At 38.4% G+C, this 69,735-nt stretch overlaps 1 protein-coding gene across 1 annotated transcript; it reads left to right on the top strand.

Moving 5' to 3' along the window:
• Window positions 1-12,470: 12,470 nt before the first annotated feature.
• LOC104389127 (cryptic protein-like) lies at window positions 12,471-22,622 on the top strand. Its single transcript, XM_009998078.1, has 7 exons — window positions 12,471-12,759; window positions 18,056-18,177; window positions 18,983-19,073; window positions 19,210-19,386; window positions 20,330-20,444; window positions 20,547-20,656; window positions 22,507-22,622. The coding sequence occupies exons 1-7, from the start codon at window positions 12,471-12,473 to the stop codon at window positions 22,620-22,622; spliced, it is 1,020 nt and encodes a 339-aa protein (XP_009996380.1).
• The last annotated feature ends 47,113 nt before the right edge of the window (window positions 22,623-69,735 follow it).

The raw sequence follows: 69,735 nt of genomic DNA, 5'->3' as shown, positions 1-69,735 counted from the left end.
GTAGTGTACTTCATCCAACCAATTAGCTTTTCAGAAATTTGAGCTATCACGCCACGATAATAAACCCAGACAGACACCATTGATTTCAGCACTCAGGCTGAAGGCCCACAAAAAGAAAGCAGAATTTGGGTCTTCAAATATAAAAAATTTACACAAATTACAGTCTTAAGTCTTTGACCTTTTGGAATTCTGAACTCCTGCACCCACAGAATTAAAAAGTGTTTTTCTTATATTTCACAAATAGCCCAAGAGTTTACTTCAATTAAAATGTTCATACTTATCTTCAAAAAACAAGTACAAAGTCAGATCCTCAATAAGCTCAATTCCACCACAATTAATAAATGAGAAATTCAGAACTTCAGTTTTCTGAAACAGGATAAGGACAATATAATTTAGCTACAATAGGATTTTATCTAACTGAGAATACATGTGTAAAATAGTACAGCAAATACATTCTATGCTGCTAGCAGAACATTTCTAAAGTATATTTCCTAATTAAACATTTTTTTAAAAAACAACCAACCAAACAAAAGAACTTAAACAATTGATTTTGACCTAAAGCAGAAGAGAAAGATCTCTGCAAAGGCTCTCTGCTGATTTTTCGCAAGAAAGAGGAAAACTGCTGTTTCAGCACATGTATTCAGTTGCATTCAGCTACACTTCAGCAAGTGCTTTGGTAAAAGGACAGTCATTCCACATCTTTCCCACTACTTGAGACCAGATAACTGCTACAAAGTCATGAAACAATGAAACATGTTAGTTGACAAGTGTTAATCTGTCTAATCAAAGATAGGCTCCTCTCTAGGAAGATTGATCTACAATGAAATAATGGATACATCCATGGTAGGCATTAAACAGCGAATGTGGAAAACTACACTTTCCTTGTCATTGTTCACAGACAAGCATGTTCTCGATCTCTATCTACCACATCTGTGTGCATAGCTAAAACAAGTACACAATAGTATTTAAGGAATCAAGTCATCATACCTCTTCAGCTTACTGCATTAAAATAATTTCCTGATTCTAAACTGACACTTGTCGTTATACAAACAGCTGCTCATTTAGAAGCAGAAAATCTGTTTTTCAGCTTGAGCAACTCCCATTCATCTCTCTCACTCCCAATCTGAGAGTTATAAGCACCATGTTAAAGCTTAGGTATCAGCAAGGGCATCCTTTACTGCTGCTAGTGAAGCTGTGCCAAGACAAAAATGCATCAAACTAGAGAGAAACTAAAGAGTTGTACTTTTTATTTACTATGGTGTAAAGTGCACTTATTTTCAAAGCAGAGATCTGGACTACAGTCTCTCTTTACAGGTTTATTTCTGATTTACATGGAGATAGTTGAGATAAAAAAGCATTCATTTGTCACTGCACAAGAAGCACAGATGTATGCCTCCTGTTCTCAATAGCCCATGGGGCTTTTTTATACATAGGACACATAGCTTCAAAAGAGCAGTGTACAAGTTTAGACCCAATTCTGCTTTGAACTTAGCCTGTAGTTGGGCAGTAAGGTCATTCTCACCAGATCTAGGACACATAAGTTTAAATTGCCTTGGGCTAGAGTATATGTCTCCAGCCACCTACTGTCTAAGACACTAGTATAGTAACTCTTGTCAATAAAACATTCAGAAAGAAGGTATACTAAAGTCCTGCAGATTCAATGTGTTGAGTCTGACAGCTCATGAGACACAAGCAGAGGTAAGCTGGGAAAGCACTCTGACTATACAAGCTCTCTGTATGTCACTTACAGGAGCAAATTACACAGAAGAGTATTAGAAGTCCCTCAGTACCTCCTGTCATTTAAAAGAGCGAGATACTTGTCCTTTTGCTTCATAGTCATACAGTGTCTCATCTTACACCTATAGTCACAAAAAGGATCAGATCAGTGACTTAAGACTGGCAAGAAGGAAGAGTTGAAAATAAACATTTTGATTTTCTGTGGCTTTTAATAACCTTGCTACAGCTTCTTCACCTTGATGCAGCCCCGGCATATCCCATATCCAGTGATCCTTTCGCATTATTAGCACATATTTTGTTATTTCTACAGGCATTGAACAGAAAGCTATTCAATTCTCTTTCTACATCAAGGGAATCTTAAACTTTCCACTAAGCAAGGCAGCAGCTCAGGATTTAGCAGGAGCTACCTTGGTATACCCAACAGATGAGCTGCTGAAGTAGTGTTCAGTTAGAAGAGACATTCAAGTCTGTGAGGGACCCAAGCGGTGTGACAGGCTTTGGGCATTTTGTTGAATATTTAAAAACTACCCCAGCTGGAATAGTAGCACTGACATGATTCGATGAGGTGTGGAAATCCTTGATATGTACACACTTAAATCCGTTACCCTATACTTTCATGTGGTATAGGGAGCTTCTGTGCTATTGGACTTCTACCCACCAAACAGGAGGGAAGAAATGGATTTGGCTAATCCATTAGAAGAGCTCTATGTCTTTGTCAAACCAGTGTCTGTCAGTACTGCATACACAGGCACAGAAAAATCATGATCACTACTTTTTTTACAACTATAAGCTATGTAGATAAAAATAGAGCTAAGTTATAATTTTTCTTCATTTTCACTATGCAGGAGAAACAGTCTGCCAAGGTGCTTGATAAAGACAATCTACCACTAGCCCATTTAATAATGCACAAAACATGTTAAAAAAGACTGAATCTGAGTAGTGTGCTATGTATGTCCTGAATGCCATATACGCTCTGATATCAGAAATGAAGCTGAGAAATAGGCTAGTCATGGCCAAGAACTCACGTCAGATGTAAGCCCACAGTTTAAGAGACTGCATCCTACTTTCTTTCCACACCCACTTTCTGTAGACATTCAGCAAAGGAGTTAATTTGAATGTGATATTTGAAAAACAAACAAAAATACATTATGGAAATAATTGCAGTCAGTGCCACGTCTGTTGTTAGTTTTTCCCACATTCGGATTACAAAATGGACATAAAATGGTTTTTTTGGCTCTATGCTCCCCCTGGTTCTCACTTTTTAGGCCACAGCAGGCTTTTTTAGCCAATCAGTATGCATCTGAGAGTAGAGTTAGAAAATGTTTACAACCAAATGAAAGGCAAAGGTTATGTTGCTGCCTGTGAAGAGAGTAGGAAGTGTTTAGATTTTTGCTGAAGAAATATAAAAAACTTTTCTTCTTCTCTGTTTAGAAAAGAAAATAATATATTTATGCTACCTGATAAGTGTTACTTTCTACCAGCCTCTTTGCCATGCTTATACAATAACAAGCAGACGCAGCTCAATAAGTGGATCAATAACACTTAAGGCTAAGGATATTAAAATTGCCGTAATTGTGTTCCAGACAGAGCTGGGCAGATAATTGATTCTTTGTCCTGCAAATCTTGAGATGTAATACATATTCTGACTTTGTGTAAGGACTGAATCAAGGCTTTTCTTTCTTTTATTTTTTTTTTTCCTTTAAAAACAAATAGAAAATCTGAAAGACACTAAATACAAAGGCAGAAACAGATTAACAGAAATAGGCTTAAAAATAGCCAATAGAATTTTGGCTAGGATACAAAATTAGGTTTTTGTGAAAACCCAATTCTGCTCCTCATGTTAAACTAGAAAAAACAGGAATCCAAAACTAGGTTTCACAAATTCCAACCAAGACCTACAAGTATCAAGTTATTTCTCTTTTTTGAAGGTGAGTTCCTATTTCTGAACAATACTCTGTCAAAACAATACATGTCCACAGTATGTCATTTGGACATAAGGCCTTTTCCAATTTGCATTTCCAGTGGGCCACAGTTAAAGGACTGCATCCTGACTGTCAGACTTGCAGAATGGTTGCCTGAGGCTATATCTATGCAAGCCCAGCAATTCAATATGGCATAAAGACAGAGCTTTTTTCTTTTTTTTTTTCTTTTTTTTTTTTTGCATCCAAAGATGACTCTTCTTTTTGCTAAATAGACACTTTGGAATGAACATTTTCTCACAGAGTAAAACGTTAACAAACGGTAAACTATACTAACAGTAGAACTCCGCTTTTAAAACAATATAACTGACATTTTATTTTAATTTTTCAATGCGGTTGTGATTTTTCTGTCCCTTACTCCTTACTAGAGGTTCAATTACCCTTTCAGGAGCAATAATAATTAATTATATTTCTATTTCTTCTTCTTCCTTTCTCCTGTTTGCACAGTAGTATATACCTTCCTCTCAGATGTGTGACTTACATGTCTGGGATGCTATGATGTAAACTAGACGGGAGAAAGTGACCAGACTGAAAAATGAAAGAACTGCTGCAAAATCTTTTATACATCTACCTTCTTTTCTTTGTTACAAATTCACAGACAAATCTCTACAAGACAAAAAGGTAAGCTAAAGTAAACACCAGGAAGTTATAGCACACAGTTTCACTGACACCTAGGATGGAGTTGTTTCATGCTCAAGCTGACATCTCCTTTGCAGGCAATGTAAATCTCACATTCAATTCCAGTTGTCCTACAACAGCATCACACCAGCTTCTCAGGACTGCACTGAAACACTCTGTAAACCTTTGATAAAAACAAGCCTGCAGCATTAATGCCACCCATGCTACCATTGTGTGTCATCTGAGCACTCCCTACCTAAAACAGATAAATTTAAAATCTGCATCACAGAGTAACTGTACACTGAGAACTGCCACTGGTCCCTATTTGGCCATGCTCCTCTGTACAGCCTACATAACACCAAGTGGAGGCATGCGCCAACATCTGTCTTCTCATGCACAAGCTTATGAAAGTTGGAAACAAGGAACATCCAGGAGAGGTTACCTGAGGTGAGAGTGCACATGCTACATCAAAGTGTTGGCACTAAGGCAAGTTTGAGAGATAGAAAAGAGAGATTCAATTCTAGAGAAAGAAAAACAACCAGACAAAATCAGGTTTATCAAGTACTAGAAGTAGCTGGTAGATCAGTGTTACGGTTTGGGAGACCCTGGCATGGTGTTGGGCACCTATATACAGAGAGGGTCCTTAGGCACCTGACAGACTGGAAGGGTCCATATTCCCACCACTTCCCATCACAATCTATAAAAGCCAGGAGAGCCGGAAGCTAGGCCCTTCTGCCTTCCTGCTCCTTTCTCTCTGCTGGGGCTGCTGCTGGTTCCTTCGGCTTTCCATGTGCTCACTCCAGAATCCAACTGCATTGGGTGCTGGGGGGAGCCATGCACCTCTCCCCTGGAGCAGCTCTGCCTTTCCCATATCCCTGCCATCACCGAGATAGTTTTCGTATATTGATATTTATCTGTTCTTCCCCACATTTTGCTCTTTTATCTTATGGTACAGTTGTTTTGCTTTCATTTGTCCTTGAGCAGCAGGCCTATTTTAGTCCATTAGCTGGGAATAATAAGCAGAAGGCCTTTGCTGACTTAAAAGGCATTTTGTTTAAACTTACATGGGGAAGCAGAACCATTTCCCACAACAGTAAATTTGTTCCTAGTTTCAGTTTCCAAAGTTTAAGTCTCTCTTCCTTATTTTCTTTCTATCTTCCCTCAGGAGGATGCAGGGGGGTTAATAGACAGCAATTCTATTCTCTGTTTTTTGGGATTCACCTTTCGTATTTAAACCAGGACAATCAATGCTTTGAAAAATAGCTATTCATGTCCTCTTTTCTCTTTTGTTAACTTAAAACCATGAAGCAAGGAATTACTCTAAGTACCTAATGATCTGTAAGCTTTATGGAGCAGAGACTTTCTTACTTGTCAACGTTTGGTTGCCTGTACCCCAACAGAGTCCTAAATAATTAGGAGGCCCTGGCTGACAGCCACCAAATTGCACAGTGGTGATGCCTAGCAGAAACGCAAAATGCAAACTGTATCAATTGGTGAGAAGTTAGTATCGGGATATCCTGATGAATCTTTCACCACTGTGGACAAATTTCTACTAATATGACAGCTCAGTCAGTGCCAGAAGAGATAAAAGAGCAAAATTAACCCAAACGTCATTCTTTTCCTCCTTTGCACAAGCAGAGGAAAGCAAAATCATTTTCATACTTAGTGTGTGTTGGATGAAAAATATTAGCTTCCAGTTCCTGCACAGGGCTAAATAAGGGGTGCAGCCCATCTTTTTGGGTGAACACAGCTCTGCAGAGCTCCAGCCAGTGTCTAGACAGTTAACATAGCTGTGTGGCTTAATCTCAACAGATATTTATGTACTTACCTGTGGCATTTTTAGGGAAAATGAAAGCTAGCTGGAGACAATCACAGTGAAGACAAGACACAAAAATTATCATGATGTAATCACCCAAGGTCAACATGCATAGACAGGCAATGAATCAGATCACTCTCTGGGTGCTAAGATAAGCCCCAGAAAGTAGTGCTAGCTAAATATTTATTCACGTAGCTCTGCATCTAATTTGAAAATTAGCTTGCCAGATATTTTGCAGTAGTTTATAGATGGCAGCCATAATTCTGGTAAAGGTACATAAGACACGTGCAACCAAGTACAGATTTATCACTGTGGAATTGGTGGACACAGGTTCTTCCATGGCAGTAGCTCCAACTGCACACGCACTATCCCCAGCTAGTGTAACACTTCCATACCTTAGAGAGTTTATCTTGATGACATTGTTCCTTCACCTAAATCAGGGTTGTGTTTGTCTCCTACAAATGTTTCTGGTTTTGTTCTTGTGAACACAATCTGTTCAGCTGAACAGATTTAATCCATTATAAACAAACATGTAGCCATGGAAAGGACTGTGGAAGAAATTTAACACAACTAGAAAAATATCAACACAATTTTCTAAAAGAAGAAAACTTTTTTTTTTCTTGTCAATTTTTATGTGTGGGAATGAAAGGCAGTTTTCCAACTGATAAACTGTCATAGACCCTTGGAAATCTGTGTCTCTGTAAAAGCAAGAAGATCTAGCAAAGAAAATGGGAGATTTTCACTTAAAGAGGAAGCTTGTAAGTGTTCTCAGAGCATCCATTAAGCACCATTTGAAATTAATTAAGCTAGGACAAATTTCGCCATAAATGGTAAACACAAACTCATCTCAAGTTGTGAAGTCATTCCAAATTCACAGGTATTTGCTCTGCTGTCATTGCCTAGGATGAAGTTTACTGCTCACTAGAATTGACCAACTATTTTTCATTTTTAGCAAAACAAAAATGCATTAAGAAAATGCACGCAAACTGTGTTCTCATTTCATCCTTAGAGACTCAGAACACAGTGGTCATATATTAAAATGATTCAACCTTTTTTTTTACCCCTAAAAGTAGTTATAAGCAAACACTGCTGAAAACTCACCATATTTACAGAAGTTTAGTTTTCTCAGTTTTTCTGGTGTACCATACTCACAGAAGCTGAGCACAAGGACAAAGGTTTCATTTATATATAGTTACATAAATTCAACTTTTTGCAAGGCTGTCCTGTATGTTTGACGTGTAAAAGGCACAAATTTAAATTAAATAATTGGAAACTTGAATCTTTTCTCTGCTGTGAATGATGATCTGAATGATTTGATCAGGACAACTGAGGAGACAGAAGTCTGTGGGAGGAGAACTAAGGCAAGAAGCTCATAAAATCAACTTCCCTGAGGAAAACAAAAAAAACCAAAAATAAATTAAAAAAAACCAAACAGACAAACAAAAAAGAACCACACACACACACAAAAAAAAAGCATTTGCACAAATATACATATGTATATCATAATTTGAAACTGCAGCTGGCATCCTGTCTTGTGGCCCACATCATCCTTATTCTCAAGTGAAATATTGTGTACCACAAAAATCTTCTATCAATTTACCTGAGGAGGAATCTCAGAACTTTTGGTGTCACAACATTGTCGTAGCAGTAATATTATTGTTATAACTGCTCACAATATGTCCATGTTATGTTACTCAGACTATTTCTACCCTCTTGTCTTTGAGGAATTACACAAACATCATTCATACCCCTAACCACTCTTTTTGGTGACTGACTGTACTACCATGCCAGTGTTACATCATTTCTAACCTGCAGAGTAACCAGAAAATTGCATTTTCACAATGCATCTCTCCAGTCTTAACAAACAAATGCCATCAAGCACAATTTGTCAAAATTAAATACGTCATTACTGTTTCTTCTCCTCGAAGTACAGCCATGCTTAAAAAAAGCATGTTTTACTACTGCACAGAATAGTAACAGACTGTGGACTTAACACCAGTCACTTTTCCTTAAATCTGTAATCACTATTTCCAAATGAAAAAAAGACGACATCAGAAAGCTAATCCCCAAGTCAAGCATATGTTGAGACTTGCCCTGGCCCTAAGAACATGACTCTATCCATACAGATGCCACTGTTGCTTTTGCTTTCGCCCATGTTAATCCCACTGTCAGCACAGAGCCCTCTATCACACTGGAATCAACCATTGCTGAAAGAGAGGTAGCTCCTTCCCTTCTGTAGACCCATGTGCAATCTAGCTGCTTAAAATAACCCTGATATTCCTGGCTTCAGTCATAAGACTTCTAGTTTATTCTTTATCCTGGGATTTTTGTATTCTCAGCAGTGATTCACAGACTGTCCCTAATACCCACAGGCTAGAAACTTTCAAAACTCCTTCTTGATATGACAATCCATTGTCAGTGCCTGGGTGAAGATATTAAAGTTTGGCCTATATTGACAAGTTCAGCTTTCCCAAGCATCATTATGTATGTGCTGGCTCTGGTATAGAGATGTGTTTTAAAGACACCACTCTATGCAGCTCTGGTTCAATTCATGCAGCTCCCTACTTGGTGAGGAGCAGAAATTTAGTCATTGTAATGGAAGTTCAACTTTAACACACTGCTCACAGAAAAGCAATCTGGAGCTCAAGTCACCTGCAAACAGTGGCACATCTTGGATTGTCAGGCCAAGTCCAATTTGGAACCTAGGGCTGGCAAGAGGATAGGATCCCTCAAGGGAAGCAATAAACTGGAGATAAAATGAAGGCCTGGACTGCTGGCAGCAGTATAAATAGGATATAGTGTTTTGTTTTTATTTTAATTGATACTAACATTAAACTGCTATTATTACAATTATATATATTAATTACAAATTAAAACAGCCACTGGATCTTTCATTTTTGCCTTCTATCCCTAGTGTCTATAAGGATAACACTCAAGGAAGTGTTCCTTACACATATCTCAACACCAGTACCATTACCCAGTTTTGCAGTGACTTCACATATATATATATATATGTCTATGTCTATGTCTATGTCTATGTCTATGTCTATGTCTATGTCTATGTCTATGTCTATGTCTATGTCTGTGTCTGTGTCTGTGTCTATGTCTATGTCTATGTCTACGTCTACATCTACGTCTATGTCTATACACACGCAAACTGCTTTCTACTTTGTATTTGAAACAGTGAATTCAATGAGGGGAACAAAAAAATACAAAAAAAAACACAAAACAAAATAAAAAAAACCAAACCCAAACCAAACAAAAAAAAAAACACCACAGGTCTCATTGGACCTGTTGCTGAGGTTCTTCCATTCATAAGCAAAAACTAGCCCAGAAAAAAAGGTAAATGGGTTTATTTCCAGTTAAAAAATTAATTCAACTAATTCAGCTGCACAAGAAATCCAATGCCGCTAGAGCCAGTGCAAACCTCAGCATATGCTTGACTTGAAAATTAGCCTTCTGACATTTAGCTCAGCTTTAAGTATAGTTTTGTATTAAAGAAATGCCAGCGTTCTCAGCTAGCTTCAATGTCAAAGGCAAGATCTATGCAGAGCTTTCCATTCACAGCCACTTAGGGTATGCATCCCCATTCCTGAATTTGGCTGTGGAATCACTATTTCCTCTGGTACCCCTTCAAGGATGGTATGAAATTCCAAGTTAATATCATGCCACATAAACCCAGGAGGCTTTCTGGGATCATACCCTACTACACTACTGTTAACAGTAAGCTAAGTCACACTGTAATACTTTGGGATGAAAACAATGGGAGAAACACCTGGGAACCTTTCAAACTTTTGTTTCTGTCTTTAATGGTAGGGTGGATCAACTGGCTGAGTGAAAATTTCACGCTGGTTTCAGCTAACAGCACTAAAAAGGACTGCTGAGCCAAGTCAAAATATGCAATTAAACTCAAGCAATTGTGCTTTGTATATGAAAAAGTGGATTTTCAAATAGTTGGCTATGGTAATTTCGCAAAAGAGATATAGCCTGAGTGCATGACTGCACTAATAGTGTCCCTAAATGGCCCTTGAGTAAGGCAGCACAAGACTTGGTAAGCTTTATGCAGCCAAATGAGCCCATTCTTAAACCTAAAATGTTCACACAGCGTCCTGAATGGTGGACAAGACAGAGACACGCACCTCATAGCACTTGGAGAAGTGCGTAGCTAAAAATGTGGTAGAGCTCAGCTTTGCCAGATCTACAAAAATGTTTTCTGGCTCTGCGGAGCCTGAGGTCGCTATAAACATCATGTTTTCAAACTTCAAAATAAATAGTTGTGCAAAACTTTGTTTTCCTCAGTACTTTCTTTAATAAAATACGGAACTCTATTTTATTTGAAGAAAAAATGTCATGGTCTTGTAGTCACTTGGTGTTCATGTTGGTTAATTTGCCAAAGAACCTTTCCCTCAGAGGAAGATAATCGGGATTGTCTTGTCACTTCTCCCATGTAATGGCAGATTATTGGGGTTTTTTCTGTATACAAAGGGCATAAAGTACATTTATTTTCATTACAAAACCCTTTGATTATCATATTGATTTTCACATAATGTTTAATGACTAACGGACTCACAATAAAAGCAAAATCTAAGATGCTCTGTTATAAAGCTGCTTTTATTCCATAAATTTACACCAATCTGAGACAGAGCATTACATCTTTGTACAACATCTGTGCAAGGTTGCCTCTCCAGGGGACTGCGGTAGCTGTTCCCTTTCATTTGGTAGTATCACTCCCATCTTGTTTGTACTAACCTCCATCCATGTTCTGTCAGAGAGCAAGGGATGGCTGCTCTACTCTTCTGCAATCCTAATGGAATGAAAGTACAGACAGTGGTGTCATTATGACGTGAATATGTAGGCTGTCATTTCCTTCCTAGGGAAGGGAACACCAGTTAAAATTTATGAATTTAATATATTTACGAATTCCACAGTCAATTTAATCTGATATAAATCCCCTTTGCTACAGAGAGGGGCTGCCTGTCACAGAGACATGGTTGCTTATCCATGTCTCCTGCTTCTGCCAGCGCTAGTGCTTATGTGGCAAAACACATCAGGGAACTGATCCAGCTGAAAACTAGCAACTTTTATTTATTTATTTGTTTGTTTGTTTGTTTATTTATTTGTTGCCAGCTGAGTTATTTATTCAGATGAAGTCCCTTTTCCAGCTCACTCATGGCTGCACAAGCAGTAATGTGAGTGTAAGGGAGGCAGTACAAACACATATCCCACAGTGTAAGACAGAGGGGAATTCATCCTTTTAGCAGTAGAAGCCATTTATCCTGCTTACGTCGATCATGGATTTGTGGCATTTGTTAAATTATTGCCAGTCACAGTACAGATTATTTTACTTTCCTGCTTCCTACTTCTGCAAGTCAATTAGTGTCAGATTCTAAATAAACTAATGTAAACTATTATTAACCTGAAAAAAAGCTGCTCAGGGCATATATACTGCTTATTTGAACCAGTGTAAGCTCTTCTGCCTGTGTACAGTCTCCTCTTCATACATACATGGAGGTGAAGAGACAATGACAACAACCCCTACACAATTCTACAGGAAACTGCTGACAGTAATAAGCACTGATCTTACCAGTCCCTGCCAAGAAAGCTCTGTGACACCATAAAAATAATTGGATTTGCTTGTGTTTAAGTTTCACGTATCCTTTAGAAAGCAATAACACTTGGTTAGCTGTAGAAATCCTAGTATCATCTCTAGCAGAATATAAACAACTCAAACAATCAAATAAAAATAAAAAATCTCAGGCTGGCTAGTGTTAGATCCTTCTGTCCAGGACCCTTAACATTACTCTGAAAGCTCCAGCCTAGACTGCCTGGAGTCTGCCTTTTCCTCAGAGAACTGTGAGTCACACAGGCTGACAGCTTTATTTCATGGAAGTCTCTGGTACCAGGATTTCAGTAAATGTTCAGTGAGGGTAACTGCTTTCCATTGTTTTCCAGAATATTCTTCATGACCAATTTAACATTGCCCAGTCTGCTATTGATCTTGTCTCAACCTTAAGCTGGAACTTGGGAACCTAAAACTTTCTAGTCAGCAGACGCTTCAGCTGCACTGGCCATTACTGAAGTCTACATACTCCTAAGCATGCCTTTCAGCACAGCTCCCAAGAAGCCAGGGTCACCCACCTTTTTCTCACCCTTTTTTCTTTTTTTCCATTTCTGCCTCCAGTACTTAGGCATCTACTGATGCTGAAGCTCTCACAAATACTGAATATCTCTGCAGGAACAGAGTTGGGCTTCTACACATACATAAACCAGAAAAGGAAGGTTAAAGAAAGCTTACCCCCCTGATGAGCCACAGTGGTGAAATGGTAACAGCAGATGAGGAGAAGACTGAGGTTCTCAACAACTTTTTTGCCAAAGTCTTCACTGGCAATCCCTCTCCTCACAACTCTCATGTTGATGGCTCACAAGATGCAGACCAGAGAGACAAAGTCCCCCCCACTGTAAGTGAAGATAAGGTTCATGACTATCTGAGGAAACTGAAGATACACAAGTCCACGGGACCTGATGAGATACGTCCCAGAGTTCTAAAGGAATTGGCTGATGTAGTTGCCAAACCACCGTCCATGATATTTCAAAAGTCATGGCAGTCAGGTAAGTCCCTGGTGACTGGAAGAAAGGAAATGCTACATCCATATTGAAAAAGGGTAGAAAGGAGGACCATGGGAATTACTGACCAATCAACCTCACCTCTGTGCCTGTGAAGATCATGGAACAGATCCTCCTAGGAGACATGTTAAGGCACATGGAGGACAGGAAGGTGATTCAGGACAGCCAGTATGGTTTTACCAGGAGAAAATCCTGCCTTACCAGTCTAGTGGCTTTCTTCAACAAAGTGACTACATCAGTTGACCAGGGAAAAGCAGTGTGTCATCTATCTGGACTTCTGCAAGGCCTTTGACACTGTCCCCCACAACATTCTTCTCACTAAATTGGACAGATATGGGTTTGTTCAGTGCAAGCTGAGCAGCTGACAAAGGGCAGACTTTCTACAATGCAGGTAACATTCCAGAAAGTTCCTTATTATGTGGTTAGCAGCAGTTTTTCACAACGAGACAATGCATGTTTACATGGTGTTTTTCTGTATTGATGCTTACTTATCCTATCAAAATTAAAAATAATTCATTTAATATAGGGCAAAGCTCTCTGTATTCCAGGAAAAGATGCAGTAATGGCAAATTCGGTGCCCTTTAGTGCAAACATGAAATTAAAGCTACACAATGCCATAACTTCCTTATTAATATTACCTCTGGTTTTGGCTTTCCAAATTTCAGCAAGTTTAGCTAAAAATCACTCTTACCCTTCAGGAATTTTGGTTGCCTTCTGCATTAACTGTGCCAAACTATCCCTTAGGAAATGGAGCTAGAAGTGTGTCACTACACTGTGTGTTCAATGCAAAGATGTATTTTATCTTTAAATTTGCATTGTCTGGTGAGAGAGAAGGATGAACTGTTACCCAGAACGACAGACTGAACGTCCAAAATAACACCCACAAACTAAGAAGTCACCAAGACATTTTTTTCACTTCACCAAAGTTTAACTGTGCAAGATTGACTGTCCTGAATAAAACTAAAGATCCATGGAAAACACATCCAATATCAGCAGCTTAAGAAACTCTCAATCATAGGGCTGCTGCTTGGCAGATCAAGCTCTTCTGGAATGAGATGCCCCAGACTTTTGAACTGTATGCCCTTCTTCTGCTTGGCTCACAGAGTGATCGCACTGAGTCACCTAACCCTTTCCATGCAAAGCAAAGAACACACATTGTTTTTTGACTAAACTAGATTTCAAAAACATTCAGAGCAAACTGTGGTTTTTGCTGTAGCTTTGCTATTCTCTGCATCACAAGTGATGGCTAGAGACGGATGGGAGGGTAAGTGCCACAAAGTAAAATCTGAGCCCCTTTCAACTTAATGAAGCTCTGCTGTTGCTTTCAGTGCTGCCAGGATTTCACCCCAGCTTCATTCAACAGAGGGACTTGGAGCTAGCTCAGCTTTAGGAGTAGTCACATCCACCTTTCCACAACGAAGTGACTATATCAGTCAACCAGAAAAAAGCAGTGGATGTCATCTATCTGGACTTCTGCAAGGCCTTTGACACAGCCCCCCACAACATCCTTCTCTCTAAATTGGGAAGATACGGGTTTCATGGGTGGACTCTTCAGTGGATAAGGAATTGGCTGGATGGTCATATCCAAAGGCCGTGGTCAATGGCTCTAAGTCCAGATGGAAAACAGTGACCACTGGTGTCCCTCAGGGTCAGTGATGGGTCCAGTGTTGTTTAATATCTTCATTAACGATATTGACGGTGGCACTGAGAGCACCCTCAGCAAGTTTGCTGATGACACCAAGCTGGGTGGTGAGGTCGATCTGCCAGAGGGATGTGATGCATCCAGAGGGACCCGAACAAGCTAGAGAAGTGGGCCCAGGTGAACCTCATGAGGTCCAACATGGCCAAGTGCAGAGTCCTGCACCGGGGCCACGGTAACTCAAGATATGAACACAGGCTGGCAGAGGTCACACTTGAGAGCAGCCCTGTGGAAAAGGACCCGGGAGTACTAGTGAATCAAAAGCTGGACATGAGCCACCAATGTGCACTCACAGCCCAGAAGCCCAACTCTGTCCTAGGCTGTATCAAAAGGAGTTTGGCCAGCAGATGAAGAGAGGTGATTCTGCCCCTCTACTCTGCCCTGGTGAGACCTCACCTAGAATGCAGTAGCATCCAGCTCTGGTGCCCTCAGCACAAGAAAGATGTGGACCTGTTGGAACGTATCCAGAGAAGGGCCATGAAAACGCCGAGGGCTGGAGCACCTCCTTAATGAGTCCAGGCTGAGGCAGCTGCGGTTGTTCAGCCTGAAAAAGAGAAGGCTTCAGGAGGACCTCATAGTAGCCTTCCAGTATGCAAAGGGGGCCTGCGGGAAAGCTGGGGAAGGACATTTTACTGGGGCTTGCAGTGAGAGGACATGGGATAATGGTTTTAAGCTGAAAGAAGAGAGATTTAGGTTAGAGATCAGGCATAAATTCCTCAGTGGGAGGGTGGTGAAACACTGAAACAGGCTGCCCAGAGATGTTGTGGGGGCTCCATCCCTCGAAGTGTTCAAGGTCAGGGTTGGATGGTGCTCTGAACAGCCTGTTCTAGTGGGAGATGTCCCTGCCAATGCCAATGCCAATGCCAGGGAGTTGGAATTGAATGATCTTTAAGGTCCCTTCCAACTCCAAACATTCTGTGATTCTCTAATTCTGTGCTATGAAGCACCAAAAAACAGCATGCATTATACACACTTTCTGTGCAGTGGTCCACTTGCACATTGGGCAATAGTGCCTGAGGATGAAGGCTACAGACATATATAGTTTCTTGGATGAGGACAAGAGGGGTTATGTGGCTTAATAAAGTAACACCATGTTTTCCTGCCGCCCTTACCCATACATGCAACTTGACCTGCTGTTGGAACTAACAGTACTTAAAGCCCTTGCTAATGGTTAGCAATCTCCTGTCTACACACGTCTTGATTGAAATGATCAGAACCAGCTCTTTGGGTGGCTCCAATCTTATCTTACTTGAAGGTGATAAAGGAGGTCCATCTACCCTTAGTGCAGCTCCTTGCAAATCCCTGGGCAGAAGCAATCACTTTCTGGCAGATTCTGTCAACAGCAAACAACAGTGCTTTTCTGCAGTGTTACACCAGTCTCACTTCTACAGGGCAGTCAGGCAACAGCAGCATCTGAGCAATTTACTTTATCCCTACTCCTATGTGTTCCTTGTCGGTGAGTCTGTAAGGAGAAGGAAGGAAGAAACAAAGTAGCACAGCAAGAAATGTTTACCAGCTGCTTTACAGTTCCCCAGGTTCTTATCTCTTGCAGTTACAAGGATGACTTATGATCTTAAACAAATGGTACAGGGTGTGAAAATTGAGCAATACTTCTTTACCTGCAACCCCATTTTGAAAGTTACCTGCAGAATTGGTCTGGGAACCAGAAAACCAGAAAAGCTCTCCAGAAGACCTATATTTACACTGCATTTGGTAAAAAAAACAACAAGTGTGATGTTCCTCTGTTTACTCACCTCTGTTTTTTTTTCTGTCTTCCATATATGGGAAGGGGAAAACTAACAAACTAGATACTAAATTATGCATTTCAGCATCTGAATGTTGCAACTTAACGTGATGCTATAAGTTAGTCGAAATTGAAAATGAACGCTTTGTTCCTAATATAGTAACAAAAAATACTGAACAAATGGAATTACAGCCATTATTTTTAAACTCTAAATACTAACCCCTTTATACAGTTAGAGAACTCAAATGAAAGCAAGAGTTGTTTGGATTGTATTTTCTACAAGTAAATATTTTCATATATTGATAAAACATACATATTTTTTAATCCATGCAAAAATGACAATGCATTCATTTTGTATGAAACATTTTATGGTCCCAATCCAGAACGTCTTCTGTTTTCTCGAGAGTACATTAACACATTTGACAGATTTTAAGCAAGTAAATGAACCTTGACACATGTTTATTTTAGGAGTTCTTGTGAATCACAGCAGGTAGATGCAGACAGCGTGATGTAATCTCTCTCTTCAAAATTTCTGCTATTTAACGCAGGAAAAACAAAATCCCTTCCTGAGATAACATGTTGTGATTTTTATCATAACATTCTTTCTATTAAACATCTTACCTACAGCTGTTGGCATGTGAGTTCTTCTAGCACTGATTTAGTTGATTTTCACATAAACATATGACACACACTCAATTCTGAAAGACATGGTGCTTTGGTACAAGCCTGGAACAAGAATAGCTTCATCTAAATCAGTATGAATTAGTAACAAACATAAAAGATACCATAAAGCTAAAGTAGTTAGCCTGTATCTACAAGAAAATGATTGAGCTTGGATCAGTTAGAGTCAACAGTTGTACCAGCGCTGGGAATGCCTTATCCACTAAGACTGAGTTAGCCCAGCAGAGCATTCCCTGCAAGTATTCCCTACGGAAACAGCTGTTCCACATCTCCAGCTACAAACTTCTACCCTCTTGTTGGAAACCAGTGTCCCCACAGGAGACACGAAAGAGCAGGCCCTCAGAACACCCTTCATCTGCTTCAGTGTCAAGTGGATTGACTTAATTCTTACAGCTGTCTTTGAATATTAAGGCAGCCTTTGCACCAAATTGGATGACAGATGTTCACAAATTCCAGGTCATAACTTTAGATGGGGCAAAGGCAGTTTTAGCCAAAGGGAGTTACAAACAGAATGAAATGACAATGTCATTACCTAGTACAGTCATTTATTCTGTGACTATCTGATCCATATGTCTGATGTGACATATATCTAGCCAAGGTGCAATTAGTACTATCTTGACTTGTACTGGAATACCAAAAACATCCCTCTTCCACATGCTCCTCTCACCCCTCCTCCTCACAAAAAAAACCAACAAACAAACAACCACAACACTACAAAGCTGCAATGCTGCAGTTCCCTGTTACAGCTTAAGTAAAGGCCATGTGTACTCCTGGGTTCAGTAGAACCAGTGGAGAAAAGACTGCCTGGACCCACTTTTTTACCACTGTTAAATTGCAAGTCTTTTTGCTGATACTGTTGAGTCATAGTGAAGTTATGTACATGGTAAGTGATATTGCATGGACTCAGACAAGGAATATTCACTAATGGGTCTAATTTTACTAACAGTAAAAAAGTTTCAAAATGCATCTCAAGAGCTTATTAAAAGCTCTTGTGAGACAACAGACCTCTATTAAGAACTGCCACCTGTGCAGAGACAAGGCATGTAGACAGAATGGAGGGTTTTAACCTTTGTGATATACCTGCTGCAGTTAGTTTTGTTTCTATTGTGTTTCTATCTATTGTGTTTCTGCAGAACAGTTTTTTCTTCCCCGTGTAGGATGTGGTGATACAGAAGTTCTTATATTAAGAAGTAAACTGGAGTCGAGGTCTTCTTGGTTTGGCATGTTTTGCCGTCATGGGCCGCTAGGTACCGCCCCTCCTGCCCACCCGCCCCCAGCAGTAGGTGCCCCACTTTGCTCCACCCTTCAGCAGTCCATGTAAATTGAGAGCAGACCAGGGACTCGTAGCTCTGGGAGATGGTCTCTGCCTGCCAGGGCCACCGCGTGGGCTCAGCAAGCGGTACAACTGAGAGCTATGCCCTTTCAAAGTTGTTATAAGCTGGACAGAAAGACAAAAGTTTCATCTATTCTCGTTTCTCCTTCTCTTGTTGTTGCGTGTGGTATGAGGATTGCTGCATGCAACAGGCTTCAGTGAGGGGCTTCGGACCTCTTCTGCGCAAACTCTCCTGGAGTACTTCATGGGTATTTCAGGCTGCAGGAAAATGTACTGGGGAAATTATTTTAGGTAAGGTTACCTGAGCTGCTACGGGCCTTCTCTAGCCAAGGATGCTGTCACTTTTAGCAATGCTTTTTTTTTTTCTTTTTGCCTGATAAACAGACCAGGAAGCTGAAGGGAACATACGTTCCCTTCACCCTGAATCTGGGTGAAGTAAAGGTTGTGCTGTTGCCTTTGCTGCTTTTGTAACTGCTGGCAACAACTTAATTATGGTAAAGAAATGTACAGAGACATTTTTTGCGGGTTGTCAACTAGCAAATGTAGGGAATCTGTAGCTTTCTGGAAGCAACTTTAATCTTAATGTTCCTATTCTACCTGACCCATCTTCTTCCACTTCCTACTTCGAAATTTTATATTTTCGATGTGTTAATTCGATTTACTTCTGCCATAAAATATTTATAGCTTCTACTGTCAATGATTGGTAAAGCTTTGAAAAATTATTCTGCTCTATCTTAATTTTGTTGTTTAGGTATTACGAGCACGAAATTATTTTAGCTCTATTTTTTGTAGAACTCTTTTCACTGTGACTCTGGTGTGGCAGGCTGTTCATTCAGGAAAAGGTAAGGAAAATGTCATGTTTTCTGCCGTCGCCCCTTCCCGTATTCCTCTTGTACATTTACAATATGAATTGCTTCATTACAAGCTACCGTTCTCTTTCATATGTGTCTTATACATAACATATCCCTTCTTGTCAAGGCCATGAAAAAGAAGAAAGTGAAAAAGGCGTGAAAATTCTCAATGCCACAGCACAAAAGCCGCAGCCCAAGAACCAAGGGACTGTTATAGATGCTCTCAGTGACACGAATCAGAGTTACGAAAGCAGAAAGCAGCAGAATTCCAGGGCACTGGTGCCTTTCACGGGAATTACAGAGAGTAGGTAACATTATTTATTTAAACAATGGCATAAAATTGCTTTGTAAAATATTGTCTCCAAATGATCCTTGGGCTGCTCTCCTGGAAGATTCCAGCCGGCTGTTTTTCTGTGATCTGCTCGTTTAAATTATTCCTGTGGACACTTAGGAAATGGTGATAAAAATTTAAGGTAGAACCGGTGATGTCTTTCCAGCAAAAGGTGGTAGCGGAAAATAGGGAAGATTACTAGGAGTTAAGAAGTCCTTTAGACTTGCAAAATTGTTTGTAAGATTTTGTTGTTGGTTTTTGTTGTTTTTTTTGTTGTTGTTTTGGGTTTTTTTAATTCGCCGTTTTTAATTTAAAAAAAAACAACAACTTTTAAAAATGACTTGAGCTGTCTAACAGCAAGATTACTAAAGAGTTCTCTAAAGGAAAAAAAACAACTAACACAACAAACAAACAAAACAACAAACAAACAAAACGAACATGTTTCCCCTCACATATATAAAATTTTACATAAGTACTCAGTCCCGGGACGCTGAGAAGGGCTTGAGGGAGAATTGCGCTGCCCTCTCAGAGCTAAGCAACTTCTCCCAATAACAAAGCCTCCTTTCTTCAAAAAGAAGCACCACTTCCCTCTGTTTCTTAGTGTGGCTGGAACCTGTCTCCGTCAAAGTGAAATGCTTCAATTAAAGATATGATGCTGGTGGTACGGGGCTTGCCAGGCGTTGCTTCTTGACCGTTCCTTAATCCCTAGTAGTTTGCCTCTAATCCTTAACAAAACAAACTGGGGTTAACTGAACAAACACTCCTAATAGGCAGATAATTTTATTGTCTCGAAAGACAATAAAACTAGATACCTTTAAGATCCTTTGGCAACTGGAGAGACCTGAGAGAACAAGTGAGGAAAACGGGAGGTTCGGAGCCCTCGGGCTGCTTGGTAACCTGTAATATTGTCTTGCAGGTAAAAAATTGAACAGACACTGCTGCCAAAACGGAGGCACCTGTATCCTAGGGGCCTTCTGTGCCTGCCTGAAGCATTTCACTGGCAGATACTGTGAGCATGACCAGAGACAAAGGTAAAAACCAGAACAAAAACAGAGAGTGAGCAAGCTGCTCTGAATGCTTATTTTCTGTGGTGGGGTCAGTGACTTACTAAATGTCTCCCTTGCCCTTGGCAGCAACTGTGGCAGCATTGCCCACGGCGCCTGGGTGCTGAAGGGCTGTTGGCTGTGTCGGTGTGGCTATGGTACTCTGAACTGTCTCTCCGAAATTATGCACAATAACTGTGGTAAGCAATGGTGTTAAATTAACCCTTTTAATCTTGTGGACAATGGAATTGCTTTCCTGAAAGGTGGGCTACTCAGAGAATGCTGTTAAGTGCTCTACTTAGACATCTGTAGTGACCTGCTTTGCTTCAGAGAATACATTACTGGGACAGTAGGTAATACTGCTGTTGCCTGTATAGTATATTATATATAATACTTTGAGATCTTTATGATTCTGTTTAGTAGGAAACTCCCATTTTAATTGAAAACGTGAGGGATTAAATTTTCCTGTGTTCTGTGAAGCCTACACATGACATCCCGTTTAACCAGGACCATTTGTACAAATAAACTATATCTATGCATTCAAAAACGTTAGTTGGATGAAGGAGGAAAAGGAGTGTGTAAGCTGGTGTGGTAGAAGTAGAAACCTCTGTTACACTACAGAAACAATTTCTGAAAGCTTGTGTGGTTTTGTATAAGCTACTTAAAATAAGCTTCAGACTGGTTTCCTGCCTTTTATGTACTAAGATCTGTATCTTAATCTTTGTACTCCTGCTATAAATTTCCAAGTCTGAGCACACTCCACAAAAAGTGTAGCCATCGTTGTAATGAATGCAGAGGAGTAGCACCCAGTCACCTCAAAAACACTATTAATCTTAAATCAGATCTATACACAAACCTGTGAAATCCCAGTATAAAGTTTGAGTGGTTTTGAAAGCGGTGCATGAGCTACCATAAAAACTTGAAAGATGGTTTTCCAGGTATTTATTATCCATGGAGACCTGGCTACTGTGATCCAGACCGTTTTCAATACTCTTAGATTAGTAATAAAAGTTACATATTATTTTATCTTCAGGTGAAAAGTTAGCACTATCATGTCTCAATCCCACCCTATGCTGTTATAAGCTCTTACCTCAGCTCTGTGAATATCATTATTTAGCAAGCTAAAAAAACCTAACAGACCTACATAGCTTTAAGATCCGTTTGAACGCCGAGTAACTCCAATAGCTTCTTTTTTCCTGACCAGTTTCCTATCTGAGTAGCAGTGCATTGAAGCTGTGAGTCCCGAGTTATACTATCAACTCAGAAGTAAATCCAAATTTAAAAACTTAAGCCACTTAGGCCTCCAGGATATGCCCTACTGTGGGATAAACCTTTAAAGAAGTGAAATGCAAAAGAAAGGTGACAACTAGCAAACAGGTCTGAAACCAAAACAACAAAAACCACCACCAAAATAACTTTTGGTTTGCATTCTTCTATATTGGATAATTGTTTGTGGCACTCAATTTGCTTGTTAAGCTCTTCAGAAGAGTCAAATGCTTTCTTGAGGGTTTACCTTCGAATCAGACCTATTGTATCCAATTACAGGAACAAAAGACCTGACAGGCCTCTCAGTAAAAGCAGTCTACTGTTTCCTAGAATCATAGAATCATGAGCTCAGCTTCACAAAGACAATAAAGGTGGCAGTGGAAAATTTAACATGCATAAGGATATGGCTTTCTGCTTTGTGCTAGTACATGAAGCTACTTCTAGTTAAAGGAAGAGTTAAACGGCTACAGGCAGACTTGAGAGCATACCTCTTGTGAAGATCTTACTTGGTATTTACTTTTCATTATTCAGAGATCAATGTCTGCAAGAGCTGATAAGTACTATCAGTTGCTCCTCAAACGATCGCTGATGGGACATCTATTTACATCTCTTCCCCTGAGAATAGCCTCTTTGATTGGATTTAACCATTGATACCTTTAACTTAAGTACCTGTGAGATGTCGGAAGACTTTCAATGTACGCTGAAAATTCTTAGTTTTAAAATTTACATATAAAGTTAATGGATAAAATATTTTCTGGATTTTTTTATTATTTTTTTTTTTCAGAACGGAAATCAGAAAAGGAGGAAATTACCAGACTATATTCTAATGGCCTAAGATTACAGCGAAGAGTGTTTGTGCACGCTTGCCTGCTCACGGTCCTCCTGCAGCTCTACTGCTGACAATTGTGAAACTGTACAAAGGAAAACATCTTAGGGTGGATATAACACTCAATATGACACACAAAACTACAGAAGACATTTCTTATTAAATGTTGGAGGCAGATTAAGGTGTACTAGTTAATACTGAAATGCTTGGATTATTAATATTGTATGATTGTGAAGTATTTATTGTTATATTACTATTGTTATATTACTATTATCAATGTGTGATTCTAACAATTCTTTAGTTCTAAAATACTGTTCTTCCAGTGGAAGCAAAAACCCTTCAATTTTCTATGCCTTAAGTATTGTAAATCACAGTAATTTCTTTTTTACACAGGACAACTATTTTAACAAAGCTACTTCCATTTCTAAAGAGCTTTTATGTTTGGGTTTATTTAGCTTGAAAATTATCTACCATTTGTCATTACATTGTATCAAAATGCAGTAACAAAACAGTAGAGAAAAAGGCAGAGTAGAATGAACAATCTGAAATTTTAAGGGATAAGGAGGATTTTTAGGGTGGGTATATTTAAAATCCTGTTAAACAGAAGATCTCTAGGAGTTATATAGTCTTTCAGCTGTTATTGTTTATTATAGATAAATTTTACATGTGTACAATCTAAGGCAAGACATGTATGTTTCCTAATAATGTACAGCTGATACTTATTTGTCTTTCAGAGGTTTATTTTCTTTCGCATCCTTGAAATATGAGCTCCTTCTTTCAAAGGACAGTGAAGAGAAACCTATAAACTTTTTCTGAAGGAAACCTGTTTTGATTTATACACCATTCAGTATAAGTATTTCTAGGCTGTAAAATAAATTTTTTAAAAAAATTAAAAGTGTATCTATGTTTGTAATACAAGTTTATAAAACACCAAGAACGTTCATTTAAAAAAAAATTTGCAAATACCTTAACTCTTCGAATGCAGAATTACCACACAGAAACAATCAGATTTATAATTTTGTTGATTTAAGAGTTAATATTGACATATATTTTAAAAAAAATAACATTCCTTTATTGATTTATTTGGTGCCATAAACTAAGACAGGAACCAGTAATTGAACAGAGAAGGATGAATCACCAACAAATTACAAAATATTGTGGCTGCCTTTGAAACCATGACTAGTCAGTAACAGACTTTTACAGGGAGTCATTGTGTAAAAGCATGCTCATGTCAAGTATTGCAAAGGATTCAGACAGCTCCTTTCCACAGCCTAGACGCAAGTGGAAAGAGTAAGGTTTCTCATTCTTTACCATGACTAGACCAAAAAAAAGTCCTTTTCTCAGTACTTCCTACAAACTTGTCTGTACCCAATTTAATATCAAAGAGAACAGCTGAAGGAAAGTCATACCTTTATTTATCAGATGTTAATATTGCAGGAATGTTATTGTGAAAACATCTTGGCTTACCATAAAGTGCACCTGAGAAGTCTGTAGGCAATACAATTTGTAATGTGCTTCAAGTAGGCTTTCTTTTTGAAAGAAAGCAGCACAATAAATGAAAAATACAAAGTACAGTAAAAATATGTAAAGTAATACTTCTTTTTTTTTTTATCCCTACAGAAAACATACAGAGCCATAAAAGTTTGCCATTAACAAAATGAAAGAGTGGTCTAATACAGGTTTTACAAAAGATCTATTTCTGTTGCAATAGCATTCACAGCAGATTTCATCAGGAAAAAGTGATCTGGAATAATTCTTATGTAGGCGAGCCTATGTGCTTGCAAGAGTCACTGTGATGGAGCTATACATTATTCAGTCTGTACTACTTGAAGGATTGGAGCAGTTGAAAAGTCCAGCGAAATATTTTCGTGCTGCATCAAAACATCAGTCAATACATCCAATTGGAAGCGGCAAAGTATAGTCCCTGCAGTTTCACTGTTACATGAGGAACTTAGCTTATTAAGTGACTCTAATTAATGTCAGTGTAAACTACTACTCAGTCCAAATGCTAGAATCTGAAAATTTTCTCCTGTGTACCTGGAGGAAGTGGTAAGTTTTTGCTAGTTTGTTTTTGAGTTAACTTCCTCTTCTCTATCTTACCTTATTGCATTCTGTGTTACTGGAAAATTGAAAACGATGGCTTCAGAACTGTTTTGTATCTACCATATTATGGCAAAACATGCACACAGTGATAGTTAAGCTGTGGAAGATGTTTGCCTGTTCTTTGTGTCGGGTTCCTGAATGTTGTCATGAGTAAGCAGAACTGTACAGCCTATAGTCCTTGTATACCTCTGAAGCAGAAGCCACAGGAAGTGAGTTTGAGGAAAAATAGGTATCTTCTTAAAGAAAAAAAAGAAGAGAGGGAAAAAAAATATAAAAGAAAAAACATTCAGAAGCTGTCTCATGCATAGTCTCATTCACAAATTCTAACTAAGAAGGAAGAAAACAGAAAGCATGGAGGAACAAAGGAAAGTGCACTATCACAATCTTTGCTTAGGTTAAAACTGTGCTTTTATCTGTTTCCAGCAGCTGGCAAGAACAGATAAAAGAAATCTTTATTTGTCTCCCCTGCTACTTTGTAGGCCTGGCCAAGCTTCTAACACTGCAATTACAGGCACTTCGGTAAAGTTTGTTTATAACAAACAGTGATGCTTGCTCTCCAGACTCATGCTAACCCTGTTTATAGGCCCCTCCATCAAACATGGCACATCCCAGCAAAATAGACATCTGTTGTCACAAGTTCATGCATGTGACCTCTCTATATGCAACCACATAGCATATGCAAACCTCAAAGAGGAGTATTTATCAAATGCTTCACAAGCACAGAAGCCGTTAGACTTTTCACTCACAGTTTACTCCAAAACTAAAACAAATGGTGCAGCCGATGCCACCTCCACAGCTTCACCCCTGCAATTGCTCCAGCCTTCCACTCCTCTTGTTACGGTGCTGATAAGGACCTCAGGTCAGGGGAGCAGTGTAGAAGTGGAGAATGTCTCCCCTGCAGCCAAGAGCCTCCCGAGTTGAAGCTTTGCAGCCTGGCATAGGTCCACAGCAAATGCTGCCTTCTGCACTTTAAATGCTGCCTGTTTAAAGAAAGCAATTTGTTTCGCATAAAGGCCATCTGATGTACCAAGGCTTCCTCATACAAACCTGAAAAACTAACTTGCAGGCAGCAGATGCTGAGAAAATGTCACTCATTCGGCTCTTAGAGGGTTGTCTCTCAAGGTGACTTTATTACTAACAAGGAAAGATTCATTTCTGTTGTCCTTGAGAAGAGCTAATGGTGCCCACAGGTGCCAATAGGCTTCCCTCACGTATAACTGTGAAAAAGGACATTTTTTTCCAGCTAGCCAAAACAGAAACAGAAGTAATTTCCCACACAATTTTTGTCCAGAGTTGTTTCTTTTAATTGGCATATTTAAGATTGCTGAGGTCTACTCCCATACATCTCATTATTTGTCTTTCATTGACTCCAACAGTGTGTCAACCAGCTACATGTCTGGATCATTAAACTGACCAGTTTCATGTGCCTGAGCAAGTTTATATTGGAACCTCCACAGCTTCACCCCTGCAATTGCTCCAGCCTTCCACTCCGCTTGTCACTGTGCTGATAAGGACCTCAGGTCAGGGGAGCAGTATTTGTATGATGAAGTCCAACTCTAACCTCTTTCCATTTCGAACCATTACCTCTTGTCCTACAGCAACAGGTCCTGGAAAAATGTTTGTCCCCATCTTTCTTATATGTCCCCTTTAAGTATTGAAAGGTCTCATCCTTCTCCTTTCCAGGCTGAATAACCTCCATTCTTTCAGCTTCTCTTCATAGGAGAGTTGTTCTGTTCCTCTGATAATTTTTGTGGCCATCTGGACCTGCTCCAACATATCCTTTAGTGATATGCCTGTCATTAGTGATGCAAAGCAGAAACAACTGCAAAAGTTCAACAGTATGACATCAGTGTTGAAATATATGTAGGCCAGGCTCCAGTCCAACAGTTCCAACAGGGAATCATCTATTCAGGTAAAACAAGATAGCAAATGTGAATTGCAGGTACAGAGTATATGTCCAATGCTTCAATTTTCTTAAGTAGTGATAATGAGACCACAAATGATAATGAGGTGATAATGAGACCACAAAGGCATGTATCTGCTGACTCCTTTGTACTGACAGCACAGCCGTGCTCTCAGCCAAGTTTACTCACTTATCCATCCAAAATTTTCTTTTCTGATTTTATTAACCTGATTTCCAACTAGATGTTGTATATTGGCACAGGGATGTGACAGAGACATGCAGTAAAGGTGAAAGGAAGCCCACAGTTAGACAACCCAAAACTGGTGACATAATCACTGCTGTGATGGTAATAGCTTAATTAGATAGAAAGATTTTAGGTCCTATTTTAAAAAGAAGACAGTAACCTGGAATGCAGAGAAGATAGCAATAACTAAATGCCAGTGAACTGAAAATCTGCTCATAAATTCCCATTACAATGTATAAGCAGTACAACATTCCATGGAGTTAAGAGAAAAATCTGATAACGTATTTGGCTGTAGTGACACAATTAATTGAATGTTATATGCCATTTTGTCATTCACAGTTTGTATAGGATATTGAAATTTGTAAAAGTTCCAGGGAAAAAATATCTAGGCAGCATTTAAGATATGAAAGTATACACTACAATTAAAAATGCAATGAGCTCAGTCCATTACGAAGGCAAGAATAACCAGCAACTTGATCCCCTGCAGAATAACACAGAAAGATACTCAGTCTTATTACTTTGGTGAACTGACAGAGCTATTTTCACTGTTTAACACAGAGTAGTCAGTGTACCTTTCACCAGGACACAGAAAAGCCATTCATCACTAGTGTTAAAAAAATCAGATTCATCAAGTATTTGCAGAGGAACTGCTTATTAAAAGCCTATCAAGCCAATGAAGTGAAGCTGTTGCATGCACATTGTTGTGTGCATGAACATGCCTGGTGAATGAAGGCAATTCGGAAGCAGGCTTTAATTGCTGCCACAATCACTGAAGGCAGTACAAATAAAAAAAGAGAAAGCCCAAAGAAGTTGAGTGAGACGTTATTAGCAATCTGTGCACTGATTCATTGCAAACAATAATATTAAAAGCCATGAACATGAATCGCAAGCAACATAATTGTGTTAAAACATGGTTATATTAGTAGAGTGCCTACAAGCCCTCACCAAGATGATATATTATTGTGCTAGGCACTATTCAATTGCATAGGTGGAATGAACTGCCTTCAGCAACTGAGAAAAACTGATGGATTGTTTTCTGACTGTTAATAAATTATCTGTCATCATAGAGTATGGCTCCATACTCTAACAGCCATTTTTATTCTGCTGTTTATTTTCAAGATTCTCTGTACTGCTTCTGGATCACAACACAAGTAGAGGCACCACTCACGAGGACATAGCATAATTAGAAGCTAATAGCACTGACTCTTAACTTTGCAGTCAGATACAAGTGTGAGACTGAATATAGCACTAATGAATGACTTCCTGAGTCTCACACTATTGATAAAACCTAACATACCCACAGTAAATGATTGAAATAACTTGAATATCAAGTGTCAGTTTTTTAACGTAATTTTCAAAAATGAAGCTGCTATTATCTGCTGCTTTGGTTACAAATCATATATGTCCCTATATATATTAACTCTGAGCATTTTGTCAACACATGCCAAAGACTGTTCCTACATATAATATAGAAGCAAAGAGAGCCATTTTTTCTAGGCAATGAAAATAAAGAAAAACTTAGGCTGGTAAAAGAAGCATACATAAAGGTTATCACAGAACTCAAGTTATGGTCAATAAACCATTATTTTTTCAAGTGATTTTCATACAATTATTCCATTCCTGTTAAATAAAACTTGCAGTGAGTAAGTGATCCAACCTACTACAGGGATGAGGAGTGATTATTGTATCACTGTGAGAAGACTTACAGAAAGTGAAATAATTATCTTTAATCTTATTATTCTATTAAAGAGACCAAGGAACCCACTTATTGGGTTAAGTGTGTCAGAAAGACAAATTATACCAGCCCTGTGTGCGTGGATTCTGAGGCGCTGAATACTAATTTTAAGGGACTTTTATCAGATAGCCAGATGAAAAGAAATAGCAGAGACTTGTTACTTTTCAAGACTATATGCTTTGCCTGGCTGCTGGCAATTAAAGTTTGACAGTGTGCTAAGATGCACATATAAAATAAGCTTGAAAATACTTGTTCTTAAAAATCACTACTTGGTATAAATATTCAGATCTTGGAACATTTTATAGAGCAGAGGTAGAAAATAGACTATTGTATTTTGATAATATAGTTGTGGGACATCATAAATAAGTACATTGATGATAGGTTAATTAAAGCATTTTGCAGAACTCGACGTTATAGATTGATGTTAAAGAGGAAAATGTGTCAGTGTGTGAAATAACATTCCCAAGAGATTAATTAGTTATCTGCTGCATTTATTGTTTTTTTTCTTTAACTTTCTCATGCACTGACCTTGATATTCTGCATATGTAATTATCGTAGTTACAATAAAAATATTTCTTCATTAATTCAAAAGATACTGAAACAGATATTGTGGTATATGCTGCCTGGTCTCCTTCCCTGTATCATTCTACTCCTGAATACTGATGAGAACTGCTGCTAGGCAAACTAAAGGGTTATTCTAGTCTTAGAAAACTATGCTCAAATAGCTGTACCCATGAAAACATTGCAAATAGTCAAAAGTAAAACCAGTCTGGTACTTCAGTTATGCCAGTGTACCCCAAATCACAGAAACATTAAGGTTAGGAAAACTTGTATGGCCCTCTGGGCAGTGAACTGCCTTCTTTTAATGACTTGAAGAAAAGTCTTTGCTGGATGCTCATTTTTCAACTTCATATAAAACCCTTACAAGTAGGGCTAGGCTAACACCACACCTGTTTCATCATTAAACAAAATGCAGTAAAAACCCACAGGTATGTATGTCTTTTGCCAAGAATCTTCCATGTATTGATACAATACATTCTTACTACTGTATTACTGTTCATTTCCTGACAAAATCTACCTGCAAACCCACATACATTCTGCAAGTTCTACCCCTTACATTCCAAATAGCATAGTCAACTCTTCCTCACTTTCAAAATACAAAAGTGTTTTCTTCCCAAAACACTTCTAGCTGGCACATGGAGCAGACAAGCACTCATGGATTTGTAGAGGACCATCTGTCTCAGAGCCCATCCTCTACTACAACTTCAGTATAACTCAAAAGATCTGAGATCTTATTTCTACCCTTTCTGTAAAGAAAAGGCACCAAGAAAAGCCAAGGGAAATGAGTTTCAGGAGCAGCCTCAAGATAAGGTAGACAAAGATCACTCTCATAGCCAGTTGATCAGAAAAATAAATTTGTGTAACTTTTCTTTCAAGGGCAGGTCTAAGGAGCAATCTAGGAAAGAAGAAATGCAAGAACAGTAGCATACTTCAAAGCCTGGTAAATACTACTCACACTTAAATCTAGCCAAAAGAAACATAATGTAACAGGAAAGGATTTTTCAGCTGTGACTGATTATTGTGGCAGATGATTTTACAGTTACTGGGTAGGATTTCATTCTGGTTGAAGGGTCTGTGCTTCTCCCTGGACTAGCTTACAGCACATTTATTTGGTCCTCTTTCTATTTCCGCTGGTACTTGTGATTAAGTCGGGAATATCTATCTGGTTAAAAAATAACCTAATTTTTCTCCAGCATAACCGAACTGAATATTCAACAACCACAAATGTGGAAATCCATTTCAGAACATGTCGGTTTTCCCATAGTGTCCTGAAAGCGGAGCCCATCACCTGGTGTGCAGTAAGCAAATTCATACGCAGAGTCAAGCTATTTGCTTTAATTTCCAGTTCTGCTCAGAAAAGGAAGCCACTCAGCTTTCAGGAGAACAGTACATGATGAACTAACTACTGAACATCCCTTCTTGTTAATTTTGTGAGGTTCAAGAAAACTGATACATATACAAAACACATGGGAATATATCATGGGGACTGAAGTGTACTCACAGGTTATGGGCCATGTGTGACTTGAAGGTGTCATTAGCATGAGGGTTGGATCTGCACATTTCATGTAACCTAACATGTTTTTCCCAGTTCCATGCAGGCACCCAGTGCAGCTAGTTAGTGGAACAACTTAAGGATACAGCGGTACACAGCTGCTAGTAGATTTCTTCAGCAGCAGCTAGTGGAGCAACCATGACAGAAAAGGGAGAAATGGTCACATAAGAGCAGTCACTTTTCAGAAACACAACAGGCACTCAACAGTGTGAAAGGGAGGCACCTCCTATGAAAAAAAAAAAAAAAAAAAAAAGGTTCCATGTGCTTGAAAACAAATGGTCAACACCCTTAAAATCTTTTAAAAAATCAATACAGAAATAGTGTCAGGACCACTGGAACATGTCTGTAAAGGCTGAACATCAACAGGGTCTATTTTTGTGGTCACAATCAAATATGTCTATCCACTGCCTACACAAAATTCTGAATTTGAAATCAAATGGGGGAATTACAAAACATTCAAACTTCATCCTCTGTGCTGACAACCTTCTTATGAGGATCAGAGGAGTCATTGGTACTGATTTCATGGGGCTTATATTATTTTGAAAGAAGTTACTATTTCAAACCTATTTCTTTTACAGGACCATTGCTTTACACAGTTACCTTAACACTGGCATGTAAGAGGGAGTTTTTACACTGTCTGCATCAACAATCTCTTTTGTCCATGTGGCTTTTCTTTTTCGGAGGTGCTAAGCACTTGTAACTCATTAAAGTGTGTTCTGGCTGTTGATCTCAAGGTCCCAAGAATATCTGCATGACTCATGCCACAATTTGAAAAAAGAGCAGGTTCTAGGACCAAGATAACAGGCAGACAGCCATTAGGCTCAGAAATTTCCACTTTCAGGTCTTCATCCTACTTCATCCTACTAGTCTGAAGCACTCAAATCAATGCAATTCCACTAGGAACTTCCACAGTCATCTAATACCTTCTCCCATGAGGCACCTCCCTGACAAAAGTCAGAGACTGATTCCTCCCAAAGACGTTCTTCGAAGTGAGAATCTATACAGCATTAATTCAAAACCAGAAGGCAACGGTTACATAATCTATCTTACTAGGGCCAAGTTCTCCATTCATTTTACAGCAGGGAGTTTCACAGAATAGATTGATATGGTCAACTTGTATGTATATATATATATACAACATAGTGTCCAGAAACTTTAAGCAGTTAGTCTGGACTGGAGAGAGGGTGGGAAAAAAACATTGCTTTGAATATGAAGCAGATCAGGAAATATCTTATTTTCTGAGTGGTGAAGCCCAGTGGGTGTTATGTTGTTCCGTGGGTGTTGTGTTGATCAGAAGTGACAGTCACATGAACACTGGCAAGAATAGTCTTCTCTTCAAGACAATTTTTTAATTCACCTGGAATATGATAATTATATTGCTCCCTGCTGTTTATTTATCTTGTTTCAGACATAAATAATCTTCCTTTACTTGGAAGTATCCAGTTTAGCTGTGTAATTTAATGAAGTTATTAATTCTTCTGCAAACCTAGGAGAAGATGTTTTTTCTTATTCTCTGTTGTCACATGGAATCCTAGAATAATAGAATACATAGGGTTGGAAGGGACATTTAAAAGTAATCTAGCCCAAGCCCCAGGGTGAGCAGGAACATCTTTAATTAGATTAGGTAGCTCAGAGCTCTGTCTAATCTGAACCTGGAGGTTTTTAGGGAGGGGGCAACTACCACCCCTCTGGACAGTGTTTCACCACCCTCATTGTAAAAAAAATTCATCCATATATCTAGTCTAAATCTACCCTCTCTTCATTTAAAACTGTTATCCCTTGTCTTGTAACAACAGGCCCTGTCCCCCTCTTTCTTGCAGGCCCCCTTCAGGTACTGGAAGGCTGCAAAAAGTTCTCCCTGGAGCCTTCTCTTCTCCAGGCTACACAACCCCCAACTCAGCAACACAGCCTGTCCTCATAGGAGAGCTGTTCCAGCCCTCTGATATTTTTTGTGGCCCTCCTCTGGACTTGCTCCAACAGATCCATGTCTTTCTGTGCTGAGGACTCCAGAGCTGTATGTGGCACCACGGATGGGGTGTCATCAGAGCAGAGTAGAGGGGCAGAATCACCTGCCTATTGCCAGCTCCTGTCCAGTTTTTCACCCACCAAAATCCTTCTCCACAGGGCTGCTTAATTCCCCGCCTGTCCTGTTACCCAGGATTTCCCCAGCCCAGGTACAGAATCTTGCACTTGGCCTTGTTGAACTTCATGAGGTTCACGTAGGCCCATTTCTTGAGCTTGTCCAGGTCCCTCTGAATGGCCTTCCACCCCTGAAGCATGTCATCTGCACCACTCAGCTTGGTGTCATCTGCAGTGTTGCTGAGAGTTTACTTGATCCCACTGTCTGTATGTATTTGATTAAGTTAATAAACACTACTGGTCCTATATGGTCCCCTGAGGGACACCACTTGTTACTGACCAGATTACAGATTTTAAAGAGAGAACAAATCATAAGAGAAGTGGCTGAGGGAAATGGGGTTGTATAGTTGGAAGAAAAGGAAGCTGAGGAGAGATGTCGTTACCCTCTACAACTTTTTGAAGGGAGTTTGTAGTGAGATGGATGTTGGCCTCTTCTTCCACATAAATAATTATAGGACCAAAGGAAATGGCCTGAAATTGCAGCAGGGGAGGTTTAAATTGAATATTAGGAAGAGTTTCTATACTGCAAGAGTGGTCAGGCACTGGAACAGTCTGCCTAGGGAGGTGGTTGGAGTCACCATCACTGGAGGTATTAAAAAACCATGTAGATTTGGTGCTTCAGGACATGCTCTGGTGGCCAAGGTTGTATGTGTGTGGTGGTGGTGGCTCTGGGTTTTTTGTTTGGGGTTTTTTGGCTTTGTTTTGTTTTTTGTGTAGATGGTTGGACTTGGTGATCTTAAGAGGTCTTTTACAACCATGACAGCTCTGTGATTCTGTGATTCTGTAAATGCTTGCTCAGCTAAGTTTATTTCCTGGATAGTCCAACTCCAGAACAGATTTAGCATAGGTCAAACTTACACTGAAGAACTTTTGCCTTCAAGTTAAATATATTGGATAAAACATTTTGGGAAGGTTCTTCTGGTGCTCGTTAGGGATATACTAACTCTTTACATGAATTTGATTGATATGCTTGACACATTTTTAAAATTTTGTCATAAGTCCGTGTATACACAATAGGCAAGGAAAGAATTTATTCTGCTGCTGTTCAGAAAAATATTATTAACCAGTGCAACATATAATTTCCCCTTTTTAATCCATTTGAAGTCAGTGTGGTCCATTTCAACAATTATGGACAAAAGTTTCAACTTTTGGCATATTAGACATTGAAATACAAACTTAAGAAATGGTCCAAGTGGTCTCATTTGCCATAGCACTCACACTTAAAACTATTTATAATGTACTAATTTGCATTAATGAAAGGAAAAAAATAATAGAAGAACAGTTCTGTTTGCTTTCATCCCTCCTTCAATTTTAGCTGCTCCACAGGTGACAAATCTGTCAATTAACTACGTTATCAGGTCTTGCAACTCAATGTAGTGCTGAGGATACCAATATCTGCTACTATGCAATGGCTTGGGCCACTCCTTGGTCTCTTGTAAATAGGTGATCTTAATCTGCCATTACTTCAGTTTTACTTAACACATACCTGGTACCTTTGTAATCTTGTTAAAAATCTTTGCTCAATGGGGATTGTTTTAGTCAGAAGGTTTTATAATGGCTGCTTCTAAGAGCTAATGGTCAGTTTGGGTCTCAGTGTTTACAAGAAACACGTTGGTGACAATCTTTCACGGCTGACATTACTTTTCAATACTGGATTGAGTGCATGAGTTAAAATCAGATTTCTTTCCAGCAAAGTAATATACAAGACAGAATGGGCCCTCAGATCTCACATTCATGTTCTCTTAAGTCTCAGGCCAGCCTGAATAAAGTCTGGGCTCTCTTTCTAATGCAGATACAATCTTAACAGGAGCCAAGAAGCAGCACAACAGTCTGCTTCTCATTGCACTTTCCTGGCCATCATAAAGCACTGCAGGGCAGAAAGAGGTGCCCTGAGATGTAATGCAGCCACATCCTTTCCCTCTGATACACCGGTAGAAAAGTGTTCTCTATATTATGTTGAATTTTAGTTGAGTTTAAATCGGGTTTCAGCTACACCGCCCCGAAGGTATTTACACAGTGACTGCAATGATGGATTTATTTATGGCAATGTATTTTACTTTTAAAAGCAAGCAAGGGTGTATAGGGACCTTAATCATCCTTCTTCTTACTTGACCTTCTTCCCAAGTAAAATTATTCAAACTCATCCAAAGCTGATCTTGTGGAGAACTTGAGTTTCTATAAAGAAAAGAGTGAAGTAGTATTTGCCTCTGTCACAGGCATTGAAGGCTCAGACACGTAAGTTCTGGCAATTATTAGAAGAAGAGGAAAAGCCATGAAGTTAGTATGCTGCCTTAACTCTCTAGTTCCTTGTCACCAAAGTGTCTGCCATGATCCCATGGAAATTAATACCAACACCAAAGTCTCTGTGGATCTTCATTCAATTCCTAGTAGCAAGTTTGAAGTCTCCAACAATTCCAATTATTCCTCTTTAATTTTATCTAAATGAAGTACCTGCAATGTGGCTATACAGGATGTATAATGCTATAAAAATACACAGACGACTGTATTATCCCACTGAAGTACTGTTCTGTCTCCGTGATTTGTAAGTGGGTAGAACAGCTCCCACTCCAGACTGATGAGCATGTGCACTGGAACACACTCTGCATCGGCGGATGTTGACAGAGAATCAAAAATCTCCTTCCAAGTGCCCAGAGCAACAGAGTTCCTAACTCCCATGCCCATAGTAAGATGGAAAAACATCGAGGTCAGTTCGCAGACAAATTCAACACATCATCGTTTAAGCCTTTCTGGACAATTCCCTGTGGAAGTTCATTTGATGTGAACTTTAAGGTAATTTCAAACACATGGAAATGCTGAAAGAGAGCAGGTGACATCAGCAGCCTTTTCCTTCCTTTGTAGCGGAATTACCCCCTACAGTGCAAGGAGACAGGCTAGTTATAATTCCATGGGAAAGCATCTGCCTCTTGCAGCTCCAGTGGGTAAATTGCAGCTTCGTGCAATTTAAAGTTCTTGAAAACTTTGCATTCCTGGAAAAATAAAATAACATAAAAGCTGTAGGCTGGCAACTAACAAAAGAGTTACCAAAATGTACTAGTGGATCTTTTATACCTGATATTTCTGGTCTATTTCACAAAGACTATTGCAATAAACACTAAACCACCTCTTTAAATGTTGAAGATGTCATGCAAGTGGTGTCATCAAGAAGCTTCATTCAGCAAATAAAACTTGGCAGCTCTATAATCTGCTGTTTTACTGATAATTGAGATTGTTCTACAAGCATATTATAAATAGAAAAATTCTGTGTCGTAAGCATGGGTGACATGATTTATGCACCATCCAGAATGTGCTCAGAGGAAAAATCCAATGTAGATAAACTTCTGGATAACAAGATAACCCGTGTGTAAAGTGGAATTCCAGTTCCTACTTAATCTTGATTTTTCTTTTTACGTTATATAAACAAGTCCCTGCTGCTTTCTCACTGCCCAGTTCAAGGTTAAGCCCAGGAGAGTAAAATAGTTTTGAAAACCTCAGTAAAATTAATTGCCCCATTCAGTTTTCCAGTAATGGCAATTTTTCCCATATACTTTAATACAACACTGAATGTCATATCCAGCAAACAGGGTTAGAAACTTCTGAGCAGACTTGTTTTCTCCATATGCAGTTCCAGAGTTGATAAGGAAGTGTAGCAGGTTTGAAATCAATGCATATGCTGCAGGGAAACAGGAAAACATTGGCTCTCCACACAGATCTACGGCATCAAATGCAGAACAGTGCATCCTGCCTTCTGTCTCACTCTAGTTAGTACCCAGTCTGATTGTTTTCAAGGACAGATTTTAGAAACCTCACACTGTAAATATTTACAGAAGCATCAAAACTGTTTAACAACCAACTTTCATGGGAAGGTAGACACTTAAACTGAGCCAGCCCTTACATATCATGTGAGTCATCTGCTTCATTCTAGAATTCGTGAAGCCTGGGGAGGTTTGCTGAAACTGTTGTGACCTGTGCTGCTCCTAGACCAATGAGAACGAAGTTCATTAGTGAGAGAAATCTCTCCTTGCAACTTTCTGACTGCCACTGCACCAAACAAAAGTGAGAAGGATGTGAATACCAGATGCAGGATGAATACAGAAGCCACCACAACAATATGGTACAATATCTGCTTTTAAAACTTTAAACCACACTGTATTTTACTTTCTCTAGCATCAAAGGGAAAAGAAGCAGGAGAGGTTTACTTAATTAGCAAGCTCTTGTAGCTTTTGTATGTCTTCTCCTGTCAGGTCCTCCTCTTTAGCATCAGTTCTAAGAACACACCCAGAATGAAGGAGCCAGACTGGCAAAATACAGGCAAAACTTACCAGTATTGCTTGTGTAGGAGTAAGAGCGGATTCCTACTTATATTTCCAACTTTCCCACACAAGAGCAATGCTGTACAGTCAGAACACAGAGTCCAAATTTGATTACTGCAGGCAAATAACACATCAGACTCTCCAAAGTTTTGCACTTTGTCACTTCATGGATTCTTCTGTGGTCTCTGCTAACGACATTGGGCACGTATTTACAAGAACTCTTGCAAACTAAAGATGAGTGCTGTCATACATGCAGGTTATGGTAAGCATCTCTGAGATTTGCTTATGAAGTAAATAAAGGTTGAAGTACACAAAGAGCCTAAATAATTTTCACTAAATAAAAGCTTACTTGACCTCTGCCCTACTTTTGAGGTCGAACATGTCTTCCAGTCACCTGTCACCTGAACATTTCTTCAGATAAGGGTATCCTACCAGAGTACTAGTTCTGTCTAGGATTTCTGGATGCTGGGTATCCATTTATCTTGTGTAAGAGTCCACTGTGAATGCACAGATGAGTTATGCATTTTAAATATGCTTAGTGTGTAACATCCAAGATGCCTCTACTCTACTGCAAAAGATCAGATTATGTGCAATGCCTACCTCATTTGGTGCTTTACACAGGGCATCTAATCTGCACAAAGGCAAAAATGTCAATGGATCTGGACCATATCAGACTAGAAATACATGTCTGGTAAAGCCTGGATGCTGAAGTCCCCTGCTTTTTTTGCTGAACTGAGGTGTTGGCAAATGTTTAGGACACCAAAAACAAACCACTCTGATTTACTGTAAATTTAGCTAGTTTCATTTATGGAAAATAAAAATTTACTCACTGTCTGAGATAAATGGCAAGGAAGCAGTTACATTGCTCTGCAGCACCGGGGTAGCTAGCACCACTGCTGTATCAAGACTGGGCGTCTGCCTGTCTTTATAATACTGTGTTATTTTAATAGTCAGCCTGCAGATTGTATTTGCTTTCAATTTCCAAAGCAGACAGATTTCTATCTGGTTTTCCAAAAACAAAGCAATAAACTTTACCTGATTTTTTTTTTTTCCCCGGTGTCATGCATGTATCTAGCATCAAAACCTCTGAGACCATATTATCTTTTTTATGATCATATGTGCAAAGGGACAGCTTGATTTCTGTAGTTTCATAAAATACAAAGTGGGAAAACACACTGAAGAAAATCAGTATCTTCATGTTTTAAGGAGTTAAATGAACTGTATTTGGAAAGAGCTGAAATGAGAAATTCTGCAGCTGCCAAGTTTTGTGTAAAATTTTCTGCTGTAAAGCTGACTGCAGAAAAAATAAACAAATAATTACAGAAACCATCCACCTAATAGCTGCTGCATTTACAACAAAAGAAGGTTAAAATAATCAGCAATTCTATAAATACTATTTAAGCCAGCAGTCACATATGGTACATTACCAATGTAGATGGATTTAATGAAAACAGAGATCAGTGCATAAATCTGTCATCAACTAAACCTACAAAATATTATTATAAAAAAAAATAATAAATGTAATTATTTAAGTGCTCATCTGTAATAGAGTTGTAACAACTCCAAAAAGCTAAAACTAGTGCTTGTTTAATGCATTTTATCAGATAATGTTAACTAAACAGATGATTCCTATGACAATTGTCTTGAAGAGAACAGATTGTGTGATAGGTAATAATAAAGCACACATCCTTAGATTAACAGCTCCAAAGTACTGCATACTTCTGTAAGTCACCCTGTAACGCAAAACCAAGTATGATTTATCACACCATTTCAGCCACCATTACAGCTAAGAGAGTAGTGTGTAATTTCTCAAGCTTCACAGAAGGCATATTAAAATGGATAATACTAGCACGCATTTTAAAGAACGTTCTCAACACTTGCCAAGTCACACTCTCTGAGGTATCTGCCAATGTGAGAGGGTTGCATGCTCTCAACAGGGCCTGTGTTTCATGGTCATCTCAGGCAGGGGGCTGCAAAGTTCATTAAATGATCTTATCTCTCTGTTGGTTCTGTTCAAAATAGCCTTGATATGATGAAGGATTTATGTTACCCCCACTTCAAATAAAAAGTACTGAGGGATGTGTTTCATTACTGCCCTGTGACACTGGAGAAACCAGTGCAGTGCTTTATATTCCTCATTTGTTGGTGTCACAGAGGATTTATTTGCAGAAGGAGTCCTTCTCCAAAGGTATGTAAGTATTTGGGTTTTGTAGCAAGTTTTTTAATAATAATGTTAACAATATAGGTATTTATTCTCTAGCTTTAGTTCTCACAGAAGTACATTCTAAGAAAGATGAGAAGAAAAGGTCAGGGAAGAGTGCGCAGCTTAGCAGCATTCTAAGGAAGCTGAGTAGCATTGATACAGAAAAAAAAATTATGGGCAATTTCCATGCCACAATCCTGGATAAAACACCAGGAGATGTGGTTGTGCATTCTCAAATGATGGTCTAAACGGCAGTCAAATTTACAGACACACTCCTCTCACAAAGTCTTTGTAACAGTCATCTGCTGCTGAGAGGCTTTTCAATTTCTTGATAGACACCCTTACATGAATCAGAATCAGTTTCTCCTGCATGTTTTGTCAGAACTGGATGATCTAACAAAGAAAGTGAGCTCTGGGCAGGATTTACCTTCTTTAATTCCAAACCATCCAGTCCTCCTGTACTCTAAAATAAAATAAACAAGCAAACAAAAAAAAAACCACAAAAAACCCCCAAAACCCCCCCCCAAAACACATTGTTCCATGTCTTTGGCTAATAAATATTGATTTGTGTTATATACTTAATCCTGTGAATTCAACAGTTCATAAGATCAAGCTTCAAATGTATCTGGCAGTGGGGAAAAGTCTAGTAATCAGAAACAATATTTGATCACACAAGCAAACTACAGCTACTTTAACTATGCCTTAGATGTTGAAAATACAAGCAAGAGTTGTAATAATCCATGGAAATCTCAGGAAAGGGTTTTCGACATTCTGTGTCATATGAAGCTTATGAAAGTCTGTTTGCCTGATGCTCACCTCTGTGACTGCCACCATAGTCCTGTTTGTGTGTACTGGTGGCCAGATATGTGGGAACACAGGTGAGCCACCACAGAGAGCCTTGTGCAAGAAACGGAAGAAGCTGGAGAGCAGAGGGGCACTGAAAAGATGCTCCAGGGAAAGTGTGGTGAGGTCAGCATGAGCAGTTTGGAAGAAATGCAGCTCCAGCAAGAAGTAGGGAGAGATTTTCCAGAGGGAACAGCAGAGCTGGAGAAATTAGCCAGTAAGATGCTTGAAAGCAGAGATTTCAGTCAGCCAGATTAGGCTGGAGGGATGGCATGGAAGATAAAGAGATCAGGAGGAGAAGCTCAGCAGACACAAAGGCAGAGAAGGGAAAAGCAAAGGGGCCTCTCATGGAAGCCCTTGGCTAATGACTAAGGAAGAAGTGCCAGTGAGAACTGCAGAGTGGAAGAGAGCAAGTAGCTAAATAAATAAATGCACACAGGAGCAGAATTGGGATAGTAACAAATAAGTGGATGACTTGGAAGGAAAGAATCTGTTAATTCCTCAGGTATTTTGCTCAAAAGTTCCAAGAAATTTAACCCTCAGGTGAAGGAGTGCTAAGCCATGCCGTACAGAAAAGCAGGGCAGAGAATCAGTTCCCTCCAGTTCAATAATTCTGACATTCAGGTGTCTGATATCAAGGGAAGAGTGAAAGCGGAAAAAAAAGAGCTGAGGCCCAACCTGTGAGGAGAACAGAAGAAAACATGGTGCATGGCATTCAAAGGCACTAGTATTACCTCTGTAAAGGTATGAGATGCAAAAACGCATAGCTGCCATGAACCTTGCCTTAATACATTTATTCGTCATAAAGGTATCATATGAGAAAAGGTCTGAATTTTGTAACAGTTCAATGTGTTTCAAGAACAGCTATTCTCCAGATCAGAGAGCTAGATACATACCCATTAGTTCTTCACGGAAAAGCAACAACAGACTGAGGAAAATAGAAGCTAGGAGAATGGTTGCACAAAGACTGCTGCATAGCATCTGAGTGCAAACATTTTAACTTGTATGTTAATATTGCATAACCAGTATGTTAGAATTTATTTGCTAGGTGCACAGCTGTAATTCATGCACACAGGTAATTCTTACTAGTATTGCCCAGTGACATGTCAGTATGGTGTCATGTTCATAAACCAAAAATTCTCATTGCAAAAAGTCCAATCAATTTGATTGGAGTTTGTACCCAAAAAAAACCCTCTTGACTGAACATACATCGCTGTAAGAGCATGTACTTCATATTCTGCCAATTTAGGAAATAATGCTGGCAGAATAAATCACTTGTCTAGAATTTTTTTATTGCAAACTCCAGACAATACTCTTCACAAAAGAAATGCATATATTTACAGTCTGTAATGCCAAAGTACAAATGGAAAGAGAACAGAACAATATACATGCAAAGCAATGCACCTTTGCTGATGAGATATACTAATGAATTTTTGGAAGAGATGAGCACAGTGATAGGGACCTAAAAGATCAGGAAGACTTTAGCCTTCCCTCATCTCCAGTCCAGTGCTTCAGTACAGGTCCAAGAGGTGCAGCTCTGTAACTGGGCACCAGAGAAGCAGTTAAAGAGTGCTGTGAGAAGCCTTTTCCCATGTCACTTGTAAGTGGCACTGAGGCTCAGGTTGTTCATCATATAGAGAGCTATTGTGTACTGCCAAAAACCAGAAGGGTACAGGGGATGAGGTGCTTTCTTCTGACCCCAGAGAGTTTTAACCAGAGCCTGAAGACCTAAACTTTAAAGTGCCATGCTTTCCCAGGCAGGATCTTAAAGAAAAACTCAAATTTAGATGTGAATTTCTGCCAGCTGCAGAAGCAGAAGATGAACAACGCATCAAAGATCAAAAAAAGGGAGGGAAATAATGACCACAATTTGTAGTACATTAAAAGGTAGATTTATAAAATACCGTAGTATTTCTAGAAAGATGCATAACACCCTGAAAACTGACCAATTATGCTATGTAAGAAGTACAAGAAGGGGAAAAAATAGCTTCCCTGACTTATGTAGATGCTTTGTAAACTTTTTTAAAAAAATAATTAAAATAACAATTTGTGTTCTGCTACACTGAAAAAACAAACAAACAAAAAATTCCACCTCACCAGTTTTCTTTACATATCATTTTCTAGATAAGAAACTTATTCAAAATCTCGCATTGATATATACATGGATAGTTATAGAATACCTGTATTTTATGAAAACACATATTAGGAGAACTTTTTAGTTGGAATTGTTTATCCCCTAGCACAGCTGGTGGTGTTCAGCTGCACTTGCAATCAGCATTACAGACTGAAGCCAAAACTTATACATCTCAATATAATTTGCTCAGAACTTGCAAAAACATTCAGTAAATTTCTTCTACAAAAGTTAGGCTCAAATACTGTGCTTCTATAATTTGGAAGCCATGAGTTTGTATATGGAGTTTTTTACGGGATAACACAGGGGAGTCACACAGAAATCCTAGGAAAAAAAAGGATCTCTTAAAAAGGACCACTTTTGTTCTCTGTGTATAGAGCCTTCGTAATGTGTCTCAGTTTTTCACAAAGTAGCCAAACATCCACATGAAATTATATTATCAGTTACCGGTTTTGTTTTTCTTACGATGCCTGGCAGGGGAATGGCAGCAGTTTCTCCAAGCTTTTCCAAGCAAGCCTTGAGGGGTTTGTTTACAAGCTTTTTATGGCTCTGATTAAAATAAATTACAATTAATTGCCGTTAATTTGAACAACATATGAGAGAGTAATAAATACTTGTTCAAAAAAATTAAATGTTCTTGAAAATATTATAATGATGTATTCATGCAAAACCACACAGCAATTTGAAAGACAGCATGGATACATTCATTCCATAATGAAGTCTTACTAATTATTTTCTGGATGTAATGTGGGTTATGGGGGCTTGACTGTTAAGTCCATGCAGAGTCATCCTGAGACAGCTATTCTTTTTCTAGGATAAGATTCACTCCAAAATTTATTTTTAAGATGACATTAAATGAAGGGGAAGTACAGAATGCGCACAAATACATGAATATATTCAGTGAATTTGGTCAGTTTTGAAAATTGCACAAGAAGAAGAAATATTTAATAAGTGGCTTTTGCAAATCAGTATCTTATAAAATTGTGTACGTACTTTTATACATATAAATTTTCTCCATTCCAAATCAAAGCTAAAATAAGTGTTACAATATTTAACTGCAAATCATCAGAACTCTTTTTCTTCATTGTTTTATAATCTTAATCTACAATAGTTACTTTATCATTTTATAGACATTAAAATGGTGGGGAAAAATCCCACTGGATCTGGCAATTTTCATGTTTTCTTTTTATTTATGAGTACAGTAAAAGTTATCTTAATCATTAAGCTAGAGAATACAACAGAAATGTTGTGCATTTTGAGCTTAAAGGTCACAGGAGGTGAGTTATACTTGAGGTGAATATGTAAGAATTCAAATCACTGCAAACACCATTGCCTCAAGTGTCAGAGCAGAGCTAGGAACAAAAACCTTACATGATGTCTCACATCCACTGTTAACCTGATCCTACAAGGGAAAGACAAACAAACAAACAAACAAACAAAAAAAGACAAATAACAAAACAAAACCACCTGTGTGCCCCTAACACTGTGAAAATCCAGAACAGCAGGAGTGTGCTTTAGCTGTTAAAACAGATGAGGAACCAAAATAACTTGTCACATGGCTGTTTTATATTTCTTCTTTAGAGAAAATGAATAGCCAATACCTACGTCATGAAGTGCGGGGATGCGAAACTAGTGACCTGAGGAACTTCTGGGAAAAGACTATTGAACAACAAACTCGATATCTGCAAATTGAAAAAGAACGTCAGCAAAGAAGTGCTCTGACCAAGTGGGTAGTTTACATCTGGAAAGGTTATTTGAGTTTGAGTTTTAATTATGTCAGAAGAAATGTTACACATATATTTAAGTCATGCTATAAAGGCTGGAAATATTTTTCTTAGAGTTTTAGAAAATAACTAAAGCTTACCAAATGTGCATGTGAACATCTCTAAGCTAGCTTCACAGGATGAGAGAATAATTCAGTGTTGCTCAGTCTAAAATGCGGATCTTTCCGAAGTTATCAGCACAACTTGCCATGCAAGCATGTCTTGAACATCAAGTCTTGTGCAGAGCTAGCAGAGATATGTACCTGGCCCACTTTCTTTCTCTAAAGCCTGGTTTTCACAAGAGTATAGTTTGAATTAATTAATATGGCTTAATTTGCACAAGGTAAATCCATAATAAAACATATAGACCCAGTGTACTAACTGACCAAGGCAACCATCACCCATAGCCAGATTTACCTCTATTAGTCTTACTTAATTTAATCAGCCACAATGAGAAAGACCAGTCTGCAGCAATATCAGCACAGTTCTACTTCACACGAGCTCTCCTTAAGTTGAAGGCACATGCAAAGATGACTATTTTGGTTTGAGATCATTTACTGATAAAACATTTTTTTCCAAAACTTCTCTTATACCTCTCTCTTTGAATTCATGCTTGAAAATAAAACAAGACCAAGGGTGGCCTTGCTATAATAACTCTGAGTAAGGAAACAATGAACTTAGTCTGTAGCATGTTTTAGTCATCTGTAACTAAGCCACAATCAACATCTCAATTCCTCGGCTGTGAAATTTCTGTGTTTTCTATCTGAGGCAGTCTTTCTGTGGTGCCTAGATACTACCAAAAAGTGAAAAAAGTGGCACCTATCACCTATAGCTGTCCAATACGGGTCTAACAGAAGTTTCAACATGTGCAGTGTTTCCAAGCCAAATAGTGGTAAAGAGCCTCTATGCAGTATGTTTCAAAATTATTTCTTAGAATGAGGAGAACTCAGGAAAGGTTGGGTGATGTAACCCAGCAGGTGGCAGCAAGCAATCTACAGTGGAGGTGACAAGTTGCTCTGGCAGTCAGAGGCACTTGCGGGAAGGCACACTGGAGTCAAAGTTGAACCACAAAGATTAGGTGAGCCCTCACCAGGATTTAAGAGTTGACTTTGAGGTGCCTTCCAGCAGAGCACTCAAGAGGAGCAGGACAGTTTGCATGACAACTGGGAAAAAGCATCCCAGTCTAAATTGGTGGGCAACACGAAGGACATAAACCTCTTCTCTGTAAAGACAGGACAAGCTGATCCATGTTTCTGTCCTTAGGCTCAGAAATGAATGGATGGAGAGGCTGGAAAAACGGATAAAGATGCTGAGAACTCAACATGATGACTCATCCAGCTGAAGATCCTACACTCCTTACCTGTTTGGGGGAAAAATAAATTCTTTTGTAGGAAATTTTTGTAGGAAAAAGTAGGAAAACTTTTGTAGGAAAAGCATGATGGTGTGACACAAAAGCTTAAGTCAGTTTTACTTTGTGGCTTAAATGAGCTATAATTAATTAGCTGTCATTGTTAGAAGTTTCATATGTGAAATGCCTATTGATGCTTTTAAAATTATGCATCCATCCCTTCATTTGACAAATGGAGTCTGAAGTACTCGGAAGTCCTCAAGTCTAATAAATCATGGTTCACTGAGCTGTAGATGCCTGGAAAAAGAGTTAACACAGTGCTCAGCAAAAGCATTTCCTCGACATTATACGTTTCTGTACAGACTCGTAATCTAATGAAGGTCTTTTCTTTCAAAATTGTTTAATTGATAGGTGATATTTTAAATTATTTTTTAACACAACAGAGCCCAGCTCAGACTAAGGAAGAAGAACAAACAATGCCACATATGCCAGATCCCTAACTGAGCCTAACTTGGCAGGAGTTAAAGATCCTAGCTGACAGAGAAAAAAGTCCATTAAGCTAGTAATTTGTATCCTGACAAACAGGTTCTGTGAGTCATGAAAGGGAGTTGCTTAATCAGTTAACTCACATTATCTAAGTCAGTATATTATATAAGAAAAGACAAAAAAAAAAATTTTATTGAGGTTGCTTCTGGTACCTCACTTTGCTTGTCTAGGGCTGGACCGGTATCTGTTTCACAGAGAAGATTAATGCATTTTCACAACTGGCAGTTATCAGGAGTGATAGGCACACTTTTTCCTCAAACTCTTTTACCCTCTAAGACCCAGTATATATTCCTTGACAACCAGTACCTTCATAAACATGGCAGATTTCAACTTCCACATTCACCATTACTCAAAAATGTTTCTAGTTCCCTTCCTAATGCTTCATGAAAATGGGGCATTTCCTCCAACAGCATCAAAGAACTTCAGCAGACTGATGTAATAAAATTGCTTCCTTCTTAGGGTGACTGCTTTACTGCCACCAGAATGCTTGAGGTAATGTACTGCAAAATGGGTTGTTTTCAGCATGCTAAAAATCTCTTTCCTCAATTGCTTAATCTTTTAGTCCCTTTTATAAGACTGTTTCACTAGTTGTCTGGTAATTTCTGTTGTTTCAAAGTAAAGAACATTTGAATTGCCAGTGGTGTGAGAAGGGAACTGTGAAAGGGCCTCTGGTTTTACAATATTTAGAACATTTCCTCTTCAAAAAGAAAAACTAAAATTTGAACTGGTATTTTCTCTCTATCTATCCATCACCTTTAAAATTCACCTTTGTGTGTCTCAAGGTCAAACAAAAAAAAAATATAGGAATTTAAACACATAAATAATGTTTGGAAAGCCTGAGAAATCCATGAAACTTGCAAAAAAGGCCTTGGAACATGTACTCAGAAATCAAGACATCAACAGGTATGTATGACATTGAACTTGAAATCAGAGTTGTCTTGCCAGCTGAAAACAAAATCTGCCAAACTGGTCTTCTTCTATTTGGTCTTTTTTAAAATCAATTTTTAAAGTGGTATAAACTGTGAATATGCAGGATAACAGTATAACTATAATATAGCTGTGCTCGAATAAGCAATTACCAAGTAGACATTCAACTTAAGATTAAGTTTTAGTAAAAATTTAATTTATGGAAAATTCCAGGTCACACGCTTCGACTGTCCCCTCATCTGCCTGTGCCATACACTTACTGAAGTTCTAAGTGAACTCTATTATGAGATAATATCGATTTTTATAACATTTTTTTTGTGAAATTAGAGCTTGAATTGAAATTTTCATCCACTCCTTCATTGCATAAGTAACTGCACAATGTGCAAAACAAAGGGAATCAGAGTTGGCATATTTTAAAATATTTAAAGAGGTACCCTTCAAATAAGCTTTTCTTTCCATCTCACCATTTGAGATCCTCTTTCTCTTGCCATAAGTAATTCAGAATGAGTAAAATTCATGAAGACTCAGGAAGAAACATGCCAGGAAGTGACTGTCATCTGAGTCTCTCATTGCACATCTCATACGATTGTCACTTAAGAATGTTTTTAAATAGGCCCCTATTAAGATAGGACACACCAAAATAATATATTTTAAATTATAAAAAGGAACTTATATCTTACAGACTGCATCTATTCCAGCCCATGGCCACGAGGAGTTCTGAAAACAGATTTCCAGAATTAAGCCACTTTTCTTCTGAGCTTTGCAATTTCAACTTTAGTGTCTAGATGAATTATTTCAAGCTCAGGTTCCACAGCACTAGCTTTAGGACTCCAGGCCATGTAATCTTTATTTACCTAAGTGCTAGTAACATGTTTTGATACAAACACCACTACTTTTGCAGGGGTAATCTACCTAGGTGTTTTGTAAATTACCACTAAAAACATAACACATATCCAGATAAATAAATATAATCTAGAACCAATCAGCAAAAATAAAATAGTGTGATAACAATAAAATTCAAATCTAAATGTCATAATCAGGAGCTGGAGTAGAATTCAATATTAAAATTATTCTGGCTATTTGAAAACACAAAAATATAAATCTTTCATTTACCTTTAGGTAATTCCTTAAGAGGAATTAAAAGGAGGAAAAAAAACCAAACCTAAATGGCAGTTTCTGTGAGACTCAGAAATGAGCCATACTGTTATAAAATGGAAGAGAGTAACCTGACTTTAGGACTGGAAAAATCATCAGCTAAGAAACTGTAAAATCAGTGGGGTTTTATAAAATCATTATGGTTAGAGGGGATGTATAGATGCTATTCAGACAATTTTTCACTAATATGAAGTGCAGCATTCGGTTACACAAGTTAAACTTAATGACTGAAATAGTCGTAAAACAGTGCCTTGACTTAATTTCTCTTGATTTTTTAATTATTATTTTCACATCGGTTTTGAGTGTAACAGCAGGAGATTTTTTTAGTTATGCCAATCTAATTTTATTAGCTTTGCAATTAAAATGTAGTAGATACTTGCTTACCTTCCTAATTTTCATTATTTTACCATTCCTTTTCTGTATCCAGACACTGAGTAGCCAGAGAATGCATGTAATTTTCTCATTATGCATGCGTGGTAGGAATTTTTTTGAAAAAGTTTGTAACTGTGACAAAAATCAAATGTAGTACCACCCTCTGAATCAAACACTAAATAATCCAGGCTCAAGTCCTTTTAAATAGTATTTATGGGAAGTATGTTGCATGTTAACTCAAGAGCGACAGATACTCCATTTTAGCAGTATTAACGATCCATATAGCATATGGATAAGGGCTCACAGCTGTGAAGAACAATTCTGTCAGTAACTTAACAGACTTTTTTGCAATTTAGCTTTAACTGAGACAGTTTAAATACAATTATTTGCTCAGAGATGTTTACCACTCAATGTCCTTTTGTAACCAAGGAGCTCCTTTTGAAGCTGTCTAACTAAAGACCAAATAAATTTAACTCAGCTGCTGCAGCCATGTTTTGAATTTGAACAACCGATGCAAGTCAGGCAAAAGGCAAGTTAACTGTTAAGTAGGACGATAGAGGAAAATCAGGGAGACGGTACAGCCATGCTATTGGCGAAGTCCCCCAACCCTCCACCAGCAGAGTTTCTGCAGTGAAGCCTAGCCTGCTGACCAGTGCAGGATCACCCAGCAGACTGTCTTCAGCATGACACTCAAAGGGTTTCCTACTGCCCAACCACTTCTTATCTATGCAGCTATGCCTCTTCAGGCTTCTGGCCACATTCATTGAAGAGGAAGTTGATCTATTGGTCAGTTCTGAGGTGCTTGAAGTTATTAGCATGGAGAGAAACCCACCATACAATACCAGGTTGACCAAACATATTCTGTTTTTATTGTAGTGTTAAGTATATGTAAGCTATTTTGCATTACATAGAAAAGCCTACAGGCCACCTTTGAGATTTGGATCCCTTGATACACAAGCAAGGTGAAAGATAAACCTGGCAACACAGAACTCACTGCATAAACAGAACAGAAACAATGGAGAGGGGGTGGAAAGATAGGCCAGAGGCAGATGCCAGGGAAAAGCCACGATACCTGGATTGAGTACGAAGTCAAGGTCCAGTTTTTCCACACAGGTAGTGTGATCCATATACATAGTAACCAGTGCTCCAGCTGGAACTGAAATCCACAGATAGCTGCTTCTAACAAATAGGTATGAAAAATGAAAGCATCCTGAACCAATCCATGAAAGGTGCCATAGATGTGTCAAAATACTCTGCACGTCAACTACTCGTGTACCTGGATTCTCACCATAAATGCCTGAGGAAAATGAAGAGTCAGATGCCACTGGGACGCCACATTCGTTAAGAGAACTGGGAGATTATCAAGCCTGGAGAAGCAGGATATACATTTTGGGGCAGAGAAGCTAAAGAAGGTGAAGAAGATGTAATGTGTTAAATATTAAGAAATTCAGTCAAAAGCCTAATACTGATTATAAGTTTTACTGTTTTGAACTCACATTCTCACTTTTCTGTGTTATACATGGAGCTTCTCCCAGATATCACTGCTGATGTTAGCTCAGCCACATGCATATTAACACATGACATGCAGTAAATGTTCAGTGAATAGTGAGATACCCTAGAAATAGATCTGGACCTTAAGGCATGGTGTTGTGTGAGGCTTTTTATACTTAGTTAAGGTATTTCACCATACTAAAAGATGCAGCCACCCTCTTCTTCATAAAAAGGACTCAGGTTGGGTCAAATTTACTTAAATCCTACAAGCAGGAGTGGTAAGAGACTTCTGAAGTTTTAAAGTTGATGGGGAAAGTTCATTACAAAGTATGTCAAAATGTATATTGCTTTTGGAACAGCCTCTGAATTTACAGATCTGAATTTATTCCCCTTAGGATGAGAATTCCATTCTGAGAGTAGCCCTGTGGGTCAGGGTAATCCCCACTATTATCAGTACAAAGTGGGGAATGAGTGGATTGGGAGCAGCCCTATGAAGAAAATCTTGGGGATACTGGGGGATGGAAAATTGGACATGAGCTGCAACACATACTTGCAATCCATGAAGTAAATCCTATCCTGCAATCCATCAAAAGGAGGATGGTCAGCAGAGTGAGGGAAGTGATTCTGTCCCTCTACTCCACTCTCATGAGACTCCACTTGGAGTCCTGCATCCAGATCTGAGGTTCCCATACAAAAAAGACCTGGCCTTGTTTGAGTAGGTCCAGGGGAGAGGCACAAAAAGTATCAGAGGGCTGGAACACCTCACCTATGGAGAAAGGATGAGAGAATTGGGGTTGCTCAGCCTGGAGAGGAGAAGGCTCTCAGGAAACTCTTCTTGAAGGTTTTCAATATATAAAGGGGGCTTATGAGAAAGATGGAGGAAGACTTTCTAGCAGAGTCTAGTGACAGAACAAAGGATAACAGTTTTAAACTGAAAGAGGGTGTATTTAGATTAAGCATAAGGAGGAAATTTTCTGTGCTGAGGGTGGTGAGACACTGGAACAGGTTCCCCAGAGAAGCTGCAGATGACCCATCATGGGAAGTGTTCAAGATCAGATTGGATGGGGCTTTGAGCAACCCAATCTAGTGAAAGACATCCCTGCCCATGGTGAGGGGATTGGCAATTTTAAAGGTTCCTTCCAACCAAAATCATTTCATAATGCTGTGATTCTGTGATTTTCTGACTCTATAATCAGAGCAGGGACAGCACAATGCCTGCAGTAAGAAGGGAAAATCAAACCAGAGTGCCTACAGATACATTCTTTCTGAAAGTCTCCAGAGAAGACAGACGTGACACATTCAGCTTTTGGTTTTTCAGACTGATTCCTTATATTCGCAGGGCACTTCTCTGATAGCAGATTGCTCTCTGTAGCTGCTTGTAGCCATTTGGAGAGGTAGCCCACTGCAAGGACAGTTTATGAAGGGCTATCACAGGTTACCTTAGGTATATCTATTAACTTAAAGTTTTACCAAAACAATTCGCTTTTTGCTACTAAGTAAATGTAATATCCCAAACCTATCTTAAACTTAGGCAATTCATTCTACTTCTAGAATACATATTCTAATGCAAGTACCCTCAGAGCAATTCTCACAAAGAAAAAACTCCCTCAGCTCCTCATTTCCTTCTGCTGCCATTTTCTTATTAGTGGACACAGCATGCAAGATCTCAGTTATAGTTTCTTTAAAAGCACTGAAACTTTCCCAGAGGCTTGTTTATATTCTCACCTCACTCCTTGCACATATTCCTTTTTATAACCTCACCACTGTTCTGTCCCAGAGGATTCAGCACAGTAGCCCCAATGTCAGAGGCTGCTGGCAAAGTTTACTCTGAGATGTGAGTACTTTGTACTTGTGACCCTTTGCTCCTTCTCTGTTTCAGAAAAGAAAAAGAACAGCTCTACCAAACAGGCTAATAGCAACCTGCCAACATTCACTGTAGAAAATAGAGCTAGTTTCGAATAGTAAAACTGTTAGAGAAGTTTCAGGCACTGACTATGACAACTTTAAAATGCACATACTATCTCCAAACTCAAGGAGCAGCCACCAATTGTTTTAATAGACTTTTTTTCTCCTTATCCCAGGATGAGAGCTGAATACCAAATTCTACTCCAGAACCATTTTTTATGGCCATTGAAACCAGAGGATTAAAATAGAAACGCTGACACAGCCTTATCCATGGACAGAAAATAACAGCACCAGTGTAATTATTGAATATAATCTATAATCGTCATAGTGCTCTAAGTCAAAAAGAAAATGAGAGGCTTTACATAATGTTGAAAAATCTTTGAAGGCTTCGATGTTGCTCTAATCCTACTCTACCTAATTGTTCATCCAATGTCCAAACAATGCAAATGAAACTTCATATGGCATTTAAGATTATTACAAGTAGGAAGGTTAGAGCAGAAACCAACAGGAAAGAAAAAATCATTTTAAAAAATAAATAAGAAGTTCACTATTTGAATTTATTTACCCAGATTAAATGCTGTTGTCAGAATACCTAAGTAGTCTTTCATGATTTAGATTTTGTTTTAAAGGGAAGGTACAGGAAATTATCAGATAGTTTATTGAAAAAGACACGCAAACAGAAATCAGCTTGTATAATCCTTGCATTGTTTGCAGGTTAGTCATAGGCAATGTTATAATGAAGGCCAAATTATGGGGTCGGCATTTTACTCACACAAAGCAGCTTCAAAGCTGAGAATCAGCTGTACCGAAAGCTACAGCAGTGGAACTCTGTGGGTTGCTAAATGGACCCACTAACAGTATCATCTGTCACCCCAAAAGTAGTTGTATAAATGGTTCTTCAGTGGTTACTAGAGATACACATGCACAGATTTGTGTACTGAAATAGTACCAGAAGTCCTAGGCATCATTATTCACCCCTCATCACGCAACACAACATCCCAAAAGCAGTCATGTTAACAAGAGTCAACAATTCAGAAATATCAACACTTTTTTTACAGCCTTTAGGGATTTACTCACCTGTGGGAATACAGAGAACCTTTAGCCCAGCTGATGCACAGCATGAAGAGGAGCAGCTGAGCTCAAGAGAGGAGCTCTGCAGAGCAGCCCAGACCCTTAACACAAAAGAGCCTGCTTGCTCCCTTCCCATCTCTCAGTCCCCAAGTCTTTTGTGTATTACAGAGTTCTTGAGCAGAGCTTTGCTCTGATCCTTAAGGTTGCACTCCACTGAATTAATATTTTGGAGGGCCAGGACACGTGCCTTTTCCTGAAGATTCCTCAACGCAAACTCACAAGATTATCTTCACAAGGTAATCCCTGGTCTGCAATTTAACAAATAAGTGAGCAAAAACTACTGGCTCATAGCCCCAATCCTAGCCAGGAGCTGTGCTCTACCCTCTAGCCTCCCCACCTCCTTCCTTGTGCTTGTAGATGGGAAAGCTGCTCAATAAAGCAAGTCAGATAATTAATCCAGCAAAAATAAACAGGTATACATATATTTTTTGCTTGGGTGGCTTTTGGCTTGATCTGCTCCCTGATCTGGTTCTCTCCCTGCTCACGTGCTTATGCAGGACTTAGGGTAGTGCCAGTAGCATGGCTGATGGAGAACAAAGCTGCACAGTGCACTACCCATCCTGTCTATTTAAGACAGACCCCATTCTGCACATGTCCAGGCTCTTCATCATGCTACCTCTCCAGTCTGTTTGAATGCAAAAGCATTTCACTAGTAACTGCTCAAAATGTTTTTAAAAAAATCCAAGTCACCAACCAGTATCATACACCTAAAATTTAGACAGTGATTTTTATTAATAGGTCTCAGAGAATTTAAAGTTTATATTTATTATGCCATTATTTCACTGACAGCGAAAACGCAGCAGGGAATGACTGTGTTTTAGGGCACATAACTGGCTGGTGCTGGAGCTTGGTTAGAACTGCAGGTCTTTGCAATAGTCCAGGCCCCAATCTGCTAGAAAATACTGCCTGTCTGTCAAGCACAATGAAAATGCACTCCAACTGGACAAAATATTGCAAACTGTAGCTTGTTAATAAATCACAAGTCCAAGTTCTGGGATTTACTTCATTCATAATTTTCCATAAAACAATACTCTATATCATAATTACACAAATCTGTTCTGGACAAGTTCTTCAGTTCTCCCTAAAGCCATGTTTCATTCCCATGCTTAGGTGGGGAAGAAATACTCTGTTTCCATTGTTACATCATTTTACAGTCTAGCTTCTCCAGAATTTTTGGGCAAAACAATAAAAAAGGAAAACTCCAGTATGTAAACAATGTGGACTTTAACAATCCCTTATGAAAACTGACGCAGGCTGAGTTTTTTTAAGACTCGATGGAACTGCTTAAACAAAAGTTCTTAATTTGGGATATCTCCTGTACAAAGCAGTTATTCACACAATGTATGTTCACATTAAAGTGGGTTATTCAAGAAAGTGGCCATCTCAGGTCAGAGGCTATTATATTCAAACAAATAATCCTTTATACATAAGTTATGAACACCACAATTTCTTTTATGTTTATTATGACCATGATCTCTTCTTTTATAACTTCTTTCAGCTCAAGAGCAATATTTTTTCAAGAAAATGGAAATTAAGCTTCATTGTACAGGTGCCCTCCACCACAGTGGCTTTCAGGACCAAAAAGTTGCTCCCTAGTGTAATATTGATGAAACATTTCTCTACTTCGGAAAGAACAAGAAAACCCAGGCAGAGCTGGAAGAATGATTTAGCTATGGTACTACTCAGTTTTATTTCAGAACATCAGGAAACTCAGCATGCTGAACAAAACAAACAAAAAACCAAACACACAAAAAACCAAACAAACAAACAAAACCACAAAACCCCCAAAAAACAAACAAACAAACAAACAAGAAACCAACTTAAGATATGTGAGATCAAAATGCAGCAGTTGCATTGCTTTAAAGGAACTATTTCCAAATCCTCTGTCAATTTACCCTAAGAGTTTCCCTGATGTGCGCACAGTTCTGCTACTGGACCACTCACAGCTGACCCAGGATGAGGCATCTGTGGTACTTGAGTTTAGCTGTGAAAAAACAAATTAACTGGCATGAAGTTGAGCATGTGTACATGTAAGTAATACGTGAAAGGAAACAAGCTTTCCAGGACCTGAAAGTTGCTTACAAAATTTTCACCTCAGTATAATACATGTTCTAGGAAGCTGATGGAAGATCTCCAGGATCTCTCACAAGTCTCACAGCTTGATTTTGAAGAGTGAAATGGCAGCCTTACATCCCTTTCAGGCAGGAAATCCACCCTTCCCATCTTCTCTTCCAAGCACAACCTTGCTGATGGTGATTTTAAAAAAGCCCAGAGTCTCAAGCTATTGTAGAAGTACAGGCTGACATCACAAAGTATGAGTATTAACCATTTCAACTGTATACTCTCCAGTTTCAGAGCCCATTTTCCTCACATCCATTTTATCTTCTCTTAATACAACTTGTCAGCTCACTCGTAACAGCTGATTTTCAGTAATGAGTAAACAGCATGTGCTTCTCCTCATGAAATTTTAGTAATAATGATGGTGACACAGTTCTAACATAGGTTCTAACATAATCTGTCTCTTTGGAATACTCTAGTGTCCATTAATAGCCATGTTAAACATGACTCAGAACTCACTCTAGGAGGCAATTAGTAAAGCACACTACAAATCAATTAAAACCAAAATTGAACCACTCTAAACTGTCAGTCTCTGAGAGAGGACCTGCTGCACCTCTATCTACCTTCCAGTGTACATTGAAGAGGAAATGACAGAAATGAATGTGGTCCTGATCAGTGCAAAAAGAAGACACAGAATAGTTGTAGCTTGCTCATGCCTGTTGCCTGAGCCTGTTGCACTGTTTCTATGGAAGGCAATGGATGTTGCTCTTTCTGCACGTCTCTGCCCAGTTGTCTCCCTCCTGGACTCCCAAGACATATCCCCAGTTCAGTTTTAGCAGTCAACTACTCTGCCCTCTTCATTACATTACAGTCCCACTTTTCTGATCTTCATCAGGGGTCACCAACATACTCCCTTTTTCTAGCAGGTCTTTGAAGCACAACCTTCTGAACTGGGGAGGAAAACCAGGTACTGATAACTTAGCTTATTTCCTTCTCAAGGTCAAGCTCACCCTGTCTCAGTCTTTTGGTGGTTAAAAGGGTTCTCTCTCCTTTACGATTCTAAATATTTCCACTATATGGGGACATGGTAATTTACAAATCTGTTTGATACCAAGACAATGTCACCAATGCCATGTCTCCATGGTAGTATTACATCAATTCACTTTCCTCATTTGCAGGAAAAAAACAGAATGTTTAAGCATAGCAGTATCCACCACAACTTATTTACCGCACCTAGTTTTCTTGGTAAAACCTCTGCCTCTTTGCAGTACTACTTTTTCTCGTATTAACTGGTCAAACTGCAGGCAGATATCTCAGGATGGGAAACCCATCTTTTGCCATTTTTCTTCTCATGATTGTAGTGTATCTCTGAGAAACTATACCAATTATATGGAAAGTAAAACTAACACATTCCTCTGATTATCTTCCTGGCATTCCTTAGTTTTAAAGTGCCACTTCTGAGCAGCTTCTCTGGCAGCAAAGACCCAGTTCTGAGTGATGTGAATGTGACAGCCCTTAATAAGAAACAGATGGCACGTGCATTTGCAGTGATGCAGGTGGCTGGATTTGACTCTGCTCCTTCGTGCAAATGCAGATGCTACTATGCGTCAACTAATGAACGGAGGAGCAGGGGATTTAAATTTAATGTTTACTTTGGCAAACTATGTATCTGGGCCAACTTGACTTGGGAAGTGTCACTTCAGGATGTTGCCATCTAGAACTGATTTACAGGAAAGCGTAGTGATGCAGAGCTGAAAGGCCTACAGAAATAGAACTTCTAGGTCACAAAAGCCAAATAGAAGCTTACACCAGTCATGACATCTCTCCTTACATGAAACAGAGAAAAGTAGAACTCTGTGAGCCAAAGCTGTGCAAATCAACTGCAGCTGCACTACAGAGAGCTTAGAGTCCTGCCATATGCTGATGGCCTTAACACATAATAATTATTGTGAAGTGGGGAATATGAGAGAGGGATTGAGCTACTGGTTTCTCTCTGCTAGTACAGTGGTGGTTTACAGCAAACTGGGGCGAGGTTTCCTTACCTGGCAAAGGCAGTGTCTTCATATGCCCTGGTTAAGGCATGAGAGTAGGGTGGGAGTACCTGGAAATATAAAGCCATTGGGGACAGTGGTGGTAAATGCTAAGGTAGAAAGAGCCAAATCCACAGGTGTCTTGTCCAACCACTGAGAAATCCTGAAGACTGGTAAGAATGGCATGGAACAGGATTATGTGCCCTCACTACAGGTAAGAGGAGCAAAAGAATTAGTGACTCCATGAGAAGTCCCAGAGAAAATGTTTTTCCTTGCACAGTAGTGCAAGATTATTACCTGTTCAGCCTTAATAAGCAGAGTTCCTCAAACTTTGTACCAAGTTGAAAATCTCTGTAAGGATATTGACTGGAGAAATGTTTTTCATGGGATCTCAGCTTCTGTGAAGGTTCTGGGGCAAGGGAAAACAGAAAGAGCAACCGAAGGCCATGATAAGGTGAAGTTGATAAACCAGGAAAATAAGTATAAACCTTCAAGCCAGCAGTGGAGATACCATGTTCATAATTCAGGCCTAAACAGTGACTATTCAGACAAGTGTTCTTACCTCTGTCTCTTGCAGCAGTGTATAATTAATCACTCAAGGAAGCAGCTGAAAACCTCAGTTACAGTTGTATTGCACTATTGTACAAAGAACTTGGAGAAAGAATTTCCCTCTATAATGTTTTCACACTGGCTGTTGGGGAGCTCTCTTCCACATTGTTTACATTCAGACTATGCAGAAGATTTTTGTGCTTGGCCGGCATGTCACATCCTACAGCTCTGGGGAGATGGATTTACACATTTACCAGAGTCCGCCTCATACATAGGTGAAGAAGGAGGAGACAGAGGCTTATAATAGATATGTGCATGCTTTTCTGCATTGTCTTGGGCTGCCTCTTTTATTTGTGAGACATGATACATGTTCAGGATGACAAAGGCTAAACACAGGTACCAGGGGAATGGCTGCAGGCATAGACCTGCAGAGTGCGGGGCAGTGTCTAGGCCTTTTGCGAATCCTTCTGCAGCATCTTTCACAAATAAGCTCCTTTGAGAAATAGTCTTGACCTGAAGATGACTGTTCAACTTCAGAATTAAGTCAACATCCCATCTTGGCTCTTAGCTCTTTCTCAGGTCTATGCACATTCAGATTACCAAGTTGTTTTACAGATCACAGAAACAATCTGTGTTGAAACAACTTTTAAAAGTCGTTGTTTCTCCACTTTCAAGTACCTTTCAGATGTCTTTCAGAACCAGAAATTGGGAGCCCAAAGGACTTTAAAAAAAGGAACTAATTGAGATTTCTGTGATAAAACATGACTGGGTAAGAAAAACCTTCAAATTATATGCTCTCCTCCACTGTCACCTTCTGCAGAGACATAATTGAGCCCTAAAGCTACTGTCCTTTTGACATCTTTAACTCATTAACGAGAAAACAGCTCTCACTGTATTTGTGTCAGTGCATGACCTCTCCTTGAAAGAGGCAGCTATTGAAGAACAAAGCATTATAGTCTCATTTGGAACTTGATTGGGAAATGGATTTTTCTAAACACCAATTAGTAAGTTTCAATTTGTATTTGTTGACTGGACAATGCCAGTAACAGATCAAGACACAGCTACTGTGGTAATAGGGTACACTATAACAGAACACATGGGGTTTAGTTGCATTTAAAACAGACATACTCCAAGGAGTAAACATATTAGCACTCATGTTCAGATTTTTAAAGTAAAGTCTTGTACTTGTTAGATTGAATTAATTGTATTAATTGGATTGAATATACCAATTTTTTTTATTGGATTACTTGTTTGTTCTTATCACTAAGAAAATCTTGTTGGTTCAAAGAATCACAATGCCTGAGCAGCATCAGTAGACATTTGCAGTATGAGCCAAATCTGAAAAAAAGTTAGATCCCTAAGTATACACACAGAGAATCTCTCATTACTGAAGGGGAATTTTCCCATGAAATTGGAATGTTTTAATTTCAGGAAGAATCATACTGATATACTTAAATTATTATCATAATTTCCATATGCTACCTTGCCTGATAATTTTAACTTTAATATCTGAATATTTTTTCCTTTGCTTGCCTTGGCCATGGACCTACTTTGCACAAAGAACTTACATTTTAAACAGCTCCAGCCTCTTAAAATTCTCCCTTCTCTTGTTCTTTAACCCTGAATACTTCAAGCATCCTGGAAGCCTTTACTTGCTTCAAAGAACACATGCAGAAATGCCTAGATAATGATATCAATAAGCTAAGCAAAATGTGTAGGTGAATCTGTAAATTATCTTAGCCAAATGTAGAATATTAAATTGGTATTTAACAACAGTGACCCAGGATAAAAATTTGACGAGCTTATGAAGAAAAGAGTTATACATCACCTTTAGAAGATTCAGACAGCTACATTTTTCTGGTATAAAATGTGTATCAAAAATATGAAAACCATCATCTTAATAATTGCTTTGAAAATTATATTAACCATTAGATAGACAGGCTCCTTAACCTGAAGTGATTTGTAACATTACTTTCTCAACAATATATTTATGAACATCTTTATGTAACTTATCTCATTTATGAATGAATATAGGCTCATAACACTCTTCTGATGCAGAGAATACTTCCATCTGTGTTTTAAAAATGGGGAACTGAACCACAGAAGTGTGAAACAGCACACAGGTAAGGCAACATTCTGGATGTACTTTCTTCATGATGTCTTTGGAAGCAGTGTAATTTACCTGTTTCCCTCATGTTACTTATGCTAAACTATGGTTAGAAGGCAGTTTAGGAGTTTCAATCACTACCGTGGAATAGGAATATTGGATTTGACCATGCGCTTGGCATAAATGCACACCAACAGAAAAGAAACTACAAAACTCATGTAAGAAGTATGCAAGTTAAGGAAATCTGTAGTTTGTATTTATATAACTGAAAAAATAATTACTTTATTACTATATTATAATGTTACTGTGATGTAATCTGTTCTGAGAAACCACACTGGTTTCACAGAGCCAGGCAAAGTGCAACATGGTGATAACACTATTACAAACTCCAACAGAATTAGTGTTAGCTGTCTTGCTATTTCCACATCCTCTACCCTGACACACACACATACAGAGTCACACCGAGTGAGTTTTAAAAAGCTGCTGAATTTTTTTTGCACCTACCCAAAAACACTGTCTTTCAGTTTAACCTTTCAGAAAAATCAAAAAGCTGTCAGAAGAGGGAGCAGGAAATGGTTGGTTTCATTTTAACAAGAAAGCAAAAAAAAAGAATATTTTTATCTCTGAGATTTACTGCTACTTTTTATTTACTAAAAAAAATAATAATGTGGCTGGTATTTCAAAATGGTCTTCAATAAACTGATTTTGCATGGAGATTTGAATGAAAATGTTTGGTCAAAATAAATTTCCTACTTATGAACCTTAGCAAAAAATGAAACTTTAAAGAAATGACAAGATAATAGACAAAATTAATATGTTTTTATTCAAATAGTGTAGCTCATGCAGCAAGGACTTTGAACTTACCAGAAATAGCCAGTAACCAAGAAAGCTCATTTTGCACTTAGTGAACTGAACTCAGGGTTTACTGCAGCAGCTGCATATTTATCCTAATTTTTAATTACATATAATTTAAAAAAATAAACAGATGTTGTAAAGAATAAAAAAAAAGAAATGTTAGGTTTTAAAATTATTCATCTATCATGTGTGCTGCCAGAATTTTCATCTTGAGAGGCTAAATGTTGAAAAAGTAACTCACACAAGACAAATGTGATAGAGTGCACTGAATCACTTCCAATCGGATTATTCAAGGCATGCAAAAATTTAAGCCATGCTCAAGGCCCTAGATTTCAGCCACAAATCCTGCTCATTTGCCTTGGAATGAGTGGAACTGTTCAACTAAATGACCTAGATTTGCTGTAATCACTGTAGAGCTTTCAATGACAAAGTGCTCAAATATCAACCCTTAATTATTTACAATCATTAACCTAAATCAAAGTTGACAGAAATTACCACAGCTTCATTTTTCAAGTCTTAGTCTCCTTAAATCATTCCCAGATGCTCAGGATAGCAATTGTCTCAAAGTTGTCTTCATGTGTGTATGCAGAAGGTACGGTGAGAAGACATAGCATCAGTTTTGGGGAGTAAATGATTAAAGGAGCAATTAATTGCTCTGGGAGATTAATCCAACAAAATAAAGCTACTCCTTGCTCATTATATCTCTTAAATAGGTGCTCTTTCTCTACTGAACTCTGAGGTCACAATCAAGTGACAAGACTGGCTTCATCTCTGATCAAATTTCCAGAGTCCAGCAAATATAAATCTGAAAAGTATTCCCTGTGCTTAAAACCCATGAGCCTTCATCCTGGCCTTTCCATCTACTGTTAGATCTAAACTCCTGGTATCACACAGTCTCTTGACAAACCTGGTCTTCATCTAGTAGAAATTCAGTGACAGGTGTGAGTGAAGAGGGATCTTCAGAAAAGTGAAGCCAGAAAATAAAAGCAATGTTAGGAAAAGAGTGCCAACTATGTGAAGCTGAAAGTCCCAGGTCTAACTCAACTGTTTGAAGAAAATTTTGTGGTGAGGTCAACCACTTATTTAAAAAAGGGGAGATCTGACTCTACTGCAAATGATAATGGAAGTCTTGCTGTTCTAGGCAAGTTAATATCCAGGAAGATATTAACTGGAAGATAACTCATGGTAACTGTTTCCACACAAACTTGCAACAGTTTAGTGACATTTGTTTAGCTAAAGCCAGTCAAACTCTGGCGTATAATGTATTTTTTGTTTAGATTAGGTCGTAACAGTCAAGTCTTCTCATTTTTCAGGACAGGGATATTGAAACCCTAATATTGTCAAGCTAAAATAAACCAATCTTGAAAATATTGTGCGTAGCATTAAAAATATGCTCTAGACCAAAAAACATATACAAAATAGAAATTATTAGAATAGAATTAAGTTTAAAATACTACGTTTCAGATCAATTCTTGATTCAATCTAGGGATTATATTATGTTGACCATATAGGTCTTTGTTTAAGTCACTACCCAGACCTGAGTCATGGCAATGATATAACATTTTAGGACAAGAGAAAACGAAAAAGAGATCTTCACATAGGAAATTCAATTTACCTTTTGCTCTTTGCCCTAGAGACTACTTCAGGGCAGATCCCGTGATAAATCCACCAGCGAATGCCATTGCAAATTGCAGAGTTAATGAAGAGAGGTCAAGTAAGAAACTGGGAGGTGAGAGTAGAAAGGTGATGATCGTCTGTAAATTTCTTGCTGTAGGGAGTACACTGTTAAAGCTCAGAGAGAGAAGTACACCTTTTTTTTTTTTCTTGGGTGTGATAAGCAGAGAATTGGCTTTGCTCTCATTTCTGTATCTCACAAAAAAATTCCCTGTCAAGATAATTTTTTTTTTTTTTTTTTTGTACCTAGGAGTGTAAAGTTATAAGTCAAAGTTGTTTTATAAATTTTTGTATTTTCTAGCTTTCTTTTTTTTTTTTTCTAGTAGCTATCTAAAACAAGGGGGATCTCTTCTCCCATATTTGTGGTCTACTTAGACAATGGCTTATTTCCCTTCCCCTAATATTCTCCAAAACTATAATCACTTTTAACTGGCTACATGCCTTAATTTAGTGAGTTTTGTGTGAATTAATTCTTCACTTATCTCTGCATTGCAGAGTTATTTTAATTATGTCACTACTTTTTAAAGTGTTCCAGTTTGAAACTGGTAAGATATAACCTTTATTTCTTGTGGGTTTTTTTGGAAGGGAGGTGTTATACTAAGAAAAGAAAATCCTAAAGATTGTTCCCTCCCACTCCTGTAAATACCAGCATTAAAATAACTACTGTCTTGTAGTCTCAGCTTTCAGACATCTTTGTGTGTGAAAGTGTTTACTCTTGACAAGTGATGTTATCAGTAGGTTTAAGACTTACAACGATGTTGCTCTCCTTGGCTCCTTTCAGTGAGCCAGGCTCTGTTGCATGCTGAAGGATGCAGGACATCCACACTGAGTTGCAGAAAGAACAGGATCTGGTGATAGGGTCGGTATGTTGCCTGTTCTGAACCTGCAGTGTGTGCCTTCTTCCCTTGCTACTTTTCATGTAAATAATAAAATTAACATTTCCGACATTATAGTGTTTTTACTTTTGTTACCTCTAAACTCATGTAATAATGCTGAATTGAACTATGAAAGCAGAAATAGTTAACACAGATGTAAACACACATCAGCTTCTCTATTAATGTGTAAAATTACATCTTTGACGTTCATTATTTTAATAAAAAATAAAGAAATCTTTCTTAGTAGTGTAATATGTTAATTCTGTGTTTTAGTTGTTTCCAAGAATGTCACTATCTTATTTTAGTTTGTCTGTTTAAAGGGTGCAAAGGGGGAAAGTACAATTCCTCAAACCAGGAAAACTGGAGCATATCTTTAAACATTTTAAGGGAAATTAGTAAGCTCTGTTCCAAGAGCAGAAGATGGACAATCAAATGCTCCAAAGGTTTCACTACATACTGATAGTTACAGTAATTTAAAACAGACAAACAAAATTCCTGATGTTAATGAAAACTCAGAAAACCTTTACATCACAGTGTGGTTTCTTTAGCAAATAGCAGGGAGTCCTTGACCTTGTGAAGCCTGATAAGTAAGCAGGCAGTCCTTGCCTTCTTGTTTAGCAAGACTTTTCATGACCACAAATGCACTCTGCTGTGTTCCTGAAGACATCGCAAATGCCTGCTAAAACATTAATCAGTGTACCTGAAATACACTGGTCCTACAGAGAAATGAGAAATGCAAAATCATCACTTCATTACTTTTGGTAATTTCTTCAGAAAGGTAGAAAGGGATGACAACTGTTTTAAAAAAAGAAAGCAGATGTATAGATGAATTCAGAGGCTTGTTCCAAAACCTAACCCCTTCAGAAGAGATGAAACAATTTCAGATTGTACAGCAAATCAAACTGGATGGTACATGATCAGAAAAATACTTTTAATCTCATGCTCCAAATTTTGAGACTGAGGGTAGTTTCAAGCTTAAGATGCTGGTGTGTAAAGAGCAACTCTTTAAATTTAATACATAGGGCCTATAATGCCAGCAGCATCTGATTATCACCTCCTATAAATTCTCTTTCTCCCCTTGGGCAGAAGAGAATTTCTACAATTGTAAAATTCTAGAGGAAAAAACAAAATGGCAGTAATAGAGATGCCTCACTTAGCCTGCTCTTAGTGCTTTGCTGCTTTTTTTTTTTTTCCCCCCTCTTTTCTTTTTTACTGGAAGACTTTGCTTGGAAATATGAAGGATGAAGGATATACAATGAAAGTTATTGTCCTGTTTCAGAGAGAGTTCTTTCTTTTTAAGTTTCCAATATATCTCTGAAAATATGCACTAGTAAAGGGTTTTCTTCTTGGACTGGTAAAGGGTTTTCTTCTTTGTGCCAACTTACTACCCACTCTTCTTAGAGAATTCAGACTGGTCTAGTCCATGAACAGTGTAATTGAGAGTTTTAGTCACCTATGCGGACTAAACCAGGGTTTCTATGTCTTTTTCAGACTTGGTAGCCAGAAAACTGAATCAAAGAAAGTAACTCTTGCTGTTTTAAAAAAATATAAGAAAAGTCAGATCCACGACTAAGTGTATCTACAAACTAATTTCTCTCTAAGCACAGGAACAAAAATAAATGCATGAAGGCAGCTGAATCTGATACTGAAAGAGTAATTAAAACTTATGGGGATGCTGCTTAATTCTCTGACCTTTTGAATCTGTTCAATGTGCAGTCTTCATAACAGACAAACAAAGGAAATTGTAAATGCATCAGGCTTAAACTATTGGCCTGGCTGTCTGCATCTCGAGTGGGTGCCTTATTTGCTCAAAGAATTTCCTGCACTATTTCTGACTGTAGCCCATTAACAGTTACTGCTGCCACAACGGAGGAACCTGTTTCCTGCAGACTTTCTGCATATGTCCACAATATTTAACTGGTAGAAATTGTGAACATTATAAGTGTATTAGATGAACAAAATGCGGACTGGAGTTCTTTGCCAGAAATAGTAACAAGCTTACTTTCAAGACATATAATTTCACTCTGTAGGCTTTTTCAAACTGTTACTGCTGTTTCCAAACATCACAGATTCTGTGGACATGGGGAGGCATGTGTGTTAATGGGGTCCTTCACTGTTTTCCTTACGGTCTAAGAGACGGCCTCAGTAAGAGACATAGGGTGACCTGTATAATGGGAGTCCTTAAATGAACTTGTCGTTGCCTAATTCTTGCTTTTTCAGTGTTACATCCAGCTGTCTATTCTTGTTATTCATGTCTCTGAGCATTGCTGAGTCAATTCACCTGCCTGAAACAATAACAGACCATGAACATTCCTTTCAGCTGCATCAAAGTGATATAAATGCACTTAGATATCTACTGATGCTCCCCACTGACCATAACCAGGTTCCTCATGATTCTTATCACCATGGGAATTGCTACAAAAATGCCACTTACCTCTCCCCACAAAGAGGGTGGTTGCGGCTTGGGGCAAATGGAAGGGAGATTGAGGGACTTTGGGATTGTTTGGTTTGTGTAGCAGAAAGCTTCTTGGGGGTGTGAGGACAGGCTTTGATAGACAGCATCGGCCCCATTAGAGAGCAGTCTGTCTCTTGGTACTTTACATTTTACCAATTGCCAAATCTTTTCTGTCTTAGGAACAATGACATCTGACTCATCACAGTAGTGAAGGTGCTCTTGAAAAACAAGTGTGGTTTCTTCTGGCCTACAATGATTCCTTTAGATCCAGACTTGAGAGACATGTGGTGTTGGATATTAACTGAAATAAATAAAATCATGGGGAAATAAAAATCAAAGAAAAGAGAACAAAGAGACACATAGAATAAAAACCATAGTTTTTGCAACACTGAAACAACAAGAATTAGAGAAAAAACACATCCTTAGTAGTCACCAACCTGTCCTTGAGACAAATGAAGTGATTAAACATCACTTCAATTTTCCTACTTGTAGTGAAAAGGAGGAGTTATTCTCCTACTCTATTTGAATTATTGTAATTTATCTCACCTACCAGAAACTGAAGAGATCTGGCTAGTATATGTCTGTCTATGTACACACTAAAAATAAAAAAATAAAAAAAAAAAGGTACACATGCAGATATTTTAATATATTTATATTTTTGTATTTATATTGTGTATACATACACACAACATATTAAAACACAAAACCACTGTCTTTCTATATCCAGGAGAGGTTATGTTGATCAAATTTGATTCATGAGCATGTACCACAAAGTTCTTTCAGAGGCTCTTCAGTTTAAACAAAAGTCTTCTAAGTGCATGAATTTATCTAGGTTTGTGGGGGGGGGGAAGAAAGTTAAGATGCTGCAGTTGAGATCACTCTGTCTCATGCCAAACAATATATGGTTTTGCCCAACTCTTATTTGGCAAGATCAGTAAATGACCCATCTTCTGCTGGAAATTAAAAGTTAACTGAATTGGGGATGGTCTTTATCCTGTGTGTTTGTGTAGTGTAGCACAACACAAGCCGCTATGTGACTAGAGGTTCTAGACACTAAATAAACATGAAGGTAATATACACTCCAACTAGTGATTACTGATGTCAAATACCCTAATTATTCCTCTAATTGTGACTTACTTCATATAAATAGGGGAAAATCAGAGGTAAAATAGATGTCATAACAGCTAAAACAGGAACAACACATCCACTATTAGAGGGAGTGGGCATTAGAAACATGTTAGAAACATTAGAAAGTGTTGGGCATTAGAAACATGGCAATTTCCCCCTACTACAGTATTTCTCTACTGCAGAAAAAGCCAACTGTATTGTAGCATAGATACTGTCTTGAGTTCATATGTATCGATTGTTTTACTACTCATGGCCACAAAGAAAACCCTATGCCACCAAAATCAAACACTTATTTGAAAACATTGTAAGAAACATAGAAAATTTTATAACGTTGTGGGGGGGGGGGGAAAAAAAAAAAAAAAAAAAAAAGTTTCTTCTTTGTTAAACGTTTACCATGTTAAGCTATTAATGCTAAAATTAATAAAAAAAAAAATAATAAAAAAAAAAGACAACATTTTTATTACCAAATTTGCTAAGTTATGGTTTTACTAGGTTAATTGGATTTTGTTAATCTCTTTAGAATGATTTTTTCTATCCTTGTTCCCTTGAGGACTTTCTTTGGAGAGGAAGAAAAAGCCTGAGAGCTCTAGTAGTGTGACATTTTTGTTTCACATTAAAAAATAAATAAATTCTGAGTCTCTAGAGGGAACATTACCTCCAGCTACTTTCTCCATATTGACTTGCAAAGAAAAATAGGTCGGTACTTAAAAAGCAACATTCTGGTGAGTATCCGAGATTTACATATGAATACTCAGATATTTTCTCTCCTAAGCACCATAAAATCTCATTAGTCATTTCTTAAACATTCTAAGTGCTGCTGTTTGCTGCTCTTTCAAAACCGTGAACGGTGTCTTTATGGACCCTCCATCACTGCCTGTTCAGCTGGAGTAGCTTCTGGAAAGGCTGAAAGGAAATAGTTGAGAGCAGTAAAGAACTTGAAAAGACCCAGGCAAATAATTATTGTTTCTGCTTAATTTAAAGCTATTTAAATGGAAGTTGGTTGGTTTGTTCAGTTCTCACAAACGAAAATCCGCTCGACTAGACTCAGTTTGGACCCAGGTCTGAAGTAAAGCTTACCTTGTTACTGCGCCAACCCAGTTCTCGCTGCTTTGGCGGCTTATCTAAGGAGCGACAGAAAATAACATTTCGGCTCGTACATGGAGATCCAGGCAGCTGGCAGCTCCAGACCTGACTGATTATCTGCCTGTGGCGGGAGGATTGTAGGGCACTTCCATGTCCTCCTTCCCCACAGCTTCACGAATGGAAGGGCTATAGCACAAGAGGGACGGTACGTCCCCTGATAACTAAAAGAAAGATGCAGTAAACCCTGCTTTTCTTCGAGCTAAAGAAAAAACTTCACATGCTTGTTATCTGTTTTTATAACTTATTCTTAATTGTTTGCCTACTTCAGCTAATGAAAAAGATAAATGTAAAACTGTTTTCAAAGTTATTCGGGGGAGTGGGTTTTTGTTGGGGTTTTGGGCTGTTTTGGTTTGGGGGTTTTGAGGCTTTTTTCAAGAGAAAGTTTTGGTTTGAATCATTGTGCTTTAATTTTGCAACTTAAATATTGATTAAATTTTCAGATTTGGTTTTCACCTTTTTAGTTACTGCGGCCATGTGTAAATAATTTATTTCAAAACTAATTGAAACATTTTACATGCTCCATTTCTGACAAATAAAAACTAATATTTGTTAGAATTTTGAAACTGTAGAAAACAAATTTTGAGATATCTTCCTTTCTAAAGCATAAATATCATTGCTGATTTGCTTGCCTTTAGGATTTTTATATTGGTGTCTCTTCTCAGTTACACTTGTCTATTTCAGCGGAGCTGTAAAATTGACATGAGAAGTCTTATCACCTTAAAATGAAGATGTCTGTTTTCAGAGTACACACAGAGCCTTATCTGTTCTGATAAGTAACTGATAAGATCGTTTACTTTCTACTTTAACGAGTTTCATTTGTAATTAAAAACGGGACAAGAAGAATAATAGAATTCAATCTCATCACTATTAATATGATGTTGTTATTTTTTTTCCTCTAGGGAATAGTCTGTAACTACTTTAGAGCAGATTTATAGTTATGCTTATCATAACAGAGCTAACTCATCGCTGAAGCCAGATGTTAAAAATACATATTTAGTGATGGCTTATTGTCTTTTGTTTATTTATTAAAGCCTGATGTCGTTTAAACTAGCAACAATTGAAAAAAAAGCTGGTCTTTCTATCTGTCTTAAAAATCTGCTTGTGATACAGAGATGACCACAGTAGGATTCATAGTATTTGTATTTGTTTATTATGTGTTGTCCTGGTTTGAGACAGGATGGCATGTCTATTTGAGCACACACAACATCCTTGGTTCATTAATTGCCAACATATTCTAACACTGATTTCTTTACTCCCAAGAGCAGGTTTCGGGACTTGTTTCTTTGTTGTGGTTTTTGTTTGTTTTCTATCTTCAGGGGAAGCAATGTAATTATGAGAGATCTTTGCCTATCTTAACACAGGAAGTTCAAGGTGATCTTATATGGTACTATATCTCACAATACACTTCTACACATGAAAAACTCCCATGTTTGCCAGCCTGTATAGAGTCAGGCAGTCAGGTCTATGAAAAACTAACACACCCAGGTGAGATCTGTTGCACGAGCAATAGTTTCATAACTCTTCCTATGCTGAGAATTTTACTCACATAACTGCACTTGTACAAACCCCCAGCAACTTAGCCATTGTCTGCAGCATGGGAAATTGATTCAGGTACAGCTCTATCCAGAACAACAGTTGACATTTTACTCCTATATGGATTATAGAAATCTTACTTGAAAACATATCAGTTGATCATGATAGAGCTGATGAAATGTCAGTAGGTCTAAAAAGATCTTAACAAACACTTTCTTCAGAGTTTCTTTCTTTCCCCATAGGGCCTAAGAATTTCTCTCTTTTTCTCCATTAGTGCAACCTGATTTAAACCATTTAATTCTTCTAAGAAAAGATAAAGAAATCATCAGGAGTTCATAAACTGATTTTTTACCTACCCAGCCTAATCTGGGGCAAATAAGTTATATATATGTGGGACAAGTTCTGTGTTCATCCAGCT

This window comes from Chaetura pelagica, unplaced genomic scaffold, assembly GCF_000747805.2.
Source record: "Chaetura pelagica isolate M959 unplaced genomic scaffold, ChaPel_1.0 scaffold255, whole genome shotgun sequence".
Lineage (NCBI taxonomy): Eukaryota > Metazoa > Chordata > Aves > Apodiformes > Apodidae > Chaetura > Chaetura pelagica.
This window is presented reverse-complemented; position numbering and strand designations above follow the sequence as displayed.

What these genes read in the sequence shown, in the direction of transcription:
- LOC104389127 (XM_009998078.1), top strand. Translation starts at nt 12,471, where the DNA reads ATGGTAACAGCAGATGAGGAGAAGACTGAGGTTCTCAACAACTTTTTT. An exon ending in TCAAAAGTCATGGCAGTCAG is followed by an intron (nt 12,760 to 18,055) that starts GTAAGTCCCTGG and finishes TTCCCCGTGTAG; the next exon opens with GATGTGGTGATACAGAAGTT. An exon ending in TTTCACGGGAATTACAGAGA is followed by an intron (nt 19,387 to 20,329) that starts GTAGGTAACATT and finishes ATTGTCTTGCAG; the next exon opens with GTAAAAAATTGAACAGACAC.